The 58,823-nt window shown below is 41.3% G+C and overlaps 3 protein-coding genes across 3 annotated transcripts; all 3 read left to right on the top strand.

The window, feature by feature from the left end:
- The first annotated feature begins 1,913 nt into the window (after positions 1–1,913).
- Positions 1,914–20,602, top strand: LOC132764542 (junctional adhesion molecule A). The gene is made up of 8 exons (XM_067472591.1): positions 1,914–2,059; positions 10,044–10,094; positions 12,352–12,465; positions 12,789–12,935; positions 14,165–14,367; positions 15,044–15,146; positions 17,270–17,377; positions 20,268–20,602. The coding sequence occupies exons 1-8, from the start codon at positions 2,014–2,016 to the stop codon at positions 20,279–20,281; spliced, it is 786 nt and encodes a 261-aa protein (XP_067328692.1). The 5' UTR covers positions 1,914–2,013; the 3' UTR covers positions 20,282–20,602.
- A 9,175-nt stretch (positions 20,603–29,777) lies between these two features.
- LOC132764447 (interferon-inducible GTPase 5-like) lies at positions 29,778–35,515 on the top strand. The gene is made up of 2 exons (XM_060758477.2): positions 29,778–30,602; positions 34,655–35,515. The coding sequence occupies exons 1-2, from the start codon at positions 29,985–29,987 to the stop codon at positions 35,285–35,287; spliced, it is 1,251 nt and encodes a 416-aa protein (XP_060614460.2). The 5' UTR covers positions 29,778–29,984; the 3' UTR covers positions 35,288–35,515.
- Positions 35,516–42,828: 7,313 nt separating this feature from the next.
- LOC132764019 (intelectin-like protein) lies at positions 42,829–53,881 on the top strand. The gene is made up of 7 exons (XM_067472646.1): positions 42,829–43,033; positions 44,471–44,617; positions 46,751–46,998; positions 47,919–48,077; positions 50,049–50,169; positions 52,586–52,689; positions 53,649–53,881. Exons 1-7 carry the CDS (start codon positions 42,844–42,846, stop codon positions 53,799–53,801), a joined length of 1,122 nt encoding a protein of 373 aa, XP_067328747.1. The 5' UTR covers positions 42,829–42,843; the 3' UTR covers positions 53,802–53,881.
- Positions 53,882–58,823: the final 4,942 nt, after the last annotated feature.

Raw genomic sequence — 58,823 nt, 5'->3', positions numbered from 1 at the left:
TCAGTGCGATGCTGGCTCTTAGCCCCGCCCCACTCATTTGCATATAATAGGATTCTGCGCCTTTTACCTTTTGAGGTAATCAGTGGGATGCTGCCTCTTAGCCCCGCCCCTTTCATTTGAATATGGGCGGAGCTGGGCAATAGGATTCTCTCATTTGAATATGGGCGGAGCAAGCCAATGAAATTCTCCGCCTGTTTCTTTTTGAGGTAATGAGTGGGATACTTCCCCTTAGCTCCGCCCCTTATTTGAATATGGGAGGAGCAAGCCAATGGGATTCTCCGCCTTTTTCCTCCTAGCTCCGCCCCTCTCATTTGAATATGGGAGGAGCCGGCCTAATACAATTCTCCGCCTGTTTCCTTTTGAGGTAATCAGTGGGAGGCTGCCTATTAGCTCCGCCCTCTTATTTGACTATGGGCGGAGCCAATCCGATTCTCCGCCTTTTTCCTTTTGAGGTAATCAGTGGGAGGCCGCCTCCTAGCTCCGCCCCTCTCATTTGAATATGGGCGGAGCCGGGCAATAGGATTCTCTTATTTGAATATGGGAGGAGCCGAGCAATGGGATTATCCGCCTGTTTCCTTTTGAGGTAACCAGTGGGATGCTGCCTCTTAGCTCCGCCCCTCTCATTTGAATATGGGAGGAGCAAGCGAATGGGATTCTCCGCCTTTGTCTTAGGATGCTGCATCGTAGCCCCGCCCTTCTCATTTGAATATGGGCGGAGCCAGCTAATAGGATTCTCCGCCTTGAGGTAATCAGTGGGATGCTGCCTCTTAGCTCCGCCCCTACTATTTGAATATGGGCGGAGCAAGCAAATAGGATTCTCCGCCTTTTTCCTTTTGAGGTAATACTGCCTCTTAGCTCCGCCCTTAATTTGAATATGGGCGGAGCCAGCTAATAGGATTCTCCGCCTTTTTCCAATTGAGGTAATCAGTGGGATGCTGGCTCCTAGCCCCGCCCCTCTTATTTGCATATGGGAGGAGCCAGTGAATAGGATTCTCGGCCTTTTTCCTTTTGAGGTAATCAGTGGGATGCTGCCTCTTAGTCCCGCCCCTTTCATTTGAATATGGGCGGAGCCAGTAGGATTCTCCTTTTGAGTTAATCAGTGGGATACTCCCTCTTAGCTCCTCCCTCTTATTTGAATATGGGCGGAGCCAGTGGGATTCTCCTTTTGAGGTAATCAGTGGGATACTGCCTCTTAGCTCCGCCCCTCTTATTTGAATATGGGCGGAGCCAGCCTTTTTCCTCTTGAGGTAATCAGTGGGATGCTGCCTCTTAGCTCCGCCCTCTTATTTGAATATGGGCGGGGCCAGCCTTTTTCCTCTTGAGGTAATCAGTGGGATGCTGCCTCTTAGCTCCGCCCTCTTATTTGAATATGGGAGGAGCCATCCTTTTTCCTCTTGAGGTAATCAGTGGGATGCTGCCTCTTAGCTCCTCCCTCTTATTTGAATATGGGCGTAGCCAGTGGGATTCTCCTTTTGAGGTAATCAGTGGGATGCTGCCTCTTAGCTCCGCCCTCTAATTTGAATATGGGAGGAGCCAGTGGGATTATTCTTTTGAGGTATTGGGATGCTGCCTCTTAGCTCCGCTCCTCTCATTTGAATATGGGCGGAGCCAGTAGGATTCTCCTTTTGAGGTAATCAGTGGGATGCTGCCTCTTAGCTCCTCCCTCTTATTTGATGGGATGCTGCCTCTTAGCTCCGCCCTCTTATTTGAATATGGGAGGAGCCAGCTGATAGGATCCTCCGCCTTTTTCCTTTTGAGGTAATCAATGGGAGGCCGCCTCCTAGCCCCGCCCCCTTCCCCTGTGAGTAAGAGCCAGCCAATGGGATGCTTCCTTTCAGCCCCGCCCCCTCTTCTCTCCCTCTGCGGCCTCACCTGCCTGCGGGGGCGGGCGCAAGGGTGTGATTGGCGTGCGGGGCGGCCAATGAGGGCGCGGCGGAGAAGGGCGCGGCGGCCTTCAGAGAAGAGCTCGGGCGCCTCAGAGGAGGAAGGAAGGAAGGAAGGAGGAAGGAGGCCATGGCGGAGGGAGCCTGGATTCGGGCCTGGATCAGCGCCGCTCTCGGTGAGTCGAGAAGGGAGGGAAGGAAAGGAAAGGAAAAGGAGGGAAAAAGGAGGGAAGGGAAAAAAGTGAGGAAAAGGAGGGAAACAAATAAATTAAAATAAATTAAAATAAAATATATAAAAATAAATAAATAATAAATATGTGTAAATAATAATAGAATAGGTTTGAATAAAAATAAATAAATAATAAATAGGTTTATGTAAAAATAAAATCAAATAGGTTTATGTAAAAATAAACAAAGAATAAATAGGTTTATATAAAAATAAATTAAAATCAAATCAAATAGGTTTATATAAAAATAAATAAAGAATAAATAGGTTTATATAAAAATAAAAATAAATAGGTTTATATGAAAATAAATACAAAATGAATATGTTTATATAAAATAAAATATGTTTAAATAAAATAAAATCAAATAGGTTTATATGAAAATAAATAAAAAATAAATAGGTTTCTATAAAAATAAATAAAGAATAAATAGGTTTATATAAATATAAATTAAAATCAAATCAAATAGGTTTATATAAAAATAAATAGGTTTATGTAAAAATAAAATAAACAAGGTTTATATAAAAATAAATACAAAAGAAAAATGTTTATATAAAAATAAAATAATATAGGTTTATATAAAATAAAATAAAATAGCTTTATATAAAAATAAATAAAAATAAGTAGGTTTATGTAAAAATAAATTAAAATGAAATAGGTTTATATAAAAATAAATAACAAACAAATATGTTTATATAAAAATAAATAAAAATGTATATGTTTATATAAAATAAATTAAAACAAAATAAAAGAGAAGGAGGGGAAAATACAATGAAAATAAAAAATATCTAAAATTAATAAAATTAAATAAAAATAAGGGAAGGAGGAAAAATTAAATTAAGTTAAAAAACAAGATGAAAAGAAATGAAATAAATTAATAGAAGAAGAGAAGGAGGAAAAAATTAAATTAAAATTAATATTAAAAGAGATGAAATAAATTAAAAATAAAAGAAGGGAAGGAGGATAAAATAAAATAAAAATTAATATAAAAATTTAAATTGAATTAAAAATAAGGAAAAAAGGGAAGGAGAAGAAATAATATAAAAACTAATATAAAAAGAAATGAAATAAAATTAAAAATAAAAGAAAGGAAGGAGGAAAAAATAAAATAAAAATCAATATAAAAAGGAATGAAATAAAATTAAAAATAAAAGAAGGGAAGGAGGAAAAAATAAAATAAAAATCAATATAAAAAGGAATGAAATAAAATTAAAAATAAAAGAAAGGAAGGAGGAAAAAATAAAATAAAAATCAATATAAAAAGAAATGAAATAAAATTAAAAATAAAAGAAAGGAAGGAGGAAAAAATAAAATAAAAATCAATATAAAAAGGAATGAAATAAAATTAAAAATAAAAGAAAGGAAGGAGGAAAAAATAAAATAAAAATCAATATAAAAAGGAATGAAATAAAATTAAAAATAAAAGAAGGGAAGGAGGAAAAATTAAATTAAAAATCAATATAAAAAGAAATGAAATAAAATTAAAATAAGGAAAAAAGGAGAAGAAATAATATAAAAATGAATGTAAAAAGAAATGAAATAAAAGTAATTAAAATAAGGGAAGGAGGAAAAATTAAATTAAATTTAAAATCAATATAAAAACGAATATAAAAAGAAGTGCAATAAAATTAAAAATAAAAGAAGGGAAGGAGGGAAATATAAAATAAAAAAATATAAAAATAATATAAAATAAATTAAAATAAGAGAAGGAAAGAAATTATATATGTAGATTAATTTATATATGTAGATTAATTACATAGAAATTATATATGTAATTAATTAAAATTAATGTCATAATAATAATAATAATAATAGACCCTCAGCTAACCCATGGAGATTGGGAGACACAACAACAACAACAAGAATAACAACAGACTCTGAGGTCCTCCAATTGCACACAAACGTTATTTCACGCACGTTAATAATACGGTCAACGCTCTTCGGGCGATGCTTATAATGCAATGCCTAGGAAGCAAACATTTATCATTTTGACGTGAGTCCCAGCTCCAAGGCCTCTCCTTCCGCAGTCCAATAATAACAACAACAACAATAATAATATGGGATGCTCAGCTTGTGGATTTCTGCAAAGCCTATATATTTAAGGCCAGGAAGTTTGGAAGAGCTCAGAGTCTGTTGTTGTTGTTATTGTTGTTATTGTTGCTGTTGTGTCTCCCAATCCCCATGGGTACCATGGGTTAGCTGAGTGTCTATTATTATTATTATTACGATTATTATTATGTTGTTGTTGTGTCTCCCAATCCCCATGGGTACCATGGGTTAGCTGAGTGTCTATTATTATTATTATTATTATTATTATTATTATAACGATTATTATTATTATAACGATTATTATTATTATTATATTGTTGTTGTGGTTGTTGCTGCTGTTGTGTCTGTTATTATTATTATTATTATTATTTTCCATGTTTCTTTTCTCCAAAACAAGGCCTACGGGGCTAGATTTCGAACCGTTTTGTGTTATTATGATATGCTAGGGCACCGTCGGGCACGGGTTGCGCTCTGTGTATGGCCAGGAGCCCTGTTTTGGCCCCAGAACCCCTCCGGTTTGTCCTCAAGAGCCCTTCCTTCCTTCCTGTCTTGGGAACGGAGCAGAAAACGCCTCCAAAACGTAGGGGGGAAAAAAAGACTGGAAATACCTGTCTGGCCGTTCGGGCAGGTTCCGTGGCCACAGGTGAAGCGCTTCTGTTTGGAAACAGCCCTCGAAAAGGCAAGCCGTGGCGGGTTCTCTTTTCCCATTGAGAGGGATGGCACCTGCGCACTATATATCCCATCCTATAGATTATTACTAGCCGTCTCCTGCCATGCATTGCTGTGGCCCAGTCTGCGTATACGTATTTTGTGTGTATCTATTTCTGTATATATGCGGTTCTGCGCATGCATTGTAGCGTCTTTTTGCTTTTTTGGCTTTGTAAGTGTTTTGTGTGTGTATCTATTTGTGTATATATGTATGGATGTGGTTTTGCGCATGCGCTGTAGCGTCTTTTTGCTTTTTTGGCTTTTTGTGTGTGTATCTATTTGTGTATATATCTATAGATGTGGTTTTGCGCATGCGCTGTAGTGTCTTTTTTAGCTTTGTAAGTGTTTCGTATGTGTATCTATTTGTGTATATGTGTATAGATGTGGTTTTGCGCATGCGCTGTAGCATCCTTTTTGGCTTTGTAAGTGTTTTGTATGTGTATCTATTTGTGTATATGTGTATGGATGTGGTTTTGCGCATGCGCTGTAGTGTCTTTTTTGGCTTTGTAAGTGTTTTGCGCATGCATCTTTTTGCTTTTTTGGCTTTTTGTGTGTGTATCTATTTGTGTATATGTCTATAGATGTGGTTCTGCACATGCGCTGTAGCGTCTTTTTTGGCTTTGTAAGTGTTTCGTATGCGTATCTATTTGTGTACATGTATATGGATGTGGTTTTGCGCATGCGCTGTAGCGTCTTTTTGGCTTTGTAAGTGTTTTGTGTGTGTATCTATTTGTGTATATGTGTATAGATGGGGTCCTGCGCATGTGCAATAGCGTCTTTTTGTTTTTTTGGCTTTTGAAGTCCCTTCCACTGTGTTTTCCAGTGTTTTTATGAGTGATTGTCACTCATGAGAGGTGTCTTCTGTCCAAATTTGGTGTTAATTCGTCCAGTGGTTTTTGAGTCATGTTCATCCCACAAACGAACATTACATTTTCATTTATATAGATTTACTAGCCGAGCCCTGCCATGCATTGCTGTGGCCCAGTCAGTATATATGTGTTCTGTGTGTCTATATATTTGTGTATATATATATATATGTGGTTTTGTCTTTTTTTTTTCTCCCGACACAGGAGGGGGGCGGGGCCAGGGATGTTGTTTTTGTGCATGCGCAGTACCTTGTTTTTATCGTTTTTTGACTTTTTAAGTCTCTTCCGCTGTGTTTTTTGGAGTTTTTATGAGTGATGGTCACTCGTTGGCCCGAGAGGTGTCTTGTGTCCAAATTTGGTGTCAATTCTTCCAGTGGTTTTTGAGTAATGTTAATCCCACAAACGAACATTACATTTTTATTTATGTAGATAAGTAAAAAGCATCTAAGGAAAAAGCACTTTAAAGGAATAGGTAAATCCAATTAGGTAAGAAGATAAGCAGGAACATTGTAATGTATTTTCTTATTTTTGGCTTTTTAAGTCTCTTCCGCTGTGTTTTTCAGTGTTTTTATGAGTGATGGTCACTTGTTGGCCTGATTAGTGTCTTGTGTCCAAATTTGGTGTCCATTCGTCCAGTGGTTTTTGAGTTATGGCAATCCCACAAACAAACATTGAGCATAGATTGTTGTTGTTGTTGTTAGTATATATACACTTGAATCCCATCTAACTTTGGAAAGTAATCCCCCTCCCAACAAATCTCATGATATTATTTATTTACATCCTGCCCTTTGAAAGAAAAAAAAAGCTTCAAACAATGCTCAAGACGGTGTGCAGCTGAGAAGTAACAACAGAAGAATTAGATAGCATTCAATAAAAGGGGGGGAAGCCAGGAAAAGGAAGAGGATGCCCAACAAAAGCCTTTCTTGAAATAGACTTCCTGTTTCTGCCCCCGAAACCCAAGCGTACGCGTCAACCTCTTATCTGGATTTTCCCAGAGCAGGAGGGCAAAAGCCACAGTCCACACTCATGGCCCTGGAATGTCAAATAGATTTGGAAATTACTTTCGTTTCACAGTGGTTGCATTTCAAAGTTCCTTTTGCACCCCATATATATATATATATATATATAGAGAGAGAGAGAGAGAGAGAGAGAGATGTATACACACATATGTCCCTCCCTCAATGTACATTATATGTCAATGTGACTATACATTCAATATATTGTAAATATTACTAGTTTTAGTGTCACAAAATCATATACAGTATATATGCGTCACATATATACATATGTGTGTATATATTGCAGCTATACATTCAATATATTGTAAATATTACTAGTTATAGTGTCACAAAGGGTCCCCCTTAAATTAAGAATATATATATATATATATATATATATATCCACACACACAATCATATACAATATATATGCATCACATACATACATACATATGTGTATATACTGCAGCTATACATTCAATATATTGTTAATATTGCTAGTTTTAGTGTCACAAAGGGTCCCACTAAATTAAGGAAATATATATACACACACACATACAAAATCATATACGATATATATGTGTCACATACATATGTGTAAATATATTGCAGCTATACATTAAATATATTGTAAATATTACTAGTTTTAGTGTCACAAAGAGTCCCCCTCAAATTAAGAATATATATATATATATACACACACACACACAATCATATACAATATATATGTGTCACATACATATGTGTGTATATATTGCAGCTATACTTTTAGTGTCACAAAGGGTCCCCCTAAATTAAGGAAATATACACACACACATACAAAATCATATGCAATATGTATGCGTCACATATATATATATATGTGTGTATATATTGCAGCTATACATTCAATATATTGTTAATATTACTAGTTTTAGTGTCACAAAGGGTCCCACTAAATTAAGGAAATATATATACACACACACATACAAAATCATATATGATATATATGTGTTACATACATATGTGTAAATATATTGCAGCTATACATTAAATATATTGTAAATATTACTAGTTTTAGTGTCACAAAGAGTCCCCCTCAAATTAAGAATATATATATACACACACACACACACACACACACACACAATCATATACAATATATATGTGTCACATACATATGTGTGTATATATTGCAGCTATACTTTTAGTGTCACAAAAGGTCCCCCTAAATTAAGGAAATATACACACACACATACAAAATCATATGCAATATGTATGCGTCACATACATATATGTGTGTATATATTGCAGCTATACATTCAATATATTGTAAATATTGCTAGTTTTAGTGTCACAAAGGGTCCCCCTAAATTAATCATACACATACACACACACACACACACAATCATATACAATATATATGCATCACATACATATGTGTGTGTTTATATATATTGCAGCTATACATTAAATACATTTTAAATAGTGCTTGTTTTAATGTCACACATGGTCTCTCCCTATATACATCTCAAATGCGGGCATATATATTTAAATATCTATAGATTTAATGTCACAAATGGTTTCTCCTTAAATTAAGTGTGTGTGTGTGTGATATATATATTTTTATATATATATATATATGCTCTGTTCGATTTGAGTGCAGGGAGGGAGAACGTCCTGGAGGAGCTCCAACTCGGGTCTCACTGAGTTTCCTGTGCAACCCCCCCCCCCCCATACCCCATATGTCACAGGAAACCCACTCTGTTTCCATTGTGATCTGACAATGCCCTTCCTGGGGTCATTTCCTCCTCCACAAAGGCCAGGAGAGGAAGGGCGTCCCGCCCCGTGAATCAGTCCGCCAACCTGTTCCTCTCCCCCATCACAACACCCCAAAGGAATGAGGAAGGAGAGCGGCTTCCGGGAGTGAGTCAGGAACCCTCCTCGGCCTCTCTCTGTGTCTTATCTCTATACAGGTAGAGGCACGTCAGAATACATAGGTACACACACAGATATATATATGGTACGGCTCACATATATACACTATATATATATACATACACATTCACACACACATGTATATGCACAGATAATATATATATACGTGCACTATATGTATACATACATACGGCTCACATATATATATATATATACATACAACTCACATATATACACTATGTATATATATACACACATTCACACGCACATGTATATGCACAGATAATATATATACATACACTATATATATACATGCACACAGCTTACATATATACACTATATATACACACACATGTATATGCACAGATAATATATACGTACACTATATATGTATATATATATACATATATAGTGTAGCTCACATATATACACTATATATATATACTCACACATTCACACATACATTCATATGCACAGATAATATATATACATACACTATATATACATGCACACAGCTCACATATATACATTATATATATACACACATGTATATGCACAGATAATATATATGTATATATATATACATACAGCTCACATATATACACTATACACGCACACATTCACACACACATGCATATGCACAGATAATATATACATACACTATATATGTATATATATATACATACAGCTCACATATATACACTATACACGCACACATTCACACACACATGCATATTCACAGATAATATATACGTACACTATATATGTATATATATACATACAGCTCACATATATACACTATACATGCACACATTCACACACACATGCATATGCACAGATAATATATATACGTACACTATATATGTATATATATATACATTTATACACTATATATACACACACATTCATTTGCACAGATAATATATATACGTACACTATATATATATACACACACACACTCATTGACTCACACATATGCATATGCACAGATAATATATACACAGAGATAATATATATGTGTGTGTGTACACTATATATATACATATATATATATATATTGTACACTATATATATACATACATATATACACACGCCCAGAGAAAGAGAGATACACTCACAGATGTGTGTGTGTGAACTCATATACACTATATATGTATACAAAGAGAGAGAGAGAGATAAACACACCTGCAGATACTGTATGTATATAAACACACACACACACACACACATATATATATATATATATATATATATATATATATATATATGCACAGAGGTGTCACGGATGAGCAGGGCCTTTCTGCCCTTTCCAAAGGGGTTTCCCTGCAGAAAAGGGAGAAAATCCAAGGTGAGGAGGGGTTGCCAATGTCCCTCTCTCTCTTTCTCTCTCTTCCGCAGTGACCGCTGTCCTGAGCCAAACCACCACCATCGAGGTGCCCGAGAACAGCGGTAAGTCCGTTCTTTGGAACCGGCATTTCATCAGGTCTTATCTCTTCGTTTTGATGCTATTGAGGTCCACTTCGAGATACATTATTATTATTATTATTATTATATAATCAGTAAATTATATTATTATTATCTCTTTAATGATATCGTGGTCTATTTTGAGCCACAGGGAGAGGTGGACATAATAAATGTATTACTATTATTATTTTATAATCAATAGATTATGTTATTATTATTATTATTATTATTATTATCACTTTAATGATATTGTGGTCTACTTTGAGCCACAGGGAGAAGTGGTCATAATACATTTATTATTATTATTATTATTATTATTATTATTATATAATCAATAAATTATATTATTATTATCTCTTTAATGATATTGTGGTCTATTTTGAGCCACAGGGAGAGGTGGACATAATAAATGTATTACTATTATTATTTTATAATCAATAGATTATATTATTATTATTATTATCTCTTTAATGATATTGTGGTCTATTTTGAGCCACAGGGAGAGGTGGACATAATACATTTATTATTATTATTATAATTATTATTATTATTATTATATAATCAATGGATGATTATATTATTATTATTATTATCTCTTTAATGATATCATGGTCTAATTTGAGCCACAGGGATAGGTGGACATAATAAATGTATTGTTATTATTATTATTATTATTATTATTTATATAATATTGTAATATGTATTCTTATTTTATTATTTATTATATTATTATTATTAATATATTATATTATTATACTATTATATTATAACCAATAGAACATTATATTATTAATATAGTATAATTATCTTATGTCTTTATTTAATTATATTGTGGTCTACCTTGAGCCACAGGGAAAGGCAGGTATACTAAATGTAATATTGCTATCATTATATTAATATTATATTAATATTACTTTAATATATTATCGGGTTATTAGTATCCTAATATATTTTTACTGTATTATTACTATATTATTCATATATTATAATAGCTATATTATTATATATTATTAATATATTATTGTTCAATTATAATTAGATTATCATATTAATAATATAATATTGTTCACATAGTATTGTATTATGTATTGTTATGTTATTTATTATTATTTATTGTATTAATATATTTTTATCTCTTCTCTTGATTTACTGATATTGTGGTCAATCATTAATTGATTGATTGATTGATTGATATTATGGTCTACTTTGAGCCACAAGTACATGTATTAACACTATTTTGTTATTATTACTGTTTATTATATTATTCTATTATTAGATTAGATTATTATTGTAATGAAATATATTTTATTACTGTATTATTACTATATTATTATGTTCAATTATTATTAACATTATTCACATAGTATTGTATTATATATTGTTATGTTATTTTATTTATTATTATTTATTATTATATTATTAATATATTTTATCTCATCTCTTGATTTAATGATATTGTGGTCTACTTTGAGCCACAAGTACATGTATTAATACTATTTTGTTATTATTACTGTTTATTATATTATTCTATTAGATTATATTATTATTGTAATAAAATATATATTTATTACTATATTATGTATATATTATGTATATATTATAATTATATTATATATTATTAATATATCATCATTATTGTTCAATTATTATTAAATTAGATTATCATATTAATAATATATTATTCACGTAGTATTGTATTATATATTGTTATGTTATTTTTGTTATTATTTATTATATTATTAATAGTAAATTATTATTAATAAATTAATAATAAATTATTAATAATAAATCTCTTGATTTAATGATGTTGTGGTCTAATTTGACCCACAAGTACATGTATTAATGTTGTTATATTATTATTATTATTATTATTATTATTATTAGTTTGTTTAATATAACAAACTAATCATAAAAATATAATAGCATTATATTATTATATTATTATTGTAATAAAATAAATTTTATTACTGTATTATTACTATGTTATTCATATATTATAATTATAATTAACCCTAGATTATTATATTATTATATGAATAATATAATATTATTCATATAGTATTGTATTATTATATATGTTTATTTTATTTATTATTATATGTTGTTATATTATTAATATTATTATTGCAATGTCAGGAGAGAATGCTTCTGGAACATGGCCATACCACCTGGAAAATCCGCAACAACCCATTATTATTATTATTATTATTATTATTATTATTGTTTTCCTTTGGAATTGTAGCCGTCAATTTGCCGTGCAAAGCCTTCGGGTCACAAGGGACCGTGACACGCCAGGAATGGAAGTTCCAGAGAGACGGGACCACCGTGTTGTTCTATTACGGCGGTCAATTTACAGGTATATATATATTTGTGTGTGTGCTGCTGCAATTTTATTATTATTATTATTATTGTTATTGTTATTTGATTACACTTGTGGTCCCTTCCAACTCCAGAATTGGATTGTTCTATTAGTTATTGTTGTTGTTATGCCAGGTAGATAATGCACTATTAGATAAGTGAGATAGGATTGCATTGACGGTCACCCTATTGTGCAATACTGCTGGAAAATACAGTTCTAATGGACATGTGGTCACACTCCTACCGAAGGGGGGGCGTGATCGTGAAGGGGAAAACTATGAAACACTTTATGTCTCCCTCCCTTTGCTTCTTCCTCCGCAGACGCCTACAAGGACCGGGCCGTCTTCTACCCCAACGAGATCCACCTCAAGTCGGTGACGCGCAAAGACTCGGGCCTCTACATCTGCGAGGTCGTGGGCAAGGACTCGAGTGACTTTACTCAGTCGCAAGTGGATCTCATCGTCCAAGGTAGGATTGTATAGTTCTATTATTATTATTATTGTTATTGTTATTGTTATTGTTATTGTTATGCAGAGGTGGGATGGCCCTCTGTCAGGAAGGATCAGATAGTGCCCTTCCTTTATGGCAAAAAGGGGTTGGACTGGATGTCCCCTGGAGATCTCTATCCAACTCTGTGATTCTATAAGTCAGAAAATACTCTGACTTCAACCACAACTGCTTCATCTTCTTCTCAGTGCTGCCATCGATGCCTTATTATTATTATTATTATTATTATCATTTTTAAGCAGAAACTGGATGGCCATCTGTCGGGAGGGGTCAGATGGTGTCCTTCCTTTATAGCACATTTATAACCCAGGAACAAAAATCGTATTACATAATGTAATAATAATAATAATCTATTTTATTGTAATTATAATAATATTCTTAATAATAAACAAACAGTAATGAAACGGCATTATTATTAATAGTAAAATAATAGTAATAAAACAGCATTATTATTATTATTATTTTATTAAAAATATTATATTTACAATAAAATTGTATTCTTAAAAATATTATATTTACAATAAAATAGATTATTATTATTATTATGTATTTTATTGTAAATATAATATTCCTATTAAACTAATAGTAATAAAACAGCATTATTATTATTAATAATAATAAAATAATAGTAATGAAACAACATTGTTATTATTTTCTTATTAAGAATATTATTATATTTACAATAATATAGATTATTATAATCTATTTCATTGTAAATATAATAATATTCTTATTAATAAACTAATAGTAATAAAACGGCATTATTATTATTTTATTATTAAGAATATTATTATATTTACAATAAAATAGATTATTATTATTATCTATTTTATTATAAATATAATAATATTCTTATTAATAAACTAATAGTAATAAATGGCATTAATAATAATAATAAAATAATAGTAATGAAATGGCATTATTATTATTTTATTATTAAGAATATTATTATATTTACAATAAAATAGATTATTATTATTACTGTTATTATTATTGTCCTCTCAGTCCCTCCATCAAAGGCTTCTTCTTATTATTATTACTACTACTACTATTACTATTATTATTATTATCCTCTCTTTTATCTCCAGCCATGACTTCCTTTTCCCTTCCTCTCAGTCAAAGCCCTATTATTGCTATTATTATTATTAAGGCTATTATTATGATGATTCTGCTTCTCCTCCTCCTCCCAGTCCCGCCCTCGAAGCCCAAGGCGCAGGTCCCTTCGGTGGTAACCATTGGCACCAAGGCGGTTCTGACCTGCGTGGAGACGGACGCCAACCCGCGGCCCGTCTACAAGTGGTACCGCGACAACGTGGAGGTGCCCGCCGACCCCAAGACCAGCTCCTTGTTCCGGAACTCTTCCTACTCGCTGGATGACAAGACCGGGGTCTTGGTAGGTGCCCCGTTCCCCCGGGGCGCGGGTTCCCCCTTCGGCCTTGTTCCCCCGGGGCGCGGGTTCCCCCTTCGGCCTTGTTCCCCCGGGGCGCGGGTTCCCCCTTCGGCCTTGTTCCCCCGGGGCGCGGGTTCCCCCTTCGGCCTTGTTCCCCCGGGGCGTGGGTTCCCCCTTCGGCCTTGTTCCCCCGGGGCGTGGGTTCCCCCTTCGGCCTTGTTCCCCCGGGGCGTGGGTTCCCCCTTCGGCCTTGTTCCCCCGGGGCGTGGGTTCCCCCTTCGGCCTTGTTCCCCCGGGGCGTGGGTTCCCCCTTCGGCCTTGTTCCCCCGGGGCGTGGGTTCCCCCTTCGGCCTTGTTCCCCCGGGGCGTGGGTTCCCCCTTCGGCCTTGTTCCCCCGGGGCGCGGGTTCCCCCTTCGGCCTTGTTCCCCCGGGGCGTGGGTTCCCCCTTCGGCCTTGTTCCCCCGGGGCGTGGGTTCCCCCTTCGGCCTTGTTCCCCCGGGGCGTGGGTTCCCCCTTCGGCCTTGTTCCCCCGGGGCGTGGGTTCCCCCTTCGGCCTTGTTCCCCCGGGGCGTGGGTTCCCCCTTCGGCCTTGTTCCCCCGGGGCACGGGTTCCCCCTTGGGCCCCATTGTTCCGGCCTCCTTGCGACTCCGCTCTCTCCCTTCTCTCCTCCCCGCCAGGCCTTCGAGCCCGCCATGGCCTTCGACGCCGGAGATTATTACTGCGAGGCCTCCAACAAAGTCGGGCCGTCCCAGAAGTCGGACGCCGTGCGCATGGAGACCAGTAAGCAGGCACTCGAAACCCTTCAAATACATACCGTTATTATTATTGTTACTCCTCATACTACTACTTTATTTAATACTCAAAATGTCTCAGTTAACATATGGCACCAATGGGTAATAATAATAATAATAATGATAATAATAATAATAATAATAACAAGAACAACAACAACAATAATAATACAATAGACCTTCAGTGAACCCATGGTACCAATGGGTTACAACAACAACAACCCAATAGACTCTCTGCGAACCCATGGAGATTGGGAGAAGCCACAACAACAACAGCAACCACAATCCAATAGACTCTCAATGAACCCATGGCATCCATGGAGTTTGGAAGAGACCATAATAATAATAATAATAATATACATTATTATTATTATTATACAATAGACTTTCAGTGAACCCATGGTACCAATGGGTTACAACAACAACGACAACAAACAACCCAATAGACTCCGTGAACCCATGGCATCCATGGAGCTTGGGGGAGGCCATAGTAGTAGTAGTAGTAATAATAATAATAATAATAATAATAATAATAATAATAATAATATACAATAGACTTTCAGTAAACCCATGGTACCAATGGGTTGCAATAATAATAACAACAATAACCCAATAGACTCTCTGCGAACTCATGGCATCCATAGGGAGAGGCCATTATTATTATTATTATTATTATTATTATTATTATTATGCAATCAACTCTCATTTAACCCTTGGGGATTGGGAGAAGCCACAACAACAACAAGAACAACAACAACCATCCAATAGACTCTGCATGAACCCATCGCATCCATGGGGATTGGAAGAGGCCATTATTATTATTATTATTATTATTATTATTATTATGCAATAGACTCTCAGTTAACCCTTGGGGATTGGGAGGAGGAGCCACAACAACAACAACAGCCATCCAATAGACTCTCAGGTAACCCAGGGTATCCATGGAGTTTGTGAGAGGCCATAATAATAATAATAATAATAATAATAATAATAATAATAATAATATAAATTATTATTATTATTATTTTACAATAGACTTTCACTGAACCCATGGTATCAATATTATTATTATATTACATTATTATTATTTTATTATTATTATTATTATTTACAATAGATTTTCACTGAACCCATGGTATCAATATTATTATTATTATTATTATTATTATTATATTATTATTATTATACAATGGACTTTCAGTTAACCCACGGTACCAATGGGTTACAATAACAATAACAACAACAACTGAATAGACTCTCAGCAAACCCATGGCATCCATGGAGTTTGGAAGAGGCCATAACAATAACAATAATAATAAAATATATATATTGTCGAAGGCTTTCATGGCTGGAATCACTAGGTTCTTGTGGGTTTTTTCGGGCTATATGGCCATGTTCTAGAGGCATTTCCTCCTGGGGGCTCGTCCGGGATGCCTCTAGAACATGGCCATATAGCCCAAAAAAGGAGGAAATGCCTCTAGAACATGGCCATATATCCCGAAAAAACCCACAAGAACCTAATAAAAATATACATTATTATTATTATTATTATTATTATTATTATTATTATTATTATTATAATACAATGGAATTATTATTATTATTATTATTTATATTATGCAATAGACTCTCAGTTAACCCCTGGGGATCGGGAGAAGCCACAACAACAACAACCATCCAATAGAGTCTCAGCTAACCCATGATATCCATTGAGTTTGGGAGAGGCCAAATAATAATAATATACAATAATGTTGTTGTTGTTGTTGTTATACAATAGACTTTCAGCGAACCCATGGCACCAATGGGTTACAATACCAGCAGTTAGGAATTGTGGGAGTTGAAGTCTAAATTTATTTATTTATTTATTTACTATTCTTGTATACCGCTGTATCTCAAGCCCGAGGGCGACTCACAGCGGTCACCTGGAGGAAGGCCGGAGTTTGCCCAGTCCTGCCTGAGGGGTCTTCGTGGCAGATGGGGTCCGGAGTGGGGTTGCCTGGGACCCCCTTTGGAGGTCGCAAAGAACACAACGTGTCCAAGTGGGAATTCGGATGGACCCCCATCTCGAGTTGTATAGTCCAACCTTGTTTTGTGACCCTCTGCCCACTTTAGGTGAGGTCAACGTGGGCGGCATAGTGGCTGCGGTGGTGGTCCTCCTCCTCGTCTTGGCGCTGGTCATCCTCGGCGTCTGGTATGCCTACAGCCGCGGATACTTCAGCAGTGAGTACCCAGCTCGCTTTTCGAGTTTCTTCTAAGAATTGACGGGGCTTTATACATGATTGATACGAGACTTGAATGAAAAGTAATGCCTCCACCTTGGTAACTCCTCAACAGACAGCAGTACTGGTATGCGGCAGGTACTGGCTTGTTCAGTAGACTCTCCACTACAATTCCATTTTGGCAGGAAGCCTTAGCATTGAACAGTTGTGTTGTTAAAGCGCAAAGTATGGAACCCTGCCTAGACGGTCGGTCAATGCAACTTAATATGGTGATTATGTGGAAAAGTGAATATTGGTCGAGAGAACTGTGAGACGCTGGTTGCGGAAACAGAGTGTCGACTTCTTCTGCAACGGCTTCAGAAAACTTTTTCACCGTTGGCAGAAATGTATCCAATTGTCTGGTGATTATGTGGAAAAGTGAATAGTGGTTGAGAGAACTGTGAGACCCTGGTTGCGGAAACAGAGTGTCGACTTCTTCTGTGACGGCTTCAGAAAATTTGTTCCTCGTTGGCAGAAATGTATCCAATTGTCTGGTGACTATGTGGAGAAGTGCATAGTGGTTGTTCATCGTTGGCGGAAATGTATCCACTTGTCTGGTGATTGTGCTGAAAAGCGAATAGTTGAGAGAACTATGAGATGCTGGTTGCGGAAACAAAAGTGTTGACTTCTTCCGCGACAGCTTCAGAAAATGTGCTGACCGTTGGCAGAAATGTATCCAAATGTCTGGTGATTGTGTGGAAAAGCGAATAGTGGTTGAGAGAACTGTGAGATGCTGGTTGTGGAAACAAGAGTGTCGACTTCTTCCGCGACGGCTTCGGAAAACTTGTTCACTGTTGGCAGAAATGTATTCCTACTTATTTACTTAGGCGATCCCTCGTTGGCCGAGTAGGATAGTCTTCAAGGATCATTATTCCTCGTGGTGGGTCCGTAGGTGACTGTGGATCCCTATTCTTGACCTCTATCTTCTCCCAAAGTGAGGGCATTGGTTTCCAGGTGGAAGGCGGTCTCGGTCGAGGTTGGCTTGACGTGCCTTCCTCTTGGCACGTTTCTCTCTTTCACCCTCCATTCATACCTCAGAAACGTATCCAACTGTCTGGTGATTATGTGGAGAAGTCAATAGTTGTTGAAAGAACTGTGAGACGCCGGGTGCAGAAACAGAGTGTCGACTTCTTCCACAACGGCTTCAGAAAACTTGTTCATCGTTGCAGAAACAGAGTGTCGGCTTTTTCTGCGACGGCTTCAGAAAATGTGTTCATCGTTGGCAGAAATGTATCCAATTGTCTGGTGATTCTGTGGAAAAGTGAGTAGTGGTTGAGAGAACCGTGAGACGTTGGTTGCGGAAATAAAGTGTCGACTTCTTCCGCGATGGCTTCAGAAAGCTTGTTCATCGTTGGCAGAAATGTATCCAATTGTCTGGTGATTATGTGGGAAAGTGAATAGTGGTTGAGAGAACCATGAGAGAGTGGTTGCGGAAACAGAGTGTTGACTTCTTCCGCGACAGCTTCAGAAAACTTGTTTATTGTTGGTAGAAATGTATCCAATTGTCTGGTGATTCTGTGGAAAAGCGAATAGTGGTTGAGAGAACCGTGAGACGCCGGGTGCAGAAACAGAGTGTCGACTTCTTCCGCGACGGCTTCAGAAAATGTGCTGACCGTTGGCAGGAATGTATCCAATTGCCTGGTGATTGTGTGTAAAAGTAAATAGTGGTTGAGAGAACTGCAAGATGCTGATTGTGGGCAACTTCTTTTGTGACGGCTTCAGAAAACTTGTTGATCATTGGCAGAAATGTATCCAATTGTCTGGTGATTATGTGGAAAAGCGAATAGTGGTTGTTCATTGTTGGCAGAAATGTATCCAATTGTCTGGTGATTATATGGAAAAGTGAACAGTGGTAATTAAAGAGCACATTCTAAGGATTATTTCTGCGTTTTGATTTATTAAAATATTCCCATCCAAACCCAAGTAACGAAGGTGGAGGCATTACTTTTCATTCAACCCTCGTAGTTTCCTCCTTCCTCTATCACACCCTCCCTTCATACGCTGCAGTCTGGACTGATTGTCTGAGGGCGAGCTATGAAAATCAACACAAACATTGCAGAGTCTTTGATCAGAATTTGGCCTGATTCTCGGCGAGAAGGGAGTTGGAAATGCACAGCAAAAGGTGTAATAAACAAAAAGGAAATGTAATTGTACAGAAGATCAGCACCCTAACTCCTCCGGGATTTGACTCGTAAACGAGAATTCGGAAGGAACAGAGAGAAGCTCAGAACTTAACAGGGATTCTCTTGATTGTTTCCAAAGAGATCTTCCTTCTCTTTCCCGCATCCTTTACCTGTTTTTGTCTCTTGTTAAGTCTCATTTCTAATGTTTCAACTGACCACCTTGATTAGCATTGGATGGCCTGGCAGTGCCTGGAGCAATCTTTTGTTGAGAGGTGATTAGATGTCCCAGATTGTTTCCCTTCTGTTGTTTTACTGTTGTAATTTTAGAGTTTTTTTAAAAAAAATACTGGTAGCCAGATTTTGTTCATTTTCATGGTTGAAATAGTCTGTTGAAATTGTCCACAATTAAATTGATATCTAATCACCTCTCAACAAAAGATTGCCCCAGGCACGGCACGGCCATCAAATGCTAATCAAGGTGGTCAGTGGAAACATTCACACCTAGCTCCAGCAGACAAGAGTCCTTTGTCCCACCCTGGTCATTCCACAGATAAATAAATCCTAGTTCCAACAGACCTCACTACCTCTGAGGATGCTTGCCATAGATGCAGGCAAAACGTCAGGAGAGAATGCTTCTAGAACATGGCCATATAGCCCGAAAAAACCTACAACAACCCAGTGATTCCGGCCATCGACAAGGCTTAACGTCTGTTCTTTTCTCTTTTTCAGAAAGAAAAGAGTGAGTAGAAACTCCTCCGGTCATTCTGCCCTTGGCCCAACGCCTTACGACAACACACGCCTAAGTAGCTATTTGTCATTCATTATGTTTTCCCGTCGCAAAGGTATTAATTAAGGCTTGCATCACGCAGCAACTTAATGAGAGATGAGATCACTCCCATTTTTTTTTTTGGTGTAACTGTTTAGTGGAGGAGAGTTTAGCCTTATGAAACAGCGGAGGGGGAATACTACACGGTTCCCGCGCCGCCTCGTGCTACGGAAGGGATTTCGACATTCATTCCCTTCCTTAAAGGATAATTATTCCGAACCGGGCGATCTCTGTGGCCCTTTTTCTTCCTCTTTCTTTTTCTAATCCCTTTGTTTATTTATTATTTTTATTATTATTATTTTTATATGTATTTATTATTCTTTCTTTTTCTGTTCTCTTTTCAGCGGCTCCAACAAGAAGGTCATTTACAGCCAGCCTTCCAGCCGCAGTGACGTAAGTAAACGAACGAACGAACTCTGTTTTTCGGGAAATTTTGAGGCCCTAAAAGGCGGCAACTCTTGCTAACGGGACAAGTTTGGACATGGAAGTGGGTGACTCACCTTTGGACTCGAGGGAACGAGCGGCTGTTTACCTCGATGCCGTTTGGGAGAGGAACACGTCCAAGTGGATGCTGCGCCAAAAAAGACCCGAAACCCAACAAGACTATGACCTAAAATATTGGCCTACTACAACAAAAACAATAATATAAATAAAAACAATAATATAAAATAATAATATAATTTAAATAATAATAATAATAATATAAAACAATAGTATAAAATAATAATAATATAATTTATATTATAATAATAATATAAAACAATAATGTAAAATAATAATAACATAATTTAGATTATTATAATAATATAAAACAATAATGTAAAATAATAATAATATAATTTAGATTATAATAATAATATAAAACAATAATGTAAAATAATAATATAATTTAGATTATTATAATAATATAAAACAATAATGTAAAATAATAATATAATTTAGATTATTATAATAATATAAAACAATAATATATAATAATAATATAATTTATATAATAATAATATAAAACAACAATATAAAAAAGTAATAATGTAATTATAAAGTATAGAATAAAATAAAAAATAATATAAAATGAGTAATAATATATGTGTCCTCATGTTTTCCTTGAAGCGTCCTACAATAATAATAATATATAAAATAAAAACAATAATATAAAATAATAATATAATTTATATAATAATGTAAAATAATATAAAATGAGTAATTAATATATAATATAAGTGTCCTCATGTTTTACTTGAAGCATCCTACAATAATAGTAATAATATATAAAATAAAAACAATAATATAAAATAATAACAATATAATTTATAATAATGTAAAACAATAAAACAATAATATAAAATAATAATAACATACTTTATATTATAATAATAATATAAAACAATAATATAAAATAAATAATAATGTAATTATAAAATAATTATAGAATAAAATAAAAATAATATAAAATGAGTAATAATATAGAATATAATGTCCTCATGTTCTTGAAGCATCCTGCAATAATTATAATATATAAAATAAAAGATAATATAAAATAATTGCAGAATAACATAAAAAATAATATAAAATAAGTAATAATATATAAGTGACCTCATGTTTTCCTTGAAGCATCCTACAATAATAATAAATAAAATAAAAACAATAATATATAATAATAATATTTATATAATAATAATATAAAACAATAATATAAGTAATAATGTAATTATGAAATAATTATTGAAAATAATATAAGAAAATATTATAAAATGAGTAATAATATATAAGTGTCTTCATGTTTTCCCTGAAGCATCCTACAATAATAATAATATATAAAATAAAAACAATAATATAAAACAATAATAATATAATTTATATAATAATAAAAATATGAAACAATAGTAAAATAATAATAATAGAAATAACAACCTTTACCCGCCACGTGTTGCTGTGGCCAATCTTCCCTCTTTCTCTCCTTCTTTCCCTCCCTCCCTCCCTCCCTCCCTCCCTCCTTCCTTCCTTCCTTCCTTCCCATCCTTCCTTCTCCTCTTCTTTCTCTATCGCTTTCCTTCCTTCCCCCTTTTTCTTTCTCTTCTGCTGTCTCTCTTTTCTTTCCTTCCATCTTTCCTTTTCTTCTTCCTCTAACTTTCCTTCCTTCCCCCTTTTTCTTTACCTCCCTTTCTCTTTCTTCCTTCTTTCCTTCCTTCCTGTCTTTCCTCGATTTTGACAGGGCGGGAAGGGGCGGGGTGGGGTTTGGAGGTGGCCTGAAGTAAAAGGAGGTAAGATTGGGGCAGGGGAGTGATGGAGCGTGGGGTTGCGTGTGTGTGTGCGGCAGGGGCTGTGTGTGTGCGGGAAGCGGCGCGGCGGGGCTTGGAGTGGGCATGGTTTCCGCAGAGGGAACGTTGGCCGGAAGGCCATGTGCGCGCGCCAGGGAACTTGCGGCTGGGCGCCAATGCGCATGCTCAGTTGTTTTGCCATTTTGTGAGTGTGTTGTTGTGTTGTTTTTCATTTTGAGTAGATATGTTTGTACCTTGTGGGTTGTGTTATGGGCATGGGAATTTTGGTTAAGTTTCGTTGGGGGGTTTTTGAGTTTTGTTTCCTCGTTGGATGCCCCTAACTTATTTATATATAATATAACGGTGTCCTGCCATGTTTTCCTTGAAGCATCCTCTGTCATAGATCTAATTCATATCCACGGCCTCTTCCGATGCTCAGGATGGGATTCAAGGCTCTTTTTCTCTCCGCTTTCAGGGCGAATTCAAGCAGACGTCCTCCTTCTTGGTCTGAAGCCCGCCTACGACCCGGAATCGTCTTCCTGTTGTAAATCTTCTTTGGACGGATCTTGTGTAATTAAGAGTGATTTTTAAAACAGTTTTTTTAAAAAAGGGATTGAGCGCGATACCTTCAAGACTTTCCGAGAAATGCCTTCAATCCGATGAATCTGGAGCCGATCCGATGCGCCGGGACGTGCTCCCCCTGTTCGTTCCCTGAGGCTGCCGCGGTGCCGCCTTGCGTGCCTTTATAAATACACACATTATTGTTATTATTATTGTTTGTAATTTTATATGCTGGACCGGAAAATAAAGGTTGAGTCTCCTGGGGCCTCTGACCCTGTCTTGGCTGCTGCTTCGTGTCTCATAAGAAGGGTTCGTCCCCAAAGGTTTGGTGCTATTGCGAATGAACGCTGTCCAATCATATCTTTCCTTCCTTCCCTTTTTTCTTTCCTTCTCTCCTTTCTTCCTTCTCTACCTCTTTCTTTCCTTCCTTCCTCCATTCTGCTTCCATCCTTCTCTCTTCCCTTCTTCCCCTTCTTCTTTCCTTCTCTCCTTCCTTATCATTCTCTTCCCTTCCTTCCCCCTTTTTCTTTCCCTTCTCCTTTCTCTCCTTTCTTCCTTCTCTACCTCTTTCTTTCCTTCCTTCCTCCATTCTGCTTCCATCCTTCTCTCTTCCCTTCTTCCCCTTCTTCTTTCTTTCTCTCCTTATCGTTCTCTTCCCTTCCTTCCCCCTTTTTCTTTCCCTTCTCCTTTCTCTCCTTTCTTCCTTCTCTACCTCTTTCTTTCCTTCCTTCTTATTCTCTTCCCTTCTTTCTTTCTTTCCCTCCCTCTTTCTTTCCTTCTTTCTCTCCTTCTTTCCTTCCTTCCCTTTTTTCTTTCCTTCTCTCCTTCCTTATCGTTCTCTTCCCTTCCTTCCCCCTTTTTCCCCTTCTCCTTTCTCTCCTTTCTTCCTTCTCTACCTGTTTCTTTCCTTCCTTCCTCCACTCTTTGCTTCCATCCTTCTCTCTTCATTTCTTTCCCTTCTTCTTTCTTTCTCTCCTTCCTTCACTCCGTCTTTCCTTTCTTGCCTTTTTTCTTTCTTTCTCTCCTTCCTTCCCTTTTTTCTTTCCTTCTCTCCTTCCTTCCTTCTCCACCTTTCCTTCCTTCCTCCTTTTTCTTTCCCTTCTCCTTTCTCTCCTTTCTTCCTTCTCTACCTCTTTCTTTCCTTCCTTCCTCCACTTTGCTTCCATCCTTCTCTCTTCACTTCTTTCCCTTCTTCTTTCTTTCTCTCCTTCCTTCACTCCGTCTTTCCTTTCTTGCCTTTTTTCTTTCTTTCTCTCCTTCCTTTCTTGTTCTCTTCCCTTCCTTCCCCTTTTTTCTTTCCCTTCTACTTTCTCTCCTTTCTTCCCTCTCTACCTCTTTTTTTCCTTCTTTCCTTCCTTCTTGTTCTCTTCCCCTCTTTCTTTCCCTCCCTCCCTCTTTCTTTCCTTCTTTCTCTCCCTCTTTCCTTCCTTCCCTTTTTTTCTTTCCTTCTCCCCGTCCTTCCTTCTTGTTCTCTTCCCTTCCTTCCCCCTTTTTCTTTCCCTTCTACTTTCTTTCTTCTCTGTGTCTTTATTTCCTTCTCTCACTCTTTGCTTCTATCCTTCCTTCCTTCTCATTCTCTTCCCTTCTTTCCCTCCCTTTTTCTCTCCTTCCCGCCCTCTTTCCTTCTTTCCCTTTTTTCCTTCTCTCCTTCCTTCCTTTTCCTTCTCTTCCTTCTTTCTTTCCCTCCCTCTTTCTTTCTCTCCTTCTCTCACTCCCCCTTTCCTTCCTTCCCTTTTTTCTTTCCTTCTCTCCTTCCTTTCTTCTTTTTCTCTTCCTTTCTTTCTTTCCCTCCTTCCTTCACTCCTTCTTTCCTTCCTTCCCTTTCTTCTTTCCTTCTCCCCTTCCTTCCTTCTCATTCTCTTTCCTTCCTTCTCTCCTTTTTCTTTCCCTTCTACTTTCTCTCCTTTCTTCCTTCTCTACCTCTTTCTTTCCTTCCTTCCTTCTCTCCTGCCTTCCTTCTCGTTGTCTTCCCTTCTTTCTGTCCCTCCCTCTCTCCTTTCTTCACTCCCTCTTTCCTTCCTTCCTTCCCTTTTGTTTCTATCCTTCTCTCCTTCCCTCCTTCTCTCTTGCCTGGGCACCCGCGGGAAGGATGTCTTGTTGGATGTGGGGGGCACTTTTCGAGGTGGGCCTCGCTCACTCACCGCCAGCCCTTTCTTTCTACCGTGGCTGTGGGGTGCCTTCTTTCCTCTTTGGCAGGTGGGGGTCTGGAAGAAAGAAGGGTCCGGTGCCAGGTGAGCAAGGCCCAGCTCAAAAAGCACCTCTGGCCCCACACCGGGCCCAGCAAGGCTGATGGCCGCAAGGCTCCCTTCCCGTTGACCCCCAGGCAAAGGAAGGTTTTAACGTCCCTTTTGCTCTTTTTTTGTGGGTTTTTTGAGTGATGGTCACTCGTTGGCCTGAGAGGTGTCTTGTGTCCAAATTTGGTGTCCATTTGTCCAGTGGTTTTTGAGTTATGTCAATCCCACAAACTAACATGACATTTTTATTTATATAGTCTAGAAATCCCAGCCAACTACAACTCCCAAATGACAATATCAGTTCTTTTGAGTGATGGTCACTCGTTGGCCTGAGAGGTGTGTTGTGTCCAAATTTGGTGTCCATTCGTCCAGTGGTTTTTGAGTTATGTCAATCCCACAAACTAGCATAACATTTTTATTTATATAGACTAGAAATCCCAGCAACTACAATTCTCAAATTACAATATCAATTCTTTTGAGTGAAGGACATACATTGGGTTGTTTGGTGTCTTGTGTCCGAATTTGGTGTCCATTCGTCCAGTGGTTTTTGAGTTATGTTGATACCACAAACCGAACATTCCATTTTTATTTATATAGACTAGCCGTCCCTTGCCATGCATTGCTTTGGCCCAGTCTGTGTATATGTGTTTTGTGTGTGTATGTATGTGTTTATGTCTGTGTATATGTTTGTATATATGTGTATATATGTGTCTGTGTGTATATGTATGTATATATTTGTGTATTTCTGTGTTTATATGTGTATATGTATATTGTATATATGTGTGTGCTTGTGTATATGCATATATGTGTGTATATATGTGTATATGTGTGTAGGTGTATATGTATGTGTGTATACTGTATGTGTATATTTGTGCTTGCGTATATATGTGTGTATCTGTATGTATGTGTGCATGTGTATATGTATATTTTTTGTTTATATGTGCAAATGTATGTGCATACGTACATAGGTGTATATGTATGTGTGGGTATATATGTGTATATTTGTGTGTGCTTGTGCATATATATGTGTGCATGTGTATATGTATATTTTTGTGTTTATATGTATATATGTATATTGTTTGTATGTGTGTGCTTGTGTATATGCATATATGTGTTTATATGTGCGTATGTATGTGTATATATACATAGGTGTATATGTATGCGTGTGTATATATGTGTATATTTGTGTGTGCTTGTGTATGTATGTGTGCATGTGTATATGTATACTTTTCTGTTTATATGTATATTGTGTATATGTGTGTGCTTGTGTATATGCATATGTGTTTATATGTTCATATGTATGTGTGTGTGTATATGTGTATATTTGTGTGTGCTTGTGTATATATATGTGTGTGTCTGTATGTATGTGTGCATGTGTATATGTATATGAACATATGTGTATATGTATAATTTATTTTGGGGGGGTTTAAAGTCCATTCTGCTAGGGTTTTTTGTGTGTTTTTCTGAGTGATAGTCACTCGTTAGCCTGATTGTTGTCTTGTGTCCAAATGTGGTGTCAATTCGTCCAGTGGTTTTTGAGTTCTGTTCATCCCACAAACAAACATTACATTTTTATTTATATAGATAGATATAGAATATATATAGAATATATAATAGAGAAACTTCAAAAAGTTCACCACGTAGGCCGGCTGCCCCCTGCTGGCCGAGCTTGAGAACTGCGGGTATCCATGGCTTCCTTCTTCAATTATCTTTTACGGCTGCGTCCTACAAAAACCAACAAGAACAAGCCTTCAAAGAGGCGTTTCAGCCTTTGAGAACAGATGACATCCATACAAACGTTGTGCAAACAACGAGAAAGGGCATTTCCTGCAATTTCGGGAAATAACATTGCTTCCTGAGACTTCTCTCTAACCTTCCAGCCCACAATTAAACGCAATCGAAACAATGCCAAGATGTAAAAACAAAAAAGAATGTTTGAAAAACAACGTTCAAAGTAATCTGTGTCATAGCAACGTAACATTGATCATTCTAGTGAAGGAAATGATAAGGAAAATTGGGGAATTATCACAAGTTGAATCCGGTCATTCTCTAGAAATACATTGTAAGGAAAATCAGGAAATTATTGCAACGTAACTTCGGTCGTTCTTGTGAAATAAATGGTAAGAAAAATTGTGAAATTATCACAACCGAACTTCAGTCGTTCTCGTGAAATAAATAGTAAGGAAAATTGTGAAATTATCACAACTGAACTTCAGTCGTTCTCGTGAAATAAATAGTAAGGAAAATTGTGAAATTATCACAACCGAACTTCAGTCGTTCTCGTGAAATAAATAGTAAGGAAAATTGTGAAAATATCACAACTGAACTTCAGTCGTTCTCGTGAAATAAATAGTAAGGAAAATTGTGAAATTATCACAACTGAACTTCAGTCGTTCTTGTGAAATAAATGGTAAGGAAACTTGTGAAATTATCACAACTGAATTTCAGTCGTTCTCGTGAAATAAATTGTAAGGAAAATTGGGAAATTATCACAACTAAACTTCAGTCGTTCTCGTGAAATAAAAAGTAAGGAAACTTGTGAAATTATCACAACTGAATTTCAGTCGTTCTCGTGAAATAAATAGTAAGGAAAATTGGGAAATTATCACAACTAAACTTCAGTCGTTCTCGTGAAATAAAAAGTAAGGAAACTTGTGAAATTATCACAACTGAATTTCAGTCGTTCTCGTGAAATAAATTGTAAGGAAAATTGGGAAATTATCACAACTGAACTTCAGTCGTTCTCGTGAAATAAAAAGTAAGGAAACTTGTGAAATTATCACAACTGAATTTCAGTCGTTCTCGTGAAATAAATAGTAAGGAAAATTGGGAAATTATCACAACTAAACTTCAGTCGTTCTCGTGAAATAAATGGTAAGGAAACTTGTGAAATTATCACAACCGAAATTATCACAGTCGTTTTCGTGAAATAAATGATAAGGAAAATTGGGAAATGTTCGCAACCTAACTTTGAACGTTCTGGTGAGGTAAGTGATAAGGAAAATTGGGGAAGTGCTATATCTCTCTGGGCTGCTGTTGACCTCACACTGGGATGTCCTCCTTGGCCAATTGGGAGAGAGTAGTCCTTGCAATCTGGTTTCTATGGCAGCTCCATACTTGCTTGGGGAAGGAGCAACTCATTGCTGGCACTCCGGATTGTTTGGCCATGGAAATACACCACGCCGGAGGGAGATGGAAGCAGCGTGAGTACAAAGAGAGGAAGCGAGTGTCAAGGTTGGGTTCCCCATTTGTGCATATTAATTCGCAAATACTAGCATCTTGTCGAGGAGGAGTCTTTGACCCTGTCTGTACAGTCCGTTCTATCTCAGTTTGGATGCGGTTCAATTGTGGCAGTGCTGGTGTCTCCCAGGTCAGTCGGGTGGTACTCCAGATCTTGGGGTAGATTTAGAAGAGCCACCTTAAGATCCGAACCTGTTGTAGTTTCCTTTAAAGCCTTGAACTCGGTTCACTGGACAAGTAGTTCCTGTAAGACTGTAGGTTTTATATAGCAATATTAAATGATCACTCACAAGCCGGTTTTGCTTGGAAATGAATACATTGTTTGTTTCTCTGCAGCAAAGAAAGACACTACTGACTTTTTCCCACCCCCACTTCCTTTTATACACCTTTCCTGCCCATCTCCCCCCTCTTCTCAGTTTCCTTATTAGAGTTTGTTGCTTCACAAGTTCCAATACAAGGTTTCCAGCGCCCTCTGCTGGCTTCAAAATGTCACAGAGAGAATTGATTCAGCCAGGATGATTCAGTCAGGATGTCACGGAGGGAATTTGTGATGTCTTCATGCAGTCAGAAATTGACTCCTGACAGTTCCCCACTGTGGTTACTGTGAATCGCACATATGGTAATTCCTGCGCCTGCGCAGAGAAGCTTCGGAACCTTCTAGATAATATATTAAACATTTTTGGTGGTTGCCCCGCCCACTCTCCCCTCCTAATACATATAGCCAGTGGGAGGGGCTACGGCCTCCAGTTCTCTTGATCCGCGGCCTCAGCAACCTTCATACCAGTCTAGTTTCTCAATATTAATTGTGCTTCGACTCGGACTGCCTGACTACCCCTGATTTCTCCATTCCTTGACTTGAATCCGTTACTGGACTGACTTAAGTATTTCCCTTGGCTTTTGGCATGTTGGCTACGACCTCCTTCAAACGTTGCAAAGGGGTTATTTAATATGCATTTTAGAGACATAGGTTTTTTAGAACTACATTTAAATATCTGTGTTTGAAGAATTTTTGCAATGTTTGTGTGTTTTGACTGTGCTGTGACTGTACTCCCAGCTAGTTGCCGGCCTGGTTCTGTGAAAGTCCTCTGGTTGAGCTGGGGAGGCCGCTCCATCGACTAACAGTATCCAAAAGTCCCAGGCTCGGCCAGCTCTCAGGGCATAGCTCAACCAATCAGCTTCATGCATCTTATTTTACAGTTGACGCACACACACACAAACTGATTTTACACATGCATCAACTAATTTTTGGTTTGTTCATGCTGCGTACTTACCTGGATCTCATCTTCCTCTTCCAGGTTGACCGCCATCTTGGCCGACGGCGGTCACAATGGCGGCGAAGGGGACGGAGACCAAGATCTCTCTGACCGAGATGCAGATCAAGGACCTCCAACGCGCCTTTGAGAAAGGGAGCTTTTCTGACCTCTCTGAACGTCTGCAAGAGGCGCTTTCCAACTTGGAGAACATCTCCTTGGACGTGGCCATCACCGGAGAACCCGGCGTCGGCAAGTCAACCTTCATCAACGCTTTCCGGGATTTGCATGCCGACGATGACAACGCTGCCCCGACTGGAGAGTCCGCCAACTCCGCCAACACGGAGCCCTGTCCTTACCCGCACCCGAAATACGCCAAGGTCGTTCTGTGGGACCTGCCGAGCATCGGTGGCCCCAGTTTCCGCCCTCGGGACTATTTGCAGCAGAACAACTTCTCCCGTTATGACTTCTTCATCATCCTCTCCTCCCGGTGCTTCACCTCCCTCCACGCCAAGCTGGCCCACTACCTTCAGAGGGTCCACAAGGATGTCTACTTCGTGCGCTCCAAAGTGGACGAGGACATCGAGGCGGGTCGGCGGGAGCACCCCTCCGGCTTCAGCGAGGCAGTCGCCCTGAAAGAGATGCGAGAGGCCTGCCTCGGCGACCTCGAAGCCGCCGGGGTGAAGTCCCCCAAGGTCTTAGAATCATAGAATAATGGAAGAGACCCCCATGGGACATCTAGTCCAACTCCCTGCCATGCAGGAAAAGCACAACCAAAGTACCCCTGACAGATGGCCATCCGGCCTCTGTTTCAAAGTTTCCAAGGAAACTCTGAGGCAGAGAGTTCCACTGTTGAACAGATCTTAAGTTCTTCCTAATATTCAAGTTCCTTTCCTGTCATTTGAACCCATGGATCCATTGAGTCCTAGTTTCCAGGGCAGCAGAAAACACACCTGCTTATGACCTCCTTTCACATGTTTGTACATAGCTCCTCTCATGTCTCCTCTCAACCTTCTCTTCTGAGGATGAACACACCCAGTTCTTTAAGATGCTCCTCATAGGCTTTTCTCTGCTTCTCCCTCAACCCCCATACTTTTCTCTGCTTCTCCCTTGTCTTGTGCGCATCTTTCTCTCTTGCCCTGTGCGCTTTTCTCTGCTTCTCCCTCACCCCTTCATGCCTTTCTCTTCTTCCTCACCCTGCACTCAACTTTCTCTCCCTCACTCCTGCACACCTTTCTCTGCTTCTATCTCACCCCACACACCTTTCTCTTCTTCTTTACTCTGTGCGCCTTCCTCTGCTTCTCCCTCACCCCGAGCACATCTTTCCCTGCTTCTCCCTCACCCCATGCCTTTCTCCTATCCCACACACTTTTTACTGCTTCTCCCTCAGCCCTGTACCTTTCTCTGCTTCTTCCTCACCCCTGCGTGCCTTTCTCTACTTCTACCTCACCCCCATGCCATTCTCTGTTTCTCCCTTGCCCCTACGTCTTTCTGTTTCTCCCTCGCCCCATGCGCCTTTCTCTTCTTTTCCCTTGCCCCTGTGTGCCTTTCTCTGCTTCTACCTCGCTCCATGCCGTTCTCTGCTTCTCCCTCACCCCCTGCGCCTTTCACTACTTCTACCTCGCCCCCATGCCATCCTCTGATTCTCCCTTACCCCCCACGTCTTTCTGTTTCTCCCTCACCCCATGCGCCTATCTCTGCTTCTCCCTCACCCCCTGTGCCTTTCACTGCTTCTACCTCACTCCATGCCGTTCTCTGCTTCTACCTCACCCTGTGTGCCTTTCTTTGCTTCTACCTCACCCCCTGTGCTTTCACTGCTTCTACCTCGCTCCATGCCATTCTCTGCTTCTCCCTCACCCCTGTGTGCCTTTCTCTGCTTTTCCCTTGTCCCCTGTGCCTTTCACTGCTTCTACCTCACTCCATGCCGTTCTCTGCTTCTACCTCACCCTGTGTGCCTTTCTTTGCTTCTACCTCACCCCCTGTGCTTTCACTGCTTCTACCTCGCTCCATGCCATTCTCTGCTTCTCCCTCACCCCTGTGTGCCTTTCTCTGCTTTTCCCTTGTCCCCTGTGCCTTTCACTGCTTCTACCTCGCTCCATACCGTTCTCTGCTTCTCCCTCACCCCATGCACCTTTCACTGCTTCTACCTCGCTCCATGACATTCTCTGCTTCTCCCTCACCCCTGTGTGCCTTTCTCTGCTTCTCCCTCACCCCCTGCGCCTTTTACTGAGTCTACCTCACTCTATTCCATTCTCTGCTTCTCCCTCACCCCATGCGCCTTTCACTGCTTCTACCTCGCTCCATGACATTCTCTGCTTCTCCCTCACCCCTGTGTGCCTTTCTCTGCTTTTCCCTTGTCCCCTGTGCCTTTCACTGCTTCTACCTCACTCCATGCCGTTCTCTGCTTCTACCTCACCCTGTGTGCCTTTCTTTGCTTCTACCTCACCCCCTGTGCTTTCACTGCTTCTACCTCGCTCCATGCCATTCTCTGCTTCTCCCTCACCCCTGTGTGCCTTTCTCTGCTTTTCCCTTGTCCCCTGTGCCTTTCACTGCTTCTACCTCGCTCCATACCGTTCTCTGCTTCTCCCTCACCCCATGCACCTTTCACTGCTTCTACCTCGCTCCATGACATTCTCTGCTTCTCCCTCACCCCTGTGTGCCTTTCTCTGCTTCTCCCTCACCCCCTGCGCCTTTTACTGAGTCTACCTCACTCTATTCCATTCTCTGCTTCTCCCTCACCCCATGCGCCTTTCACTGCTTCTACCTCGCTCCATGACATTCTCTGCTTCTCCCTCACCCCTGTGTGCCTTTCTCTGCTTTTCCCTTGTCCCCTGTGCCTTTCACTGCTTCTACCTCGCTCCATACCGTTCTCTGCTTTTTCCTCACCCGTGTGCCTTTCACTGCTTCTACCTCGCTCCATACCGTTCTCTGCTTCTCCCTCACCCCATGCACCTTTCACTGCTTCTACCTCGCTCCATGACATTCTCTGCTTCTCCCTCACCCCTGTGTGCCTTTCTCTGCTTCTCCCTCACCCCCTGCGCCTTTTACTGAGTCTACCTCACTCTATTCCATTCTCTGCTTCTCCCTCACCCCATGCGCCTTTCACTGCTTCTACCTCGCTCCATGACATTCTCTGCTTCTCCCTCACCCCTGTGTGCCTTTCTCTGCTTTTCCCTTGTCCCCTGTGCCTTTCACTGCTTCTACCTCGCTCCATACCGTTCTCTGCTTTTTCCTCACCCGTGTGCCTTTCACTGCTTCTACCTCGCTCCATACCGTTCTCTGCTTCTCCCTCACCCCATGCACCTTTCACTGCTTCTACCTCGCTCCATGACATTCTCTGCTTCTCCCTCACCCCTGTGTGCCTTTCTCTGCTTCTCCCTCACCCCCTGCGCCTTTTACTGAGTCTACCTCACTCTATTCCATTCTCTGCTTCTCCCTCACCCCATGCGCCTTTCACTGCTTCTACCTCGCTCCATGACATTCTCTGCTTCTCCCTCAACCCTGTGTGCCTTTCTCTGCTTTTCCCTTGTCCCCTGTGCCTTTCACTGCTTCTACCTCGCTCCATACCGTTCTCTGCTTTTTCCTCACCCGTGTGCCTTTCACTGCTTCTACCTCGCTCCATACCGTTCTCTGCTTCTCCCTCACCCCATGCACCTTTCACTGCTTCTACCTCGCTCCATGACATTCTCTGCTTCTCCCTCACCCCTGTGTGCCTTTCTCTGCTTCTCCCTCACCCCCTGCGCCTTTTACTGAGTCTACCTCACTCCATTCCATTCTCTGCTTCTCCCTCACCCCCTGTGCTTTCACTGCTTCTACCTCACTCCATTCCATTCTCTGCTTCTCCCTCACCACATGCACCTTTCACTGCTTCTGCCTCACTCCATGCCGTTCTCTGCTTCTCCCTCACCCCACCTGTGCCTTTCACTGCTTCTACCTCGCTCCATTCCTTTCCCTGCTTTTTCCTCACCCCTGTGTGCCTTTCACTGCTTCTACCTCGCTCCATGCCGTTCTCTGCTTCTCCCTCACCCCGCCTGTGCCTTTCACTGCTTCTACCTTAACCTGTGTGCCTTTCTTTGCTTGTCCCTCACCCCACGTGCCTTTCTCTGCTTCTCCCTCACCTCCTGCACCTTTCTGTTTTTCCCTCACCCCACGCATGCCATTCTTTGCTTCCCCCTTGCCCCCTTTTCCTTTCACTGCTTCTACCTCACCCCCATGCCTTTATCTACTTCTCTCTCACCCCTTGTATATATATATCTACTCTCCCATAAAACAACTTGTTTTATATCATGCACCCAAGAGACAAAAATGAAGTAGACTTTGATAAAAATAACATATTTGGTTTTCTCACGACCTTCATGTGTTCAGCATACACAGGGACAAGACTTATCCGTCCAGTTACTTTCAATAGACCAAGACATGTGTCTTGTAAAAAGCAGGAATCAACAGCTCACATAGTTATAAGGAGAGAAAGAGCATGTGGTCTGTCTGTCAGATCATGTGGTCTGCAGCCCTTTTTATAGCTTCTCAGGAACCATAGAGTAAAGGAAGCTGCATACCAGAACATGCATGCAAACAGTAAGCAGCAGAACAATAAAGAGAAGGCTTGAAGAAGGTTGTTATTTCCACCAGGAAGGGATTCTCTAAGCTTAGCTTAAAGCTAACGAATTGTTCCTTGTTGAGGACTGCAGACTTGAGCAGTGTGAGGTTGACTTCCAACACTGATTACAGTTTATTTCCTCCCCTGAAGGTCTTCCTGATCTCCAGCTTTGCCTTCGGGAAGTATGACTTCCCGCTCCTCGGGGAGACGCTCTGGAAGGACTTGGACCTCCAGAAGAGCCACTCGTTCCTCCTGGCTGCCCCAAACATCTCCCACCGTCTCCTGGAGAAGAAGAGGGATGTCGTGGCGCAGCAATTGTGGCTGGTGGCGGTAGTGGCCTGCGGCGTCCTCCCGGAGCCCATCCCCGAGGTGTCCGTCGCCTGCGACGTGGAGCTGCTCATCAAGACGCTCCGGGGATACTGCGTCCACTTCGACCTGGAAGAGTCCTCCTTGCGGAAGGCTGCCGACCAAGCCGGGCTTCCTTTCGGGCAGCTCAGGGTTTTGGTCAGGTCACCGCTGTCCGGCGAAGTCACCCGGGAAGGAGTGTTGGAGAGGCTGACGGAGGCGGCCAGCAAGGCGCCCAATCTGCCCAAACAGCTGGTACCCATGGCCTCCATGGGCCTCTCCTTCGCCGTGGTCTACAACATGCTCAAGTCCTTTGTGGACGAGGCGGTCGCCGACGCACACCGCGTCCTGCTCAGAGTGTTCATGAGCCAAAAGCCCCAAAACAGGTCTCGGGCCGATATTCAGAGAGACGTGGAAGAAGACAAATCCGGCGCCTAAGAAGACACCAGGATATCTCCTTGTCCTATAATACAAAACCCCATGGAGATGTTTCAGAGATAAAGTATGTGGTAGAAACCCTCAGGCACTTGCTCTTGGCCTTGTCTCTATGGCTCCTTTTTTCTCCAAAGGCAATGTTCTCGCTTCTCACGAGTTCGAGGCAGTTATTCCGGCATGTCCCAGGTTCGGAGAGATAATTTATTGACAGAATTTATATTCCGCCCTTCTCACCCCAAAGGGGACTCAGGGAAGTCCGAATATACGAATATACGGCAAACAGAACGAATATATGGCAAACATTCAAGGTTGATTGTACAATGACAAGACAGACAACAGGTAAAAGTGTACACACACAACACACACACACAAAGGTTGAATGAAAAGTAATGCCTCCACCTTCGTTACTTGGGTTTGGATGGGAATATTTTAATAAATTAATTGCCGAAATAATCCTTAGAATGTGCTCTTTAAATATCACTATTCACTTTTCCACAGAATCACAAGACAATTGGATACATTTCTGACAATGATGAACAATCGCTATTTGCTTTTCCACATAATCACCAGACAATTGGATACATTACTTCCAACAATGAACAAGTTTTCTGAAGCCGTCACGAAAGAAGTCGACACTCTGTTTCCACAACCAACGTCTCATGGTTCTCTCAACCACTATTCACTTTTCCACATAATCACCAGACAATTGGATACATTTCTGCCAATGATGAACAACCACCATTCGCTTTTTTTTCACATAACCACCAGACAATTGGATACATTTCTGTCAATGATTAACAAGTTTTCTGAAGACGTTACGGAAGAAGTCAACACTCTGTTTCCGCAACCAGCATCTCACAGTTCTCTCAACCACTATTCACTTTTCCACAGACTCACCAGACAATTGGATACATTTCTGTCAACGATGAACAAATTTTCTGAAGTTGTCGCGGAAGAAGTTGACACTCTGTTTCCACAACAAACATCTCATGGTTCTCTCAAACACTATTAACTTTTCCACATAATCACCAGACAATTGGATACATTTCTGACAACGATTAACAACCACTATTCACTTTTCCACATAATCACCAGACAATTAGAAACATTTCTGCCAACGATGAACAAGTTTTCTGAAGCCGTCATGAAAGAAGTTGACACTCTGTTTCCACAACCAGTGTCTCACAGTTCTCTCAACCACTATTCATTTTTCCACAGACTCACCAGACAATTGGATACATTTCTGTCAATGATGAACAAGTTTTCTGAAGCCGTCGCGGAAGAAGTTGACACTCTCAGTTCTTGTGGGTTTTTTCGGGCTATATGGCCATGTTCTAGAGGCATTTCTCCTGACGTTTCGCCTGCATCTATGGCAAGCTTCCTCAGAGGTGAGGTCAGTTGACACTCTGTTTCCGCAACCAGTGTCTCACAGTTCTCTCAACCACTATTCACTTTTCCACAGAATTACCAGACAATTGGATACATTTCTGTCAACGATGAGCAAGTTTTCTGAAGCCGTCACGGAAGAAGTCGACACTCTTTTTCCACAACCAGTGTCTCACGATTCTCTCAACCACTATTCACTTTTCCACAGACTCACCAGACAATTGGATACATTTCTGACAACAATGAACAAGTTTTCTGAAGCCATCGCAGAAGAAGTCAACAATCTGTTTCTGCAACCAGTGTCTCAAAGTTCTCTCAACCACGATTCGCTTTTCCACAGAATCAGCAGACAGTTGGATACATTTCTGTCAACAATGTATACATTTTCTGAAGCCGTCGTGGAAGAAGTTGACACTCTGTTTCCGCAAACAGTGTCTCACAATTCTCTCAATGACTTCATCAGAAGCATAATGATGTCCCCGCAGATCTTCTTTCATGACCATGAACAGATGGAAGTCAGGCAGTGCTAAATCTGGACTGTATGGAGGATGCGGTACGGTGGTGAGATCTAGTCTCTGAAGTTCTGCTGTGTACCCATCGTGCACAGATCTTCTGATAGCCAAGCAAAGCAATAATGTGACCCACACGTTCTTGTGAAATGCAGATTATTTCTCTCTGAGTGATACGATGATTGTCCTGAATCAATCTGTCAACCTTTTGCTGGTGAAACTCAGTGGTTGCTGTCACAGGACATCCAACAAGTCAAGTGTTCCCACCTCAACATCTTTACACTTACTCACCCAACGATGCCCAGTACTCTCATCAACACAATCACCACAAACAGCTTGCATTCTCTGATGAATCTCCTTTGGGGTGACACTTTCTGCTCTCAAGAATTCAATGACCGACCGCCTGCACTTTAACAACCAACCGTTCAATGCTACGGCTTCCCACTAAGATGAAACTGTAGAGGCGAGTCTACTGAACAAGCCAGTACCTGCCACACACCAGAGGAGTTACCAAGGTGGAGGCATTACTTTTCATTCAACCCGTGTGTCTGTGTGTGTGTGGGCTGTGTTCAGTTCTGGTCACAGGGGGTGTCGCTCATCTCTTTACCGAAGATATTTCTTTGTTCGTCAACTTTTCTGATCGAAACGCCTTTTTATATCACATGTCCATTAGAACTGTATTTGTAACGCAATGGGGTTACATGCAATGCATTTCTATCTAGTACAGAATGCTCTACCTGACAGACATCCCTTGATCCCTCATCCAAAATAGTCCTTCTCTTTCTCTGCTATCCACACAAACTTTGTTTCATGCACAGAACCATTTTGCAGATATTGTAGGAAAATCACCCCCAGGCTATTCGTATCAAGTGTGTATGAAGCAAGAGCAAAATGTATACTTAGGATCAGGTCGCTTACAGGTATTCTAAACATTTATTTATTTATTCACGGCATTGATATGCTGCCCTTCTCACGCCGAAGGGGACTCAGAGCGGCTTACAAGGTATATATACATATAATATATTATATTATTAGCATAGTACATTATTATTATTATTATTATTATTATTATTATTATTATTGGAAGCGTCCGACGTGTGATCCAATACAACAGCTAGCATACTGACCTTGTCTGCTGTGTACTAATCTTGTTATATATCAAATAATTATGATTAGTAGTAGTAGTTATTATTATTATTATTATTATTATTATTATTTTATTATTTATTCACGGCATTGATATTCTGCCCTTCTCACGCCGAAGGGGACTCAGAGCGGCGTACAAGGTATATATACATATATTATATTATTAGCATAGTACAATATTATTGTTGTTGTTGTTGTTGTTGTTATTATTATATTATGGGAAGCGTCCGACGTGTGATCTAATACAACAGCCGGCATACTGACCTTGTCTGCTGTGTACTAATCTTGTTATATATCAAATGATTATGATTAGTAGTAGTAGTAATAATAATAATTATTATTATTATTTATTTACGACATTATTTACGACATAGGCAGGTCCCAAACCGTTCAGGGCTTTGTAGGTAAGAACCTGCACCTTGAATTGGGTCCGGAAGATGAACGGCAGCCAGTGGAGCTCCTTGAACAGGAGGGTTGACCGCTCCCTGTAAGGAGCATCGGTTAACATCCTGGCCGCTGCCCGTTGGACCATCTGGAATTTCCGGGCCGTTTTCAAGGGCAGCCCCACGTAGAGTGCATTGCAGTAATCCAGTCTAGAGGTGACTAAGGCATGGACCACCTTGCCCAGATCCGCCTTCATGAGGTACGGTTGCAGTTGGCGCACGAGTCTTAGTTGTGCAAAGGCCACTGCCGACGCCTGAGCCTCAAGCGTAAGTGATGAGTCCAGGAGGACTCCCAAATTGCGGACCTGTGGCTTCAGGGGGAGTGTAATCCCGTCCAACACAGGTTGCCACCCTATACCCTGGTCAGGTTTGCGATCGACCAGAAGGACCTCTGTCTTGTCGGGATTGTTCTTCAGCTTGTTTCTCCTCATCCAGATAGACACAGCGGCCAGGCACTCGTCCAGCACTCGAGGGGCTTCCTTGGAATTTGGTGGAAGTAGTAGTAGAGAGTAGTAGAAAGAGTAGTAGAGTTGTGTAGTAGTAGTAGTAGAAAGTAGTAGTAGTAGAAAGAGTAGTAGAGTTGTGTGTGTTCTGGAACAGCTGTTCCAGGAGCTCCAATTTTGTGCTTTGCACTGAGTGTTTGTTTATAGTTCTGAGTTTCAGGGACTCTGCAGATAGGTGGCTTCTTTTGGCTGCATTCATAGGGCAAGCCACCTGTCAATTATCATTGGGTTCCCTGGTTCCGCCCCCTTTCTAGGCTTTGGAGGGAAGGGAGCCTTTTCCAGTCAGTCACAGCAAGGTAAGCCAATGTATAGGATGTGTTTACTTCCCCTGTACAAAGGCTTCAACCTTTAAGAACTCCAGGGAAAGAACTCCAGGGAAGCATTCCCACAGCTTTAAGGGTCTCCTAAGAACTCCAGGGATTCCTGAGTTTCCAGGAAGACAGCCTTAAACTCTAAAGAACATCCATTGCCTGTCTGGTAGGTCCTCTCAGTGTTTCGACAAGCGGTTCGGCCTGGCAGAGGAGCCCACACCAGTGAGGGTTGGATTTTAGTTAGCCTTGGGAGAAGTTAAAAAGGGGGATTTTCCTTTGAAGAAAGTGATTGAAGATAGTGCCTGTTCCCTGTGGACAAGTCTGAGAGAACTGATACTTTGCCAAGAAAGCTTTACAATTCCTGTTGGATTCATTAATAAAAGACTTTGTTGTACCTTTTAAGCCATTTGAAGATTCCTTTTGTAAAGGAAGCCTCTGAGAACTTTTCCTAGGGTCCCTGGCTTCCCGCTGGGTAAAGGTTACACATCCTATATCGAAAGTCAACTAGCTATAGGCCCAGCGGCGACAGAACAGTGTGTCATCTGCGTAGAGATGGCACCCAACTCCAAAACTCCGGATGACCTCTCCCAGTAGTTTCGTGTAGAAGTTGAAAAGTATGGGGGACAGAATGGAACCTTGCGGGACCCCACGGGTCAAGGGCCAGGGGTCCGAGCAGGTGTCCCCCATCTTCACCATCTGGGACCGACCCTCCAGGAAGGACCAGAGCCACGACAGAACCGTGCCCCCAAGACCCATCCCGGAGAGCCGTCCCAGAAGGATACAATGGTCGATGATATTGAAAGCCGCTGAGATGTCCAAGAGAACCAACAGAGTCACACTCCCCCTGTCCAGCTCCCTGCGGAGGTCATCCACCAAGGCAACCAAAGCTGTCTCAGGCCTAAATCCAGACTGTGGCCGGTCCAGGTAGTCAATGTCCTCCAGGAATCCCTGGAGCTGAGGGCCTATCTCCTTTGGCTTTCCTTCTTTCTTGGACTCCTTCCAGTGTCTCGGTAGACAACCACCTTGCCTTCTTAGTTTTCTTTTTTTTGGGACATCCTTTGTTGCCGCCTCCTCAACAATGTCATGGACTTCTGTCCAGAGTTCTTCTGGGACTCTATTTACTAAATCTAATGGAAGGGTCTGAACTGCCTTCAGAGCTATCAGTGGTCATTGGAAGGAATCAATGGGTGATGAGAAGGCGTGAAATGCATTGGGAGATATCAAGGGTCATTGGAAGGGGTCAATGGGCATCAGAAAGGTATTGGAAGGAATCAATGGGCATCTGAAGGAATCAATGGGTACCAAGACGACCTGAAATGTATTGGGAGTTATCAGTGGGTATTGGAGCTAGGTGGAAAGGAGTAGAGTTGTGTGTCATCTGCGTAGAGATGGCACCCAACTCCAAAACTCTGGATGACCTCTCCCAGCGGTTTCATGTAGATGTTGAAAAGCATGGGAGACAAAATGGAGCCTTGCGGGACCCCACAGGTCAAAGGCCAGGGGTCCGAGCAGGTGTCTCCCAGCTTCACCATCTGGGATCAACCCTCCAAGAAGGATTGGAGCCACGACAAAACCGTACCTTTGTATAAACATCCAGAATATTATATTATATTACATTACATTATTATATAAACATCCACAAATACCTCTGGTCCTCCTCATTTCAGATGAAGGAGATCCAACCTGTGTGTGGAATATGTCACATTGTCTGACCATCGTCTCATTGGTTTCGTCTCTGGTTGGATCCAGACCGATTTAGGACTAGCCAGAAAAGTGAACTAAGCCTCGAACCAAATTCTTGCATCCGTTGCAAAACAGAATTGACGTTCTTTGGGTCCTTTTTTTGGAAGCAACCCTTTCATTACCATGCCGTTCTGGAATGCAAGCGATCTCAGAGAGCATTGTACCTCGGATTGCGAAACTCGTGAATGGAAATCTCAATGAGGGGCTTCCCCCATTTCTGCAATACGTGTCTTTTGTCTTTTTTCCTGGAAGAATGGCCAAATGCAACACTCCTTGTTTGCTTCATCTCATCTCCTGATCCCCATCTGTCACCTGTGCAAACAGTCTTTTTGTTTCCAAATGCTTATTGTTTGAACTGCGAGGTGGTGAATTTCCTCATCCGGAACCCTAATAAAAGCAGGACAACAGAAACTCAACGAAGCAGAAGACCGGGCGAAGGAAGAGAGATGCTGAAAAGGTGAGCCAGCGACACCTGGATTTGCAAAGATTGACAGAAGTGCAACTACAGGATCCGGCAGCAAGTGAGGGCTACTACTAGCATCAGAGGCAGTCTAGGTAATTTTCAATGGTAAGCAAACAGTATTTTGGTGTGCCACCAACCAATCATCGATATATATTTTCTGTTTGTTGTGGGAGTTCTGTGTGCTATATTTGGTTCAATTCCATCATTGGTGGAGTTCAGAATGCTCTTTGATTGTAGGTGAACTATAAGTTCTTGGAGTCCTCGTGGACAACAAGTTAAACATGAGCCAGGAATGTGATGTGGCGGCAAAAAAAGCCAATGGGATTTTGGTCTCAGGCATCAAGAGGAGCCTAGTGTCTAGATCTAAGGAAGTCATGCTCCCCATGCTCTATTCTGCTTTGGTTAGACCACTTTACCTGGAATATTGTGTCCAATTCTGGGCACCACAACTCAAGAGAGATATTGACTCTAAGCTGGAATGTGTCCAGAGGAGGGTGACTAAAATGATGAAGAGTCTGGAGAACAAGACCTATGAGGAGCGGCTTAAGGAGCTGGGCATGTTTAGCCTGAAGAAGAGAAGGCTGAGAGGAGATATGATAGCCATGTATAAATATGTGAGAGGAAGCCACAGGGAGGAGGAGGGAGCAAGCTTCCTTTCTGCTTCCTTGGAGACTAGAACGCAATGGAGCCATGGCTTCAAACTACAAGAGAGGAGATTCCATCTGAACATGAGGAAGAACTTCCTGACTGTGAGAGCCGTTCAGCAGTGGAACTCTCTGCCCCAGAGGGAGTATGGTGGAGTCTCCTTCTTTGGAAGCTTTGAAACAGAGGCTGGATGGCCATCTGTCAGGGGTGATTTGAATGCAATATTCCTGCTTCTTGGCAGAATGGGGTTGGACTGGATGATGGCCCAGGAGGTCTCTTCCAACTCTTTGATTCTATGATTCTATGATTCTATACATCCCAGTAACTACAACTCGCATATGTCAAGGTTATTTTCCCCCAAAAGCGCCCCTGGGCAAAATCAAGTATACTGCGAAGGCTTACTTTGCGTAATGGTTGAGCCGCCCCTGACTAGCGTCAGGTGTTCCGATGCCATATATTTTCCATCTGCAAAACTCAAGAGCGTACAACGATCCATTCCTTATGTCGATCCCTCTGGTTTCATTCACAGGTCGTCCGTGAGGATGCTGCTGCTTCTTCTGCTCGCGTCCTTGTCTCTCCTCTCAAAGGCGGAAGCAAACGGTAAGAACCTTCTGGAGAAATAGATGGGCCTATCTCAACAGGGGCACACTTGGGGACCACAAAGAAAGGCCTAAGGAAACAAAAACCAAATGTTTTCCTTCTCACTGGGTGAGATTTACTGCAGTTTTCCATCCGTTTTCCCATTGAGGACTTTATTCGTGATAACTGTTGGGTGTTTTTTTGCCACTCTTTCCACTTTCCATCTTCCACCTTCCTCCTTCTCTCTTTCATATTTCTCTTTCCATCTTTCTCCTTCCATCTCCCCCCTTCATTCTTCTGTCTTCCTCCTTCATTCTTCCCCCTTCCCCCTTCTATCTTCCTCCTTCAATCTTCCATCTTCCTCCTTCATTCTTCCATCTTCCTCTTTCATTCTTCCCCCTTCCCCTTCTATCTTCCTCCTTCAATCTTCCGTCTTCCTCCTTCATTCTTCCCCCTTCCATCTTCCTCCTTCAATCTTCTATCTTCCTCCTTCAATCTTCCATCTTCCTCCTTCATTCTTCCACCTTCCCCTTCCATGTTTCTCCTTCCTTCTTCCATCTTCCTCCTTCATTCCTCCTTCATCTTCCTCTTTTCATTTTTTCACCTTTCTCCTTCATTCTTCTATCTTCCTCCTTAAATCTTCCCCTTCTATCTTCCTCCTTTCTTCTTCCATTTCCTCCTTCATTTTTCCATCTTCCTCCATTCTTCCACCTTCCCCTTCCATATCTCTCCTTCCTTCTTCTTCATTCTTCCCCTTTCCCTCTTTTATCTCACTTCTTCCATCTTCCTCTTTTTATTTTTCACCTTCCTCCTTCATACTTCCATCTTGCTCCTTCATTCTTCCTCCTTCTACCTTCAATCTGCCATCTTCCTCCTTTAGTCTTTCATTTTCCTCCTTCATTCTTCCCCCTTCCCCCTTTATCTCCCTCCTTCCACCTTCCTCCTTCATTCTTCCATCTTCCTCCTCCATCTTCTTTCACTCTTCCTCCTTCCATCTTCATTCTCCCATTTTCCTCTTTTCATTTTTCACCTTCCTCCTTCAATCTTCCATCTTCATCCTTCAACCTTCTACCTTCTTCATTCTTCCATCTTCCTCCATTCACCTTCCTTCTTCTATCTTCCTCCTTCCATCTTCCATCATCCATCTTCCTCCTCCAATCTTCCATCTTCCCCTTGTATCTGCCTCCTTCCACCTTCAATCTGCCACCTTCCTTCTTCCATCTTTCTCCTTCACTCTTCCCGCTTTCTTCTTCCACCTTCATCCCCAACATCTTCCCCTTTCTGTCTGTCTTTCTTTTTCTTTCTGCTTTTTTTTTGGGGGGGGGGGGGAGGACGCTTCTTTGCATAATTACTTTTGGCCCAAAAATCCCCGACATCATTTCGACAGGCCATGGATGTTCTTCAATAACTTCTTTGCCTTCTCTTTGTTCATACCAATGCCCTCTCTTCTATTCACAGACTGCCAGAGTTGCCTCGATGGAGTGAAGCAGGATGTCCTCAATATCCTGATGAAGTGGGACAGTTACTCCTCCTCCTCCTCCTCTTCTCCCAACCCAACACCCCGGAGCTGCAAAGACATCAAGAATGCCAACCAAGCGGCCAAAGGTGAGCAACGGAGACAAGATCCGAAAGCTGGGAAGGGGACGCAGGAGCTGCGAGTTCATTCTCCTTCCAACGCGGGAAAACACAGCGCTAAAGTCATCCTGCGAATTGCATCTCTAAGCGTGAATGAGTCCCTCTTCTGCATACTGGCTCTTACTTTCTTCAACATATTCCTGTATGATTTATCTGAGGCTTTAGCATTGGTGAATGGTCATAGTCCCAAGCTCCATTCTACAAGTTCCCTTACTCTTTCTATGCAGATGATACTGCGTTGTTGTCCTTATCTAGTATTGGCCTTAAATGCTAAATTCATTGCTTTGCCAAGGACTGTGTAATAAATAGACTCGAAATTAGCTATGTCAATTCCAAAATTCTTATTTTTGCCCAAAAGTGGAAACCCATCTCTTGGCAGTTCAGGGGCCACCAAACTGAACAGATCCAATATTTCTGATAGTTTAGTATTTGCTATAGGTATAACCTGTCATCAGGGGCGGCTCAAGGCAGTACGCAAATTATGCTTTTGAGTAGAGCGCACGTCTTGGGGGGTGGCGTGCATCTCTCTCCCGGCGTTAGGAAGTCCGTGGGGAAGGAGGGGTGATGCAGGGAGCGCACTTCCTAACGCCGGGAGAGGGACGCGCATTGGTGTTGCCAGGCCTCATGCAGGGAGCATGCCTTCCTCCCCAGGCTGGGCTCCCAAGCCTGGCGCCCAGCCTGGCGAGGAAGGCACATAGAGCAGCAGAGGGGCAAGGGGGAAGCTGCTGAAGCCTTCTTCGGCAGCGCCCACCTCCTTGCCTCTCCGTTGCTCCATGCCTTAAAGTTTCCCTTCCTCGCCAGGCTGGGCTCCCAAGCCTGGCACCCAGCCTGGCAAGGAAGGAGCGTGGAGCAGCGGAGGGGGAAGCTGCTACCGCCGAGGCCTTCTTCATGCCTCAAAGGAGTGTGTGTGTGTGTGTGTGTGTGTGTGTGTATGTGTGTGTGTATATATATACACATACATACAAACACACACTCCTTTGAGTGGTGGTGGGGTGCCAAAATTGAGTGGTTTGAGGGGGTGCCAAAATGATTGGTGGGGGGGTGGGGGTGTGTGCCAAAATTCTGTTTCCTTACCCCTGAAAATTACCTGGGGCCATCCCTGTCTGTCGTGCAGAAGCTCTCATAGTGTGCAGTCTGTCGTGCAGAAGCTCTCATAGTGTGGCTTCTGCACATACCTATATGTTTCTTCTACAGTAAGGGTAACCAATATATCCCTGCTGCCCTCAAGGTTTTTGAGATGGGTCAAATCGTTCTTGAAACCAGGGGCGGCTGAAGCAATAGGAAGTTTATGCACTTGCATAGAGCGCTAATCCCCAAGGGGTGCCCTTGAGTCATCTCCAGGGGTGAAGGGAATGCCTTGATGCGGCAAAAACGGTGTCAAAAAGCCTTCAGCACTGGAGTGGACTGGATGGCCCACAAGGTCTCTTCCAACTCTAGGATTCTAAGAATCTCGTGATAGAACCGTGCCGGAAGACCGACGAAATGCCAAGAGAGATAATAGAATCATAGACTCTTCAAGTTGGAAGAGACCTATGGGCCATCCAGTACAACCCATTTCTGCCAAGAAGCAGGAAAATCACCTTCAAAGCACCCCAGACAGATGGCCACCCAGCCTCTGCTTCAAAACCAGCTGGTCCACTCACTAACCTTGCAACAGCAACAACAACAAGCAGAACCTTTGAGCCAGCTGGGGGAGATGGGGGCAAGGCCGGCCGCAAGGGATTCTGGGAGATGTAGTGCCCGCCTCCCATGGCATGGATGAAAGCTATACAATTCTGGCTACATGTACATTTTCAAGCAGACCCCAATAGCTATATTCCCTAGTCTCTGTTATCAGATGAAATACAAGAATTCAATTTTTTCACAGTCTTCTCAATGGCAAGGATGTTATAAAATTCCATATCTTCTGAAGAACTCTGATGCCTTCCTTTGTGAGACGGTTGGAAATGTTATCCTTGAGATTAGAAACTTTGAAGTATGTTTTCTTTTTATCTGTGCTTTCCTCTTGTTGTATATTCCCACAATGTTGTTGTTGTATGCCAAGAAAGGTCATATGGATCTATGCTCCTCTCTTCTGACCTCTCAAGTCCTTGTCTTGGGCAGACGGGCTGTACCTCCTGGCCACCGCAAACGGGGAGACCTACCAGACCTTCTGCGACATGAGCACCAACGGAGGAGGCTGGACTCTAGTAGCCAGTATCCACGAGAACAACATCAACGGGAAATGCTCCGTCGGGGACCGCTGGTCCAGCCAAGAAGGCAGCAACGCCAACAACCCGGAAGGAGACGGCAACTGGGCCAACCGTGCCACCTTCGGCTCGGCCATCGGCTCGACGAGCGACGACTACAAGGTAAGTGCAATTTTAGTGTTCGATCTAAGGTGACACCGAGATATTTAGGATGGAAATAATGTTCAAGCTCTTGTCCTTCCATGGTAACTTTCAATCTCCTGTTGACTTCACGATTCCATAGATGGAAAGCACACCTTTGTGTCTTGGCAGGGTTAGGCTTCAGGTGGTTATCTTTGCAGTAGCTGGAGAGATCTTTCAAGGCATTAGTAAGTTGGATTTTGACTGTTTCAAAGCCTTTTGCTTGTGTTGTTAGGCCAAGGTCATCAGCGTGTATAAAGCTCTTAGGTAGTGGTGGCTGTGGCTGATTGTTAATGAAGAAGTTAAACAAGGTCAGTGCAAGAATATTCCAGGAGTTGCATGTGACGTCTATAGACAGTCCACGTTTTGCAGGCGTATAGCAGGGTTGGGAGGACAATCGCTTTATAAAAAGCCCCTTGGCCTCCCTATGGATGTCCCGGTCCTCAAAAACTATCTGCTTCATTCGGAAGAATGCTGCACTTGCAGAACTCAGGCGGTGTTGAATTTCAGTGTCAGTGTTGATGTCTGTAGACAGTCCATGTTTTGCAGGCGTATAGCAGTATTGGGAGGACAATAGCTTTATAAACAAGCCCTTTGGTCACCCTACGGATGTCCCAGTCCTCAAACATTCTCTGCTTCATTCGGAAGAATGCTGAACTCACAGAGCTCAGGCAGTGTTGTATTTCAGTGTCAGTGTTGACTGTTGTGCAATAAGCTGGAGTTCAATAACAGTTCTTAAGAGTAAAGATCTGGCTCCTGAACTTCTACACAAAGCTTTAGCAACACTTATCAGTTCCAAATCCCTTCACTCTTCCTCCTCCTTGCTCTCTTCTTTCAACCCGTTCCTGAATCCACTCCTCCCACCAGAAGGTATAACCACGTTCTGACACCTTTCTTTCCAGAATCCCGGCTATTACGACCTGTCAGCACAGGATGTGTCCGTCTGGCACGTTCCCAACAGAGCCGCCATGGAGACGTGGCGCGGCACCTCGCTCTTCCGATACCACACCGAGACGGGATTCCTAGCCAATTACGGAGGAAACCTTTTCAGGCTCTTCCAGGTGAAGAAATACCAAAATATGGGGTCAAGCCGGATGTGACAAATATATAGAATAAAGAGCTGAATATACAGAAATTGTAATGTAATAATACTAATATATTATACAAAGGTTGAATGAAAAGTAATGCCTCCACCTCGGTAACTCCTCAACAGATGTCAGTACTGGTATGTGGCAGGTACTGGCTTGTTCAGTGGACTCTCCTCTACAGTTCCCATTTGGCGGGAACCCTTAGCATTGAACGGTTGTGTTCTTAAAGTGTAATGTATGAGGGTTGAATAAAAAGCCTCCACCTTCGTAACTCCTCAACAGATGGCAGTACTGGTATGCGTCAGGTACTGGCTTGTTCTGTAGACTCTACTCTACAGTTCCATTTTGGCGGGAAGGCTTAGCATTGAATGGTTGTGTTGTCAAAGTGCGAAGTATGGAACCCTGCGCAGATAGTCAGTCAATGCGACTTAAGCAACATGCAGTCATTGAATTCTTGACAGGAGAAGGTGTCACCCCAAAGGAGATTCACCAGAGAATGCAAGCTGTTTGTGGTGATTATGTTGATGTGAGTACTGTGCGTTTGTTGGGCGAGTAAGTTTAAAGATGCTGAGGTGGGAACATCTGACTTGCGTGACAAAGAGTTGGATGTCCTGTGACAGCAACCACTGAGTTTCACAAGCAAAAGGTTGACAGATTGATTCAGGATGATTGCCATATCACTCAGAGAGAAATTTCAAGCATAAGAATGTGTGGGTCACATTATTGCTTTGTTTGGCTATCAGAAGATCTGTGCATGATGCGTACGTTTAAAGAACTGTGAGACGCTGGTTGTGAAAACAGAGTGTCGACGTCTTCTGCGACGGCTTCAGAAAACTTGTTCATTGTTGGCAGGAATGTATCCAATTGTCTGGTGATTATGTGGAAAAGAGAATAGTGGTAGTTGACAGATAGATTCAGGGTGATCGTCGTATTACTCAGAAATTTCAAGCATAATCGACATTTCACAATTGTCTGGTGATTACGTGGAAAAGTGAATAGTGGTTGAGAGAACCGTGAGATGCTCATTGCGGAAACAGAGTGACGCGACGGCTTCAGAAAACTTGTTCTTCGTTGGCAGAAATGTATCCAATTGTCTGGTGATATGTGGAAAAGTGAATAGTGGTTGTTCATCATTGGCAGAAACGTATCCAATTGTCTGGTGATTATGTGGAAAAGTGAATCGTGGTTGTTCATCGTTGGCGGAAATGTATCCAATTGTCTGGTGATTGTGTGGAAAAGTGAATAGTGGTTATTCATCGTTGGCGGAAATGTATCCAATTGTTTGGTGATTATATGGAAAAGTGAATAATGGTTGAGAGAACTGTGAGACGCTGGTTGTGGAAACAGTGTCGACTTCTTCCGCAACGGCTTCAGAAAACTTGTTCTTCGTTGGAAGAAATGTATCCAATTGTCTAGTGATTATGTGGATAAGTGAATAGTGGTTGAGAGAACCATGAGATGCTCATTGCGGAAACAGAGTATCGACTTCTTCTGCGACGGCTTCAGAAAACTTGTTCATCATTGGCAGAAATGTATCCAATTATCTGGTGTGTTGAAAAGTGAGTAGTGGTAATTAAAGAGCACCTTCTAAGGATTCTTTCTGCATTTGATTTATTAAAATATTCCCATCCACACCCAAGTAATGAAGGTGGAGGCAAAACTTTTCATTCAACCCTCGTATGTAATATGTTAGTATTATATATACTGATATAATTATATATCATGGAAATACTGTTTTATTACTGTATATGTGTAAATTTTAAGTTGTAATGTTCTGAATTGTGAGCTGCTTTGGAGATATAAATTGGGATATCAATCAATATCAATCAGTCAATCCATCAATCAATCAATCGAGGGGGAGATCCTTGGAAGCCTTCCCTTTGTGGTCGTCATGTTGTCATGCGTGAAGAATAGCCTAAAACTGTGATGCCCATCCCTTTCCAGAAATACCCGGTGAAATACGGCATTGGGAGCTGCCCGCAAGATAACGGCCCGGCCGTACCGATCGTCTTTGACGCTGGAAATGCTGAAAAGGCCGCCCGTTATTACTCTCCCAACGGACGTGGTGAGTCTCCCTCAGCAATATACAATCAACAACTCTGCTCACCGTATCGTGCCGTTAGGGCAAAGGTGCAATTATTAGCAAGATGGATTTGTCTGTGTTGAGGGGGATCCACTCATAACCATGTGAGTCACCACGAGGAGAGCCTAAATAAATGGGGAGATCTGCATCGTACTGAAAAACACTGGGTGACCAATGAACCCCCCCCCCCCCCGGGCACAGGAAGTCTCCAGGCCATAAGCAATCAAGAGCGAGTGAGCACCACCCAGGGTGAAGGATGTCTCCAGGCAGCAAATATAATCATCCTATCCAATTATTCCATCTACCTACCTACCAGTCTCTTTCTCTCTCTATACCTCCTTCATCTGTCATCCTATCTATCTATCTATCTATCTATCTATCTATCTATCTATCTATCCATAGTTGGATGGGACAGATAGATAGATAGATAGATAGATAGATAGATAGATAGATAGATGGATGGATAGATGGATAGACAGACAGACGATTGGATATAGGATGGTCATAAATCTATCTAGATATCATATTGTCAAAGGCTTATCTATCTGTCTGATGACCATCTTATATCCTATCTATCCATCCATCCATCTGTCCCATCCCACAATAGATAGATAGATAGATAGATAGATAGATAGATAGATAGATAGATGGATGGATGATTGGATATAGGATGGATATCTATCTATCTATGTATGTATCCGTCTATCCCATCCCGCAATAGATAGATGATTAGATATAGGATGGATATCTATCTATCCATCCATCCATCCATCCATCTATCCATCCCACAATAGATAGATAGATGAATGGATGGATGATAGGATATAGGATGGATATCTATCTATCTATCTATCTATCTATCTATCTATCTATCTTTGAGTCACCTACGGGCTGAGAAAAGCGGTATAGAAATAAAGTAAATATCTATCTATCTATCTATCCATCCATCCATCCATCCATCCATCCCATCCCATCCCATCCCATCCCACAATAGATAGATAGATAGATAGATAGATAGATAGATAGATGGATGGATGGATGGATGGATGGATGATTGGATATAGGATGGATCTATCCATCTATCCCATCCCACAATAGATAGATAGATAGATAGATAGATAGATAGATAGATGATTGGATCTAGGATATCTATCTATCCATCCATCAATCTATCCCATCCCATCTCATCCCACAATAGATAGATAGATAGAAAGATAGATAGATAGATAGATAGATAGATAGACAGAGAGACAGGTGGATGGATAATTGGATATAGGATGGATATCTATCTATCTATCTATCTATCTATCTGATGACCATCCTATATCCATCCATCTATCCATCCATCCCATCCCATCCCATCCCATCCCATCCCATCCCATCCCATCCCATCCCATCCCATCCCATCCCATCCTACAATAGATAGATGATAGATTAGATAGATAGATAGATAGATAGATAGATAGATAGATAGATAGATGGATGGATGATTGGATATAGGATGGATCTATCCATCCCATCCCATCCCACAATAGTCACTGGACGGACAGACAGAAGACAGACAAGATAGATAGATGGATGATTGGATATGGGATGGTTCTCGATCTATCTATCCAATGATCATCCTACATCCAGTCATCTCTCTCTCTCTCTCTCTCTCTGGAAGGGATGGATGGATAGACAGATAGATAAATAAGATAGATAGATGGATGATTGGATATGGGGTGGTTCTAGATCTATCTATCCAATGATCATCCTACATCCAATCATCTATCTATCTATCTATCTATCTATCTATCTATCTATCTATCTATCGTCTATCTATTTATTTATCTATCTGTGTATCTATCTATCACTTGAAGGGATGGATGGATGGATGGATGGATGGATAGAGAGATAAATAAGATAGATGGATGGATGATTGGATATGGGATGGTTCTCGATCTATCTATCCAGTGATCATCCAGTGATCATCCTACATCCAATCATCTATCTATCTATCTATCTATCTATCTATCTATCTATCTATCTATCTATCACTTGAAGGAATGGATGGATGGATGGAGAGATAAATAAGATAGATGGATGGATGATTGAATATGATTGGATATGGAATGGTTCTCGATCTATCTATCCAGTGATCATCCTACATCCAATCATCTGTCTATCATCTATCTGTCTATCTGTCTGTCTGTCTGTCTGTCTATCTATCTCTGGAAGGGATGGATGGATCGACAGATAGATAAATAAGATAGATAGATGGATGATTGGATATGGGATGGTTCTCGATCTATCTATCCAATGATCATCCTATATATCCAATCATCTGATTATCATTCTATATCCCTAACAACACCCACTCCCTAAACTGGTTTTCCTCTTTCTCCCATTTCCGCAGCGGAGGCCGAGCCTGGCTTCATCCATTTCCGAGTCTTCAATTACGAAAAGGCTGCCATGGCTTTCTGCTCCGGGATGAAAGCCAAAGGATGTCACTCCGAACATGTGAGTATCCCAAATATTGTTATGTATGGAACAAAGACCTGCTCAATGAGCTGCCGGAGTGTTATGTGTTGTAGTTATGTTGTAATAATAATAACAATAACAACAACAACAACAATAATAGAGATAGTTAGCTGGGCCCTGTTAAATAATAATAATAATAATAATAATAATAATAATAATAATAGTTAGCTGGGCCCTGCTAATTAATAAATAATAATAATAATAATAATAATAGAGATAGCAGGGCTCTGTTAATTAATAATAATAACAACAACAACAACAACAACAACAACAATAATAATATAATGTATAGAATAATAATAGAGATAAATAGATGGGCCCTATTAATAAATCATAATTTATATAATACTTATAATAATAATAGAGATAGTTAGATAGTTGGGCCCTGTTAATAAATGATAAAAATAATGTATATAATAATAATAATAATGTATATAATAATAGAGATAAATAGTTGGGAACTGTTAATAAATCATAATTTATATAATACTACTAATAATATAGTTAGATAGTTGGGCCCTGGTAATAAATAAAAATAAAGTATATAATAATAATAATAATAATAATAATAATAATAATAATGTATATAATAATAATAATGAGATAAATAGGTGGGCCCTGTTAATAAATCATAATTTATATAATACTACTAATAATAGAGATAGATAGTTGCGCCTTATTAATAAATAATAATAATAATAATAATAATATAGTTGGGCCCTGTTAATAAATGATGATGATGATGATGATGATGATGATGATGAGGATAATAATAGAAATTTCAGTCTAACCAACAGGAGAGAAAGAAATAGGTCTATTCCTTGCCAACTAACTAACCTCCTCGTTGAGGACTGGAAACTTGTGCGGGATGTAGTCGAGTCCCAATTGGAAGGCGATTTCCGCATTCCTTCTCCTATCTGTTTCTTTCTTTCTGCTAGACCTGTATTGGCGGAGGGGGCTTCTTCCCTGAAGGGTCACCCCGCCAGTGCGGAGACTTTGCTGGTTTCGACTGGGACGGCTACGGGACCCACAGTGGATGGAGCGTCGCCAAGGAGCTCCTCGAATCCTCCATCTTGCTCTTCTACCGATGAGACGAGTGAAAAACTGCGGAAAATCGAGAAGACACAAAGCTTTTCGAACAATGTGGGCCTTCTCCTGAGGTGATTTGGACTCCAACTCCCAGAATTCCTCACAGCCTCAGGCCCCTTCTTTTTCCCCCTCAGCCGCTTACGGCTGAGGGGGAAAAAGAAGGGGCCTGAGGCTGTGAGGAATTCTGGGAGTTGGAGTCCAAATCACCTCAGGAGAAGGCCGAAGTTGACCTAGGTCTGTCCATGAAAATAATACAGCATAATAATAATAATAATAATAATAATAATAATCCAATTCCAAGTCTTTGGTGTTTGTTCTCTCTTGTTATTCTGAGGTGGATAATTACTTCTTGTAATTTTCAGGAGTGTCCTTTTCTATTTAGTACGGCGTACCTTCCTCTGAGAAGGAAATAAAGAAGGGGGAAAAGGGCGGGAAAAGAAGCATGAGGCAAAATGGCCGCCGGGAGTTATCTTGAGGCAAAATGGCGGATGGGAGTTTCAAAGTAGGCAAAATAGTAGGAAAGAGGCAAAACGGCGGATAGGAGTTTCCCTCAGGAGGCCAAATGGCAGGAAGGAATGATGGATGGTGGCTGGACACTATCCTCAACAGACAAAATGGCAGGATCGGAATGAGGCAAAATGGCAGCCAGACAGTCTTCTTGGGAGGCCAAATGGCAGGATTGGAATGAGGCAAAATAGCGGCCAAACAGTCTCCTCGGGAGGCAAAATGGTAGGATTGGAATGAGGCAAAATGGCAGCCAGACAGCCTTCTCAACAGGCAAAATGGCAGGATTGGAATGAGGCAAAATGGCAGCCAGACAGCCTCCTCAACAGGCAAAATGGCAGGATTGGAATGAGGCAAAATGGCAGCCAGACAGTCTCCTCAGGAGGTAAAATGGTAGGATTGGAATAAAACAAAATGGCAGCCAGACAGTCTCCTCAACTGGCAAAATGGCAGGATTGGAATGAGGCAAAATGGCAGCCAGACAGTCTCCTCAGGAGGCAAAATGACAGGATTGGAATGAGGCAAAATGGCAGCCAGACAGTCTCTTCAACAGGCAAAATGGCAGGATTGGAATGAGGCAAAATGGCAGCCAGACAGTCTCCTCAGGAGGCAAAATGGTAGGATTGGAATGAAGCAAAATGCCAGCCAGACAGTATCCTCAATAGGCAAAATGGCAGGATTGGAATGAGGCAAAATGAAAGCCAGACAGTCTCCTCAGAAGGCCAAATGGTAGGATTGGAATGAGGCAAAATGGCGGCCGGACAGTCTCCTCAGGAGGTAAAATGGTAGGATTGGATTGAAGCAAAATGGCGGCCAGACAGTCTCCTCAGCAGGCCAAATGGTAGGATTGGAATGAGGCAAAATGGCGGACAGATAGTCTCCTCAGGAGGCAAAATGGCAGCCAGTTCTCCTCTGCAAACAAAATGGTGGATGGGATTTTTCCTCAGGAGACCAAATGGCAGACGGTAAGATGGCAGGAAAGAGGGAAATTGGCTGCCGGACAATCTCCTCAGCAGGCAAAATGGCAGTTCTCAGGAGACAAAATGGTGGATAGAAGTTTTTCTCTGGAGGGAAAATGGCAGATGGGAGTTCTCCTCAGGAAGAAAAATGACAGTCAGGAGATAAAATGGCAGGAATGAGGCAAAGTGGCAGGTAGTCATTTTCTTCAACAGACAAATGGCAGATTTTTAGACAAAATGGCAGCTATGAGTTCCCCTAAGCAAACAAAATGGCAGATATTGAGGCAAAATGGCAGCTGGTAGTTCACCTCAAGAGGACACATGGCAGGAAGGAGGCATAATGGGAGCCGGACAGTCTCCTCAGCAGGCAAAATGGCGGATAGGAGTTTTCAGGAGGCAAAATGGCAGGAATGAGGCGAAATAGTGGGTGGGAGTTTTCTTCAACAGGCAAATGGCAGATATTGAGGCAATATGGCAGCCATGAGTTCCCCTAAGCAAACAAAATGGCAGATATTGAGGCTGTGAATTCTCCTCGGGAGACAAAATGGCAGCTGGGAGTTCTCAGGAGGCAAAATGATGGAGATAACTTTTTCTCTTGAGGGAAAATGGCAAGAATGCAGCAAAACAGCAGCTGGACGGTCTCCTCAGCAGGTAAAATGGCAGATGAGAGTTCTCCTCAGGAAGGAAAATGGCAGTCAGGAGTTCTCTTCAGGAGATAAATGGTAGGAATGAGCCAAAATGGCAGCTGGGAGTTCACCTCAAGAGGACAAATGGCAGGAAGGAGGCAAAACAGTAGCTGGACAGTCTCCTCAGCAGGCAAAATGGCGGATGGGAGTTTTCCTCAGGAGGGAAAATGGCAGCCAAGAGTTCTCCTCAGGAGTGAAATGGCAGGAAGGAGGCAAAATGGCAGATGGGAGTTTATTTACTGTATTTTATTTACTGTAATTTTCCTCCAGGATGCAAAATGGCTGGAAGGAGGCAATAATAATATCTGAATGGAACTCTAGGTTCTGCCTTGACCCTTAGAGGGTGACAGCCTGTGCAGGACGGGGTTCCACTCCCCCTGAAGGCGCAGGTTCGCAGTCTGGGAGTTCTAGATTCATCGCTGAGCCTGGAGCCCCAGGTCTCGGCGGTGGTCAGGGGAGCTTTTGCACAATTAAAACTTGTGCACCAGCTGCGCCCGTACCTTGGGAAGTCTGACTTGGCCACGGTGGTCCACGCTTTGGTTACATCCTGTTTAGACTACTGCAACGCTCTCTACGTGGGGCTGCCTCTGAAGACTGTCCGGAAGCTGCAGCTAGTCCACCGCTCGGCAGCCAGACTACTAACGGGTGCTGGGTACAGGGAGCACACCACTCCGCTGTTACACCAGCTCCACTGGCTGCCAATTCGCTTCCGAGCACAATTCAAAGTGCTGGTGTTGACCTATAAAGCCCTAAACGACTCCGGCCCCGTTTACCCCTCCGAACGTATTCTCCCCTATGAACCATCTAGGTTGTTAAGATCGTCCCGAGAGGCCCTGCTCTCGGTCCCACCAGCCTCGCAACCGCATCTGGTGGGGACAAGAGACAGGGCCTTCTCAGTGGTGGCCCCATGACTCTGGAACTCTCTCCCACTGGAGATCAGAAACCGACCCTTCTATCCTGACATTCAGGAAACAGGTGAAGACGTGGTTATGGAGGCAGGCATTCGATGAGTGAGCCAACACCCTGAGATATGGATGGAAGATGGTGTATAATCGATTTTAGTATGACGACGGACCACTGTAGTTTTGAATATATTTGTTGTTTTAATGTGTTATTGTAATATGAATTATGTTGTTTTACTGATTGTATGTGATATTAGGGTTGGAAACCGGTCTGAGTCCCTCAAGAGAGGTGAGAAGGCCGGGATACAAAACCTTTAAATAAATAAATAACACAAGCTTTGGAAACCTGTCTATTCATTTTTAAACCTTTTATTGTATTTTAACTTGCATACAGGTGCGCCAGCTGCGCCCGTACCTTGGGAAGTCTGACTTGGCCACGGTAGTCCACGCTCTGGTTACATCCCGCATAGATTACTGCAACGCGCTCTACGTGGGGTTGCCTTTGAAGACGGCCCGGAAGCTTCAAATGGTCCATTGTTCGGCAGCCAGGTTGCTAACAGGAGTGGCACTCAGGGAGCACACTTCCTCTGCTGCGCCAGCTCCACTGGCTGCCAGTTTGCTACCGGGCACAATTCAAAGTGCTGGCTTTAGCCTTTAAAGCCCTAAACGGTTCCGGCCCAGCCTACCTATCCGAACGCATCTCTTCCCATGAACCCTCCAGGAAGTTAAGATCATCTGAGGAGGCCCTGCTCTCGATCCCGTCTGCTTCGCAAGCACGCTTGGCGGGGACGAGGGACAGGGCCTTCTCTGTGGTGGCCCCTCGGCTGTGGAACTCCCTGCCTAGGGATATTAGATCAGCCCCCTCCCTCCTGACCTTTCGTAAGAGAGTGAAAACCTGGCTCTTCGAGCAGGCATTCGGAACCCCGGAATAGATAGTTGAGCTTGAGATGGAGAATGACCCAGGAACGGCCAAGACGACGAAACGGATGGGGATTGGAAGGAGAGGATATTGCTCTTTTTAAATTGTTATTGCACTGTCTTTTTTGTCTAAATGCACTTAATTGTTTTTGCTGTTGTATTGTATTGATGGCATCGAATTGTGCCGATATGTAGACCGCCCTGAGTCGCCTGCGGGCTGATATGGGCGGGATAGAAGTGATTAGGGCTGTCCAACCACAAAAAAAAAATGTTTCTAAACTCGATTCGTTTTTAGGGTGTTTTTGTGTTTCGTTATTTAAAAGAATTCCGAAATTTTTCTTTAAAAATGTTCGATATTTACGAAATTTCAGAAATTACGAAACAATTACGAATCGATTACAAATCGATTCGTTAATGGCGGCCGCGATCGCGCAATACGCTAAAAAAACTTCTGAAGCTTCCCTCTCCCTCTGTTGTTGACTGTTGGTGTGATAATTATATTTTTTTTCACTGAGAAAACAAACAGCAACCCTAAAACTTGCACCAGACATGCGGAAATAATAACGAAACAATTACGAAACAATAACGAAACAATTACGAAACAATTACGAAACGAATTGGAACATTTCGTTTCGTTTTTTAGTTGCTCCTGAATGGTTCAATATCGCTTCATTATCAAAAAAAAAATAACGAATTAATAACGAATTACGAAATTAACGAACGAAACCGCCCAGCCCTATAAGTGATGTAAATAAATAAATAAATAATAGTACATTTATTTATGTGAGGTACATTCCTAACTAGGCCGCAAGTTGGATGGCCTCCTTGAGTCCCTTTGGGGAAATAGAGCGGAATATAAATAAATAAATAAATAAATTATTATTATTATTAGGTGGGAAGGAGTGATAGAGTTGGATGTCATCTGCATACAGATGGCATCAGACTCCAAAACTCCGGATGATCTCTCCCAACGGCTTCATGTAGATGTTGAGCAACATGGGGGACAATACTGAGCCTTGGGGGACCCCACAGAACAATGGCTGTGGGGCCGAGCA

This window comes from Anolis sagrei, chromosome 12, assembly GCF_037176765.1.
Source record: "Anolis sagrei isolate rAnoSag1 chromosome 12, rAnoSag1.mat, whole genome shotgun sequence".
Taxonomy (NCBI): Eukaryota; Metazoa; Chordata; class Lepidosauria; order Squamata; family Dactyloidae; genus Anolis; species Anolis sagrei.
Note: the sequence above shows the minus strand (reverse complement) of the source record. Positions and strands in the feature narration are given on the sequence as shown.

Bases quoted from the DNA above. Each gene is read 5' to 3' on its own strand.
- LOC132764542 (XM_067472591.1), top strand. From the start codon at position 2,014: ATGGCGGAGGGAGCCTGGATTCGGGCCTGGATCAGCGCCGCTCTCG. The intron at 12,466-12,788 runs GTATATATATAT...CTTCCTCCGCAG, and splicing joins TTACGGCGGTCAATTTACAG to ACGCCTACAAGGACCGGGCC. The intron at 15,147-17,269 runs GTAAGCAGGCAC...TGCCCACTTTAG, and splicing joins CGCCGTGCGCATGGAGACCA to GTGAGGTCAACGTGGGCGGC.
- LOC132764019 (XM_067472646.1), top strand. From the start codon at position 42,844: ATGGTTGAGCCGCCCCTGACTAGCGTCAGGTGTTCCGATGCCATATAT. The intron at 46,999-47,918 runs GTAAGTGCAATT...CTTTCTTTCCAG, and splicing joins CGACGAGCGACGACTACAAG to AATCCCGGCTATTACGACCT. The intron at 50,170-52,585 runs GTGAGTCTCCCT...CCATTTCCGCAG, and splicing joins TTACTCTCCCAACGGACGTG to CGGAGGCCGAGCCTGGCTTC.
- LOC132764447 (XM_060758477.2), top strand. From the start codon at position 29,985: ATGGCGGCGAAGGGGACGGAGACCAAGATCTCTCTGACCGAGATGCAG. The intron at 30,603-34,654 runs GTCTTAGAATCA...CCTCCCCTGAAG, and splicing joins CCGGGGTGAAGTCCCCCAAG to GTCTTCCTGATCTCCAGCTT.